At 47.2% G+C, this 72089-nt stretch overlaps 1 protein-coding gene and 1 long non-coding RNA gene across 2 annotated transcripts; both read left to right on the forward strand.

Moving 5' to 3' along the window:
• Positions 1-12667: 12667 nt before the first annotated feature.
• LOC147616186 (pentatricopeptide repeat-containing protein At3g09040, mitochondrial-like) lies at positions 12668-16096 on the forward strand. The gene is made up of 2 exons (XM_086778837.1): positions 12668-13061; positions 13186-16096. Exons 1-2 carry the CDS (start codon positions 13055-13057, stop codon positions 15891-15893), a joined length of 2715 nt encoding a protein of 904 aa, XP_086634963.1. The 5' UTR covers positions 12668-13054; the 3' UTR covers positions 15894-16096.
• Positions 16097-16212: 116 nt separating this feature from the next.
• LOC147616187 (uncharacterized) lies at positions 16213-59004 on the forward strand. Its single transcript, XR_015262692.1, has 3 exons — positions 16213-16350; positions 16509-16634; positions 58537-59004. It is a non-coding gene; the product is annotated as an uncharacterized LOC147616187 (long non-coding RNA).
• Positions 59005-72089: the final 13085 nt, after the last annotated feature.

Raw genomic sequence — 72089 nt, forward strand, 5'->3', positions numbered from 1 at the left:
GGTGAGCCATAACATTTTTGGCGCCGCTGCCAGGGGGAGCCATCCCTTGGCTTTTTCCATTGCTTTGCCTCTAATTTACACATTGCCCATTGCCCAATATCTTGATTAATGGTTTCCCATGAAAAAGATGTGGATTTGATAGTGATTTGTGTGAGATTTGGTGTAGAATAGTTCTCTTTTTTATTTTTGAAAAGAATGCTTTTTGCTTAATTTTTAGATTAATTTGTTGTTTTTGTGGTTTTTCATGTTCTTAGGGCTTGCACATAGTTTGTATTAGGCTTAGTCTGCATCCATTTTATCAAACAATGCAATAGAATGCAATTTTTAGTGAATGTTAGCTCTCTTTAGTGTTAAACGTAGAACTAAGATCATTAATTTTAGTTTAATTGTGTGTTTTTTGTTGAAATTGTTTGGATTAGAGTGTTAGCAAGCATTAGGAGTAGCTTATTCTTTCAAAAATTTTGTTAAAACCATAAAAAAAAACCCTTGATTTTTACTAATTTCTCTTAATGGACTGGTTTTTATCATTAAGGGTGATTAATCTTGTTCAAAAGGCTAAAAATTTAGAAAATGTGTTAGTTGGGGTCTAAATGGATCATATGAATAGTCGAAATTGGTGTTTTTGAGTGTTTTGAGAGCATCTAGATGCATCAAAACACCTAATCACATCAATGTTTTCATCAATTAAAGAAATTTGACTCTCTTTTCTTAATTTTGTCTTCAAAGAGGAGACCATAATTAAGAGTCTAATTAATTTCCTATTTCAGATTAATTTACACAATTGTTGATGCACAAAGATTAGCATTCCCTTGTTCTATCCAATGATGTGCTCAATTAATTGTGTGAATTAAGTAGGGATTAATGGTTAATTAGAGTCCTTGATTAGTATAAAAGAGGGAAATATTAATAAAAGCCCATACCCCTTTCATTTTAAATTCAAAAATATCCATCCCCAAGAAAAAGCGAAATTCGTATTTCCCACTAGACTAAAAAAAAAAAGTGAACGGAATTTCGGCCGTGAAAGAAATTTCGGTGAAAAAGTGTAGGCCGTGAAAAAGTCCGGCGTGAAAAAGTCCAGCTGTGAAAAAGTCCGGCATGGAAAAGTCCGACGTGAAAAAGTCCAGTTGTGAAAAAGTCCGGCATGAAAAAGTCCAGCCGTGAAAAAGTCCGGCTGCAGGCCGTAAAAGTTCAAGCAGTGAAAAGTCAGACATAAATAAAAAAATCGAATTTAATATTTCGTGGAGTCCGGTTCATAGCATGAAAACCTAACGTTTCACGGAGAAAAAAAATATTTCGAATTTAATATTCCGTGGAGTCCGGTTTCATGGCGTGAAACATTGAACGTTTCAAGGCGTGAAAACCTAAGGTTTCACAGCGTTTTAAAAAAAATAAAATTTATAAAACTGGTGAAGTCCGTCGCGACGTGAAAAGAGGTCCGTCGGTTACTTTAGTTAAAAAAAACTCTGGAAACCACCCCTAACTGGAGGTCGGTATCTCCTAAACCGTATATCCGATGAAGACGCTCTAGGGCTCATTGGAAAGCTAACATCAAGCTCTTTGACTTTGGACTTGGCCGTCCGAAGTTGGAATCGACCATTTTGGCCTCTGACCAGCAAGCTCAAAATTCGACGAGCCATATTCGGGCTACTTTTTGAGGGTCTAAACGATAAAACCACGGACGACTCAAGGAAACAAAGTTGTAGTACTCCAAAAATACTACAACTCCCTCATACAGAGTTTTTCAAAATTCCTTTTGGAACACCCTAAAAAACGTGTTGCGAATCAGGAAAAAAAATCTTGGAAATTTTTTTCGTCTGAGACAGTGATGGAAAATAGGTTTTAGGCCCTCCTCTTCCATTTAGGAAGTTCCTAGCATACGTTTTTTTCGGAAAAATATATCACGTACGTATAGCGCCTAAGCTAATTAGGACAAATGTTCACCCGTTTGACCCAACGAAGAGTACGCCAATCTTCTTGAGGCTGTAAATGGGTTGTGGGAGAATATAAAAAGCAAAAAAAAAAAACTATGATTGCTCATTAAGGAGCATTTAGGCACTTTGACATGGCCACAATAGAGGGAGTGCCAAGATCACGTAAGGACTAAATCCAATGGCTGACATCTTCGAGCCATTGAGATCTATGCCGCAAATTCACCTCCCAATACCATTGGCCATGTCTATAACAAGCATGTCATCGGGTTTTACACCCCCTATTGCTTCGATTCCACCGAGCTTTGGCCCCTTGCCTAACATTCCCGCAAATCCTATAAGTACCAACCCTTTCCTGAATGCCCACACCTTGGACATACTGACTAGTCTAGGAAGGGGGGTGTCCCAAGGACTCAGTGAGTCTCTTCCAACAAGAGCACTCACATACGGCCTCAGTGACTCATACATAAATACGGCCGTACAAATTTTCAAAATTATGGGTAAATATGACGGAACAACAGACCCTATTCAATTCATTCAATTGTTTGAATAGAGATGTGAAGCCTTTGGAAATCCCAACTACCCTACTAAGGTACATGCGTTGCACTTATTCTTAGAGGGAAAAGCTAGTCGATAGTTCATCGCATTGATGCCAGCGATCAAGACCAACTTCAAAACCTTGAAATCAGCCTTTATACATGGCTTGTCCAGACAAGGTGATCGGTGGAGTGTAACATTAGAACTCTATTCAATTGAGCGTCAACCCAAAGAATACATTGAAGATTTTATCCTTCGGATAAAACTCTTAGACTCACGTTGTGAGTCGTGGAAAAAATTAAACGATGTTCAATTGAAGAGATGTTTCCACAACTCACGTTGTGAGTCGTGGAAAAAATTAAACGATGTTCAATTAAAGAGATGTTTCATGATGGGCTTGAAGAATAATCGCTTACACAACTTGATCATTGTATCCAATTTGGAAACATTCGATCAATGTTGTAAAGAAGCATTACGTTTAGATGACAACATGCTAGAAGATGATCATGCCACGAGGTGTTCCTCATCTAAACCAAGTGAGGCAATGGCAAAAGAAAGATCAATCTCGGAATTGACATTCCCAGAATTTTATGCAGCCTTGCTTAAAACCTTACAGCCAACATCTCTAAGAGAGGATGAAAACCTTCCAAACCAGACATCCTTAATGCCTTTAAGAGTGAGGAACGAAATGCCTTGTGTCGAATGCAATCACTACAACAATCCCAATCCGCATTGTGCATACAAGGCACCTGTTCTTCTATACTGCATATATTGTAAAACCTTTGATCGTGATACTAAAAAGTGTCATGCTTCCTCTACAGTGGACTCAAAACCTCCCGTGCACCAAACAGAAACAGTCCACCAAAGGGTAGAAACTGCATAGAAAACAGTTAATCAAACACTTCAGTGTTTCTAATATCGTGGACCTCACAAGATGGCAGTCTGCACAGTTTGGAATACTTCCATGCCCATAGTCACTGATACCTTGCGACCAATGTGTGAACGATGTGGTATTGATCACATGTTTCAAGATTTTCCAAGACGAGTTACTTCAATGCAACTTGTCTCACAAAATACAACTCTTAACATCTTAAGTGTACAAAATGGACAACTGGCCACGGTACCCTTGAATGTGCTTACACGCTTACAAGCCAAGGTGCAAGAAATAATAAAAAAGAACGCAAAAGACAATACCTCAACATGGGTAGAAGAACATGCTTCAAAACAGAACCCAAAAGAAGGAGCAAAACCTTCTAAAACCAAGAAAAATAGAAGACAACAAATTGTCAAAACTAAGGTCGAATTAAAAGACAGGGAAAAGGAGTCTGTAGAGGATATAAACCCAAAAAGGGACATAAACACAAAAGAGCCAAAATCTATACAAGATGTAGAAGCATCCACCTCAAAGACCACCACACAAACCTCAAAGTTTAGAAATTCATGTCTGTATTAGACTTAGAGTGATTCCCTTTCTTTGATTATTGGGAAGACACTCTTTAGGTTGCATACTAGTGGCCTGTAACTTGTTGGTTGTTAAGTTTATTGACTTCATAGGGTAGATTCAACGTTTCCCGAAATGGCTTCGATTCTTCCGCTCTCTGGCCTTAATGCATTGCTCACTTGATTGGACACACATGCATTATGGAAGACTTAGTTTTTAAAATCAGCAAGTTTCTGTTTATCTGTTTCATGAAGCCTGAGAAGGTTATTTACTGTCTTAAAAAGTGAGGTGTGTAGTTTGCTCCTATAGATACTCCAGCTGCAGCAGAGAGGTTTCTTGCACATTGGCATCCTGAGGCTGGCATCTTTATGGAGAGTGAACTGTGGCCAAACCTTCTTCTGATCGCATCTTTGAAAGGGGTATGGTCTTCGAAGCCTAGATTTAATTTGGATGTTAGCACTGCATTAAAAGAGGAAAGCAAAAGAATCACTGCCTTAGAAGAGGAAAGCAGCGGGTTCTTTTGCAGCCCAATAAGCCACTTCATTATATGGGTTTAGAAAAACTGCGTTTTCTGCATAAAAAGGTTATTGAATAATATTGATTATTATTGTTATTCATGCAGATGTTCTTGGCATTGTTGAATGCAACCCATATGTTCGACACAGGATATAAAAACCCAAAAGAAAATTTGATCTCGTCATATGGGTAAACATAATGAAAAACTGACAAACCAAAGGAAGTTAGAGAATGAAACAAGTGCTAGTACATGACTAAGTGATGATAAAACAAGTTCTTACTCTTCACTTAGTACACCACATAGACCAATCAAGAAACTAGAACCCACCCAACCACCCCAAATGGACAATAATGATCACATGACATAGTGGAAACACAAAAAGCAAGCTCAGGAGAGCATGCTTAGCTTGGTTGAAAATCTTACAGGGTCACCGGTTGTGATTGAGCCTCATAATGCCAAACCTAAAACAGCAACCAAGATACAAAGCCTAGAGGAGTACCGCTTTCCCTTTCAAGAAGAGGAAGACATACTCTCTATATATGAGTCATTTGGGACAGATTATATGAATCATATGCTTGAGAAAGCACGTGAGGAATTTGATAATTTCCTTACAAGATTAAAATAGTCTCTCGAAACCTCATTTGCAGGAATGCTTTTCTCTCATGATGATAAAGCCAGTATCACATCGGCACTTGCACTTTTAAGGGCTCAACCTGAGTTATACAAGGACATAACGAACTCCATAAAACAGGACTGTGAGGATTCGCAAGTTTCCAAATAGACCTCATTGAGAATTGTCAAAGGGCCAAGTGGGCCAGTGTACGCATTGGGTACTCTTGAAAAAGTTGAGACCCAAATGAAGGATGAAAGTGAATAAGAGTATGAAACAGAAATGGGATTTGAAGCCGAAACAATAACTGAAACACCCATGGTTCCTTTGGAAGATTCTATCATGGTATGGTTGGATTTTCCTACAGGCAATGATGTTAAGCACGAACGCGCATTGATTAGCCCTCGAGCTAGTCATAACATCATGACAATAGTCACTTGGGTGTCATTGGGACAACCTAAACTCATCTCTACAAGCAATAGTCTTGCAAGAGGAGCCAATGGACAAAACATTGAAGTTCCGGGTTACTTTAGCTACACTACTCAAACAATCGATGAGTATGATGTCATCCTTGGCGGAACTTGGATAGGTGAATCGTTGTATTCAATAGATGAATCCATGCATACAGTCACCTTGAACACTCCTGTAACAAGCAATGAAAAATTGCTATTACGGGAGGAAGAGACCTTGTAAGAGCTGGAACTTCCAAAATATTTTATTGAAAAGATCCCTAGGATTTTGGTGGGATTGGAAATTTCAAATAAAATCACCACACCTCAAGCACAGCTTTATCCAACACGAGAACACAATCTCATGACCCTCGAGCTATGGGATTTGTTAGGTCAACCAACACTCATTTCACATCCTGAAAAAGATTACCTTTACACAAGACTTGAACATGCCATGTTTGGGGTGCTTTAAACATACAATGTATATTGAAACTAACCCCCTTACTTGCAAGTTTTTTGTGGTTGAGTATGTGTTGGAAGAAGATTTGATCTTGGGACATAAATTGACTATTGCTGCCCAAGCACCACTGTGCTTTACTAGCGATAGAGTCATCATGATGATCAACGACAAAAAGTTGGCAATACCATACTGCAAGGAAGAGGATCCAATTTTAATGGATATCTATGATGCTGAACGTAAAAGGATACATGCCTCTTCCACAAAAGCCCCTCTACATAATGACCTACCATCTGCATCAACGACCGACTCTGATAAAGCATCTACTCCTTCAACCCCATCCTCACCTACGAAATTCGATGCCACAACCTCGCAATGAGTAACTATTCCAGAAGAAGTTCCCACAGCCAAACCATCTATCTCTAACAAAGAACTCAAAGGAAAGACCTCAGAACTCAAAGGAAAGACCTCAGAACCTATGCATCTTCATCGACAAACCTCACCAAAGGAGACAACCACATGCTCAAAGGAGACAACCACATGCTCAAAGGCCTCGTCTCATCGATAGCCACTCCACAAGAAACTCTAACCTCATCATCATTAACAATGCCCATGAGTCTCAAACTTGCAGCCTCAACGCCAACCAAAGTCAAGGAGGGCCCCAATCTTTCCACACCAACCCAAAAGAAAACTCCACCAAGGCTACCACAATCACGATATCTTAATAGTATCAAAATATGGGTGGAGAAACAGCTACTTATAACTCAAGGCTACTATAAAGGTGCCAAACAAATTTGGGTGCCTCGGCAAAACCTCTTCCTCTCAACGCAGCACTTGGAGGCCAAGGAAGAAGAAGAGTACTCCACAACAATGGTGTTAAACAAAAGCCTATGCGAGTTCCTCAAATAACTCCACCAATGCAACAAGTGTGGGTACCAAAAACACTACTCCAAGCACAAGGATACTACCAAAGAAATACCAAAGCTTGGGTCCCCAAGCACATCACAAAGTCCCCTAAGCTTGCACAAAGAAGAAAGCCTCAACACCAAGCACATCGGCTACCAAATTACAGTGTTCATCAAAGATGGGGTGCCTATGCATGTACTTCAACAAACAAGGATACTATGATGGTAATTCCATCATATGGTTTCCAAAATCAAACAATGTGAAGAAAACCTCACCACCGACTTCAACTCCAACAACTTCACCTAAAGTTCGACAAGAATGGAGGCCCAAGCAACAGCAAGCAAATCACTCAACCACTCTCGTGCATTCAGCACCAACACAAGAGCTTGTCTGTTCAAGCAAACAATCATCAGTCTTTCCTAGTTTCTTGACATCATTTCAGCAACAAATTCAAGAATCAATATGGAGACTTAGGAGCACATCAAGAACAAAATAACAATGCTTTTGTCACCCCTTTGGAAGTGAGAAATGAGCGCACAAGAAGCTGTTGCTTGCAAATAATGACCTAGATGACCCATAAAATAAAATATAAAAAAACAAGGTCAAAACCTGTAACTTCACCGAATTAGGCCATCTCACGAAATAACCCCTCATGGCCAAAAATCCTGCAATCTCACAAGATAGGTTTCTCAAGAAATAGAACCAACATTGTCATGATTTAAGCCTCATTACAAATTAAGCCATATCACGCAATAGCCACTATATAATTGTTAAGCTTATTGCTTACTATTCTTTTGGCTCGATTAATGTAGCAGCTGCTCCATGAGTACGTATCCATACTCATGCACTAGAGAACATTTGCACCAAAGCCTCACCATCAACAACTTCCAGGTACATCCCTGGATGGGGAGGCCATGGTGGGCGAAAGCCTGGTCAATGGTACAACCCATCGCCTGGAATTTTCCTTCAAATTACAAAGCTCTCCAAATGATGCCACCATCATCACAAATCAATTATCTTCAATCCTCAGTGAAGATTTCTATATTAGCCTCGCAAGTCGATGTAATTCTTTTGATCCTCACCAAAACAAGTGGCTACTTCAACACACAGAGCAGTTCAATAAGAGTTTATACGACTCAATTCTCGTACTTCATGTAAATATGCTTCATAAGAGCACTTAAATATGCAATAAAACATAAAAAGCACATGGACAGAAGAAGACAGGATCAGGTCCTACTCTCAACAACATTTGATAAGAATCTTGCCACACAAAGGGACATCATCACACAAGCCAATTACTTCAAATGATGAATATCTCTTCAATAAATCAAATGAGGAACTGAGAATCACCATCTCGTTCTGATGATCAAGTCAACGTTTCTCCGGATCCTTCTCTCTCTTCTCTCCCATTATTAACATCTCTTAGTGTCCCCACTAATAAAAATCACATGTAACCTTGCTGATGATTGCCAAAAATAAATTGAGCAAAAAAAACAAAACAAAACAAAAGGGGTCACACAAATGAAAAATGCAATCATTCGCAAAAAACCCCACCCACCACTCTGTTAAGAATTTCCAATAAACCACTAACCTCTTCATTCATTAACTAGCTTTTCTTATTTCTTTCTCCGGAGCAACAAAGACCATTGAATGTCATTCAACATCAAAGCCATCGCTAAAGTTTGTTCATTCTCCCCACACAAAGGTCTTCAACCGCGATCACGAGGACGCGATCGCCATCAGGAAGGGGACCTTATCTTACATCAAGGAGTCACGGTAGATACATCAAAGGGTCATACATTCAAGATATGAAGCAATAATGTCCAAAACTACAACTTGGATGGGCGCCTGTAATGGTGTGACGGATTATTTACGGCAATTCCCACTTTAAGAGCATGTGGTAGCAAGATGATAAGATGAAGTCCTAAGTGATGTACTTCATGGATATATTATGAGAGTAGTCATTGTAATAGCATTAGGCCTCTTATGAGTCTAAAGTGCCCTGTCGGCCATAGTTTAAGTGAGTGTGAACACTTATGGCCATGTATATAAGTGAATCTCTCATAATACAACATACTCTCCCATTGTGCAATTGAGTCTTGCTCTTGCTAATCCTCTTGCTAATCCCTAATGCATGCTAGTGAGTGTGTGTGAGTGAAGTGAGGGGAGAGGAGGGATGAGGACCCATAGTGCAATGCAGCGGTGTGACAACGCTCGGGAGACGTGGTGGAATTGCTTCTCAAGGAGTTATAGAGCGAGCTTGGAGACCTTAAGGGTTACGAGCTCGGCCATTGGAAAGATCCTCACACGACAGTTTGGGGTTCACCAGGTAATCTCTTTTTGGATGTGTTTTAAGGAGGGTTAGGGTGAGCCATAAGAGTAGCTCTCTAAACCTATAAGTGAATCTCTCATAATAATACAACATACTCTCCCATTGTGCAATTGAGTCTTGCTCTTGCTAATCCTCTTGCTAATATCTCTCCCTAATGCATGCTAGTGAGTGTGTGTGAGAAGTGAGGGGAGAGGAGGGATAAGGACCCGTAGTGCAACGCGGCGGTGTGACAACGCTCGGGAGACGTGGTGGAATTGCTTCTCAAGGAGTTGTAGAGTGAGCTTGGAGACCTTAAGGGTTACAAGCTCGGCCATTGGAAAGATCCTCACGACAGTTTGGGGTTCACCAGGTAATCTCTTTTTGGATGTGTTTCAAGGAGGGTTAGGGTGAGCCATAAGAGTAGCTCTCTAAACCTTGCATCAAACAACTCTTCACTAGGTGCGTGCATAAGATTGCTCAAGGAGCTATAAATGTGATCCCTTAGCTCTTTTGGTACATGCACATAATTTGTGTACGAGGATTATGCAAAGTAAGCCAGTACACTGTATAATATACTTTTTGCACATGTGTAGCCTAAATGAAATAAATAAGAGACATTCTTGCGGTAGTACATTCTCGACCCATGCCTTCTTGACATGAAACCAGCATAGCAATACATGTCCAGCAACCTTCCCCCATAGAAGCCCCATGCTGATCTAATGTCCAGTAATGTGGAGCCTCATCCATGACCTTTAGAATAGAGTGTAGCTCTTCTGGACACTTGTTAATGTGATGTGATGATAATGGATAAAGGCTGAATCCTATTTAATCTAGACAACACAATCCTTATAGTGATCTCCAAGGAAATGCTTTCATGATTTGTACCAACATCGTTTGCGCATAACATGAACCAAATAGGTATTCCAATGCCATGTTGATTGGGAAAAATAGCAGCGTACAATGGGAGACCAAACACATTTGGTTTTGAAAGTGCTATCCACAGCCGAAGAGTTGTTACATGAAAATCTCATTGCTATTTGTAGCATCCAGTCATCTTGAATAATGACGATAAAAGTCTTATCCTTATTCTCGCATGCATGTGGATTATAAGGCTGGACGTATAAAACCATAACATTTTGCTTCACACAATGAAATAATATTATGCAAAGCGACAGACACCCAAGAATCGAAGGTCATTAATTACCTTCTTTTGATCCTTTAGGGCAAGCGCCTCCCTGAACATCGTCATCCTGAACGTTTGCCTTGGCAAAGCCTCAGATATTGAATCAACTGGACTTCTTTCGGTATCATAAAGAATCTATAGATGACACGCTCTAAAGGTGATGCCTTCTCTATTTGACATTTCTCTTTGGATGCCAACATCTTTGATACATGCTAAGATGAATCCACATCAAAGAGGTCATCCATGCCACATTGGATCACCCTTGGGTGCACAAAAGAGTTCACTACACGAGCTGGGAACATTGCCCTTATGAATGTCATTGATAACTACAGAAACTTCATCCATACCATCTCGACACTCTATGTACACTTTAAATGGGCAACCACACTTCTTTGACTTTTGCAGCTTGCAAGCATTTGACCTCTTTCTCTTTGCTTCTCCACCGTGATGGCAAACATACTCATATGCAACCTTGTCTAGACCATTCTTCTTTGTAGTTATTTTACAAATAAGTCTCACTTTGTGCTTGATTTGGAGATCATCCAAGGTAACATGTACATTAGACTTGCTTATTATAAATGCACGAATATATCATTTAGCTCGATCAATGTTTTAGGAATGCACATTGAATGGACCATAGTCATGCTGCTTGCTTTCATTATTGCAATCACATTGAGAAATGACCTCTTTCACAAATTCCACATGAATGCCATGCTTGCTAATAGTTGTACACCACTTTGTTTTGATCAAATTCAATGTGGCTTTCACACTTTGATGAGGCTCATCTTTCACATGTGCAGCTAATATTATGCTTGCCCAATCCTCAAGTGGTGTAATCTGCAATTGGGGAGCAGTGGATTTTAGGCACAAGCGTTTCACACCATCTTCACACTTGGCAAGACGCAAATTATCTTTCAACCTTCTCCACTTCTTTACATCGAGAACACCTCTATGATCATGGGCTTTTAAGACATCCAATGACAATAGATCCTACCCATTAGATCACATTGCATGAGTTTGTAAGTATCTTCATCAAAGGAAAAGTATACTTGAGAAGTATACAAGAAGGGATATGGCTCATTTTTCATGTTCTCTAGGCATTGACTGAAATCCTCAACTGGCCAAGATGCAACTGGGTCATTCCTATTTCCTTCAAAACTATCCTGGTCATCGCTAGTTTTACCTCAGGAGGACATTGAATCTACATCTGCACTCCAATTGCTCTCATCGCCCCCTACTTTGTGCATGGCATTGCCATCCATTCCCTCAATTATCGTATCTTCTAGAATGCTCACCTGACTTGAAAATCCACCAATGTATGGAAGAGAAGCCTCTATGGATGGTGAATTCACTCAATCTTTCATTCGAGCCCCTTCTAGGTTGTGTGGGGTAGAGAAAAAGACACATACATGGCCTTCCAAAGGTCATAACCCGAGAAAAAGCAACACGGATGGAGTAGAGCATGTGACGAGTATAGAAGTTGGTGAGAAAAGAAAAAGTGCTACCCGCGCACATCCTTCCTGGTTTAGTTTTAGTACTTTTTGGCACCAAAAAGTTGGTTTAGTTTTAGTAAACCAGGCCAAAATTCAAACTCAAACGTCCCATCAACCTACCGTTAACATAGCTGGCGCCTAAAGTCGACATGAATGCAACACGAGCTTCATGCCAATTTCTGGGCGACCAACCATTTTCTCGACAGGCCTGGTTTACTAATAGTAAACCTGGATAAAAAAGAGATCTGACGATCGCAGTTGCCTCAGTCTTGGTGTCTAGGCTTCTGCACTGTCGATCCCACCACCATGGGTTCATTTAAGACCTGTGGCATATAGTGCCGAGGTTCTCTTCCAACACCAGCCACCAATGGCCCTTAGGACTAAGTGCCAAGGGGTCTTAAAGACCCTTGTCAGGTGATATCAATGGATGGTATTGATCGAAATCGCGACGCCTTTTTGGGACCGTCGAATAAAGTAAACTAGGGTCAGTAAACTAGGGGTGAAAAACATAATCTTGAAACCACATGGTTTTGTTGCTTGAAGGTATAGTGAAGTGGTAAGATGTTTCCAACGGTGTCTCGAGTTCAAATCCTCTTTTGCACATAACATTTTGCTCCAAAATTTTCTATGTCCCAAACCCAAATTCACCTTCATTCCATGATGTAAACTAGAGAATAAACTATGCCCACTTAGTAAACTAGAAAGTAAACTAGGATCGCTTAGTAAACTAGGAAGTAAACTATGCCCGTTTAGTAAACTAAGAAGTAAACTATGATCGCTTAGTAACCTAGTTTACTTGTCCTAGTTTACTGACTTTTATCCGGCGACAAAAAAAAAAAGTCGCGGTTTTTGATCAATGCTATCCATTGATATCACTTGACAAGGGTCTTTAAGACCCCGTGCACGTAGTCTTGAGGAGGAGCCAATGGCCTTCAAGTTGCGAATAATTGGCGCCTTTTTTTGCACGCCCTATTTGTCATTCCTCTACCTGGTCATCAACGAACTTTTCCGCCTGGCCAAGGTGGTCCGTTTCGCTGTACTGTCCGGCCGCGATCTTGCGCTCGAGCGCTCGCCTGCTCACACTAGGCCTCTGCCCGTCTAAATGAGATCTCATTTTCAAATTTCAAATTAATCGACTAAGCGAGACAAACACTGGTTTTTGATGGAGAGAGCTCTTGCATGATCGAGCGATGCTTGCAACGAGGTGTCTTCTTCTTCAGCGATGATCGGTAAGCTGCCTTCTTCCTCTCTTGACTTAGTTTCAAAAATATGTTCCGATGGTTGTTTAAAATTCTATGATGCTAGAGAGAAATGCATGAGATTTTTAGCTTAAATTCTCCTTTTTCATACCAGCTCGGAGGAAGTGGCTACCCCTGTGCAACAAGGGTAGCTTCATAAGCTCTCTTGCTTCTGCTGCTAAAGCAGGTCCACAACCCAAAGAGTATGGCTTAGACTATGCCATCTCATTGTGCAGGCAAGGTCAATTGCATGAAACCCTCAACTTCATCCAGTCTGTGTATGTGCGAGGTGTACGGCCAAACACCTCCACCTATGCTTACATTGTGCAGAGATGTGCCGGTATGAAGTCGCTGCTGGCTGGGCAGCGCGTCCATGCTCTCATCGTTTCAGACGGCATAGAGCATGATGGTAACCTCTTTGGAAACCTCCTTGTCAACATGTATGGCAAATGCGGTACCCCTGATGATGCCCGCAGGGTATTTAATCACATGCAGCACAGGGACTTGCAATCGTGGAACATGATGATTGCAGCTTATGCCTATGTTGGGCATGGCAAGAAGGCACGCGAGCTTTTACAAGGAATGCTTGCTCAAAGGGTGATGCCAGATAACGGAACAGTCATCAATGTTCTGAATGCATGTTCCAGCCCATCAGCTCTAGAAGATGGAAAGCTGGTGCATGCTTACATAGTCGCTAATGATTTTCTGGTCGATATTGCTGTAAGAAACGCTCTCATCACCATGTATGGCAAGTGTGGGAGCTTGGACTTAGCATGCAAAGTTTTTTCTGATATGGTGGAAAGAGATGTGGTGACATGGACGGCAACTATCACAGCATTCACAAAGCAGGGTCATGGGAAAGAGGCCCTCCAGTTGTTTGGAAAAATGCTCAAGGGGAGCGTGAAGCCAGATAGAGTTACCTTCATCAGCACACTTGAGGCTTGTGCAAGTATAGAAGCCTTAGGAGTGGGCAAATTGATACATGCACAAACCATCGAGAGTGGGACAGAGTCAGATGTCTTTGTCGGAACTGCTCTTTTGAACATGTACGGCAAGTGTGGATGCTTGTATAGTGCACATTTCTTGTTCCGAAAAATGCAGGAACGAAATGTAGTTGCATGGAATGCGATGATTACAGCATATGCCAAGCACAGACTTTGCAAGGAAGCCCTTGAAATTCTCTGCCAGATGCAGCAGGATGGTGTGAAGGTCAATAATGTGACCTTCGTAAGTGCTCTCAATGCATGTTCAAGGCCAGATCTAGTAGAAGGCAAGCTGATCCATTACCTCATGGTTGAGAGTGGAGTCAGGATCCAGTCTGATGTTATAGTTGGTACTGCAGTGGTCAGCATGTATAGTGAATGTGGGAGCCTGGATGATGCACAACGAATGTTTGACCACTTGATCAACAAAAACGTAGTTTCATGGACTGCTCTGCTTTCGGCACATGCTGAGCATGGGCGTTTAAGTGAAGCTCTTGCACTCTTTTGCCGAATGCAACAAGAGGGTGTGAATCCAAACCACATAACCTTCTTAACTATTCTTGATGCATGTGCTAATCCGAAGGTTCTAGCCATGGGGGAGCTTATTTTTTCAATGATAATTGAAAGTGAACTCAAGTTGGATGCTTTCTTGAGCACTACCCTTGTCATCATGTATGGCAAATGTGGCAAGTTGGAAGATGCTAGAAGAGTATTCACTTCCATACAGCAAAAAAGTGTGGTGCTGTTTACGGCAATGATTTCAGCATATGCACAGTTCAATCATGCAAAAGAAGCTCTTCAAATGTTTGAGCAAATGTGCCATGAAGGTTTGAAGCCGGACGAGTTTACCTTTAGTAGCATCCTTGATGCATTGACTGGCTTATCAGCCCTCATGGATGGAAAATTGGTTCACAATCTCATAATTGAGAGGGGTATGGAGTTAGAGTCCTCTGTCGGGATTGCACTAATGAATATGTATGGCAAATGTGGTGCTCTGGATGATGCATGCATTGTGTTTGACAAAATGCATACTCAGAATATTGTGTCTTTCAATGCAATGATAGCAGCATATGCCCAGCATTGGCATGGTGAAGTGGCTTTAGCATTATATCAAAGAATGCAGCATGAAGGCTTGAATCCAGACCATGTTACATTCATCAGCACTCTGGATGCGTGTGCTGGTTTGGTAGACCTAGTGCAGGTCAAGGTCCTTCATGTATACCTTGTAGAAAGTGGAGTTGTGTCTGATGTGATGGTGGAAACTGCACTTATGAACATGTACAGCAAATGTGGGGATTTCAGGGGAGCCAACAAGATCTTTGAAAGTCTACCCAAAAGAGATGTGGCATCATGGAATGCCATGATTGCAGCATATTCCCAGCATGGACATGGCAAGGAGGCTGTCAAACTTTTCAAAAGAATGCGCGAGGACGATATGAAGCCAGATGAGATCACCTTTGTCAGTGTGCTCTCGGCATGCAGCCATGCGGGTCTGATTAATGAAGGCCAGGAATACTTTGATTCCATGTCTCAAACGTATGGCTTTGAACCCACAGTCGAGCATTATTCTTGCATGGCTGATCTTTATGGTCGGGCAGGGCTACTTGTTGAAGCAGAAAATTTTCTCAAAAAAATGCCAAGTCATCCTAGTCCAGTGGCATGGTTAACCTTGCTTAGTGCTTGTAAAGTCCATGGTGATGTGGAGCGGGCAAAATATGCAGCTGACCGGATTTTTGAATTGGATTCCAAGCATACTGGAGCTCGCATGATGCTATCAAATATCTATGCTGTAGCTGGCATGTGGGATGATGCGGCCACTGTAATCAGAGAAATTGTGTAAAATGCATGTGGCTGGCCGCTGCAATTGTTAGAACCTGGCCAGAAACAAGCATGGTCAATTGCGAGGACTCTGAGACACACGTTGGCATGCTTAGAAATCATAAGCCCTAGAAGTTCCTTCAATCCTAGCCAATCATGTACATACCTTGCTTAGTGTTTGCAAGGTTCATGGTGATTTAATCGATCAGGCTCAAGGTGAATTCTATTAGAACTTGCTGCCAATCTCATGATGCTGTAGTTGGGATGTCAGGCGATGCAGAAAAACGTGCAAGGTTGCCCCTATTCATAGGCAGAAATTTGCTTTGTGAGTGCTAGAATTTGCCTAGAGCCAAATAAGGTGTTAGCTAAACACCAATATATGGATGGAGATAAGGCAGTACATGGGCTGAACCTGTTCTGCTTGGAAAAAGAGCCATTTTTACGTCAGTAATGGTATCTTATGGCATCCTTTGCTAGTAGTAAGTGATGAAAACTTTTGGGAATTTATGTGGTTAATAGTTGCCATAAAATGAGTCAGCAAGAGTGATGCGTAGAAGATTATATACTTCAGCTAATCGATTTTTCCTAAAGTATGGGCATTGGGTGATTTATTGACTTGTTTCTTTCTCTTGATCAGGCTCAAGGGAAACAAGTGATTGACTTCAAAGAGCTCCAATTACATGATTGATTTGAAAACATGATGCTTTGCATGAGAGCTGTGGACATGCTGGAGTTTGATTATGCATTCCGCAAGCCAGACACTGTAAGTTTTTGGTTTTAAGTCTCAATTTAAATGAGTCGTTAATGCATGCTTGCCTTTCCCGCTTTGGTTTATGTTCAATGCAACTAGGTTCTGTGCTGTTTTGTTGCACAAATGTTTAGTTTTTAGCTTAGATTCACAGGTTAATATCAGTCTTTAGCCAACAGACCAACTCTTAGCACAACTCTTGATGTAATTGGAGACAGCATGGAGATTCTTAGAGGAATCTTCTGTAAGTCCCTGCAATCCAGGAACTTTGTTTGCTGTTCACCTCTCTGGTTCATGGATTACAATTTTTCAAACCTCAACTCGTACAGGAGCACCAGATGCTCCAAGGTGTGAACTCGGTTCCACAGAGGCATCTAAATCCTCGATTCTAGTAATCAAAGAGGGGTTTCACCTATGTTTGATGGGATGCAGACCATAGACTGTGAAGAAGCAAGGATTCAAACTTTTTGGATTGGGTGAAGTGTGCTTCCAGCGGTGGAAGCAATGTGTATTTTCATTCCCTAAATATGTTGTCTATACACATAACAATCTGGGCGTGAAGCTGATCACTTTATGCCACAGGTAGATGATAGCAGATTGATAGCTGGACTAATTAGCCAGCTCACTAGTTTTAGGAAGTTCTTTAAACTTCCACACTCATCTCACAAGATCCTTGATGGAGAGAAGGGTGGACTCAGTTCTAATTTTTTGGTAACAAGCTTTGATTGGGAGAATTCAATTGGTTGGTTGCATCCTTGGAGAAGCAATAGTGAGAATTGGTTGGTATGATTTCCCTGACAAGAGGGCTTAGAGAGCTTGTAGTTTAAAGACCTGTTTTGTCGTACTCTAGTGACCCAGTGACATGGGGGAGCTTATAAGAGAGTAGTAGTTCAGGGACCTATTTTGTCCTTGGAAATCTCCTTGGATCAAGATTCTAGTGACCCACTTACATGAGCGATCTTATAAGAGAAGCTTGCTTCATGAATTCGCCTAATTTGGTGGGTGAAAATAACTTAAACCTAAGGCTTCTACTGACTCTACATGCATGAATGATTCTCTCCAAGTGGGTTAAGGGACTTGACTGATTGACTGACCCACTAAGGCTGAGGAATGACCTACGTAGCTCGTGCCTGACTTATCCTGGACTGAGGATGTACAATGGGGTCACGGCGTACGACAATTATCATCCTACTGGGTTCTAATACCGTACAACTGTTGCACTGCTAATGATGAGCCAGTTTGTCACCATGCACTGAGTGCAGAGTGCATGTGACATTCCCTCCTGCTTAGCTTGGCGGCAGGTTCATGGCTTCCAAGTAGTCCGCCAACAAGTGGGGGTACTCCTGGAAGAACTCCTCGTCTAGCCATACGGCTTCGTGGGTGCCTCGATCTCGGAATTTCGTATAGAACTGACGTATCTGTCGACCTTAACCATGCTTCCATCGATGAAGAAGGATGTGCTTCCATTGATGAAGAAGGATCTGCTCGGGCTCAATAACTTTTGCTTCGTCTACCACGTCTGGCTGCTGTTCATCTGAAACATCAAACACTTCTGGACCAACATATGGTTTTAGCCAAGAAACATGGAAAACATCATGCATTGTCCAACTGGTAGGCAATTTTAACTTCGTGGAGACATCACTTAACTTTTTGACTATTGGAAAAGGGCCGAAACTATGGAATGAAAGCTTGGGACAATGTTTGCCCACTTGTTTCAATCTTTGTTTCATGATGCACTGAGAGACCCAATCCCCTTCCTTGAAGTGGATATCTCGTCTAAACTTACATGGCTGTCTGTGAACTGAATGATGGCCAGGCTCAAAATTGAGGGCCAAACTGGGTTGAGTACCAAACTCTGCGGAATCGACATACTAATCTTCTAAGTCTTTTCCAGAGATGTTGAGAATGGTAGACTCCTGACTGGTCGGGATGCTGGTCTTTCTACTAAGAACATCCGCTACTGGGTTATGCTGACCAGGGATGTACGTAATCATTCCTCCAACTTGTTGGAAGAGCTGACCCTGTCTAGTGTGCTGAGCACTCCACTGGGCACTTGGCATCGTCGGGAGCCACTTAAGTGCTTGGTGGTCTGTGGTCATTGTGAAAATGTGTCCATAAGGAACATGTTTCAAATGTTTGAGAACTGACTGCTGTTCTAGCTTGCCCTTGAAAGTCTTGGAAAGACAAGAGGGAAACTTGCTAGGAGGTTCTGCTAACTGTGGGATACTGGGTAGGAGATCATCCTTAAAAAATGTCTGAATGAGAAAGGAGATCTGCTAATTGAGGGACTGAAGATGATGAGATAGCGGTTATTGATGAGATAAAAGCTGTCTGAGCATAAATTAATGCTCCTTCTGCTCCCTTGCACATAGCTCGTCAGGCCTGGAGATGAGAAATCATAGGAATGCCAAGAATGCTACTATCCCCCCGAATCGTGACAGGCTCAGGAAAACCTTTAGAGATAATAAAGGTGTCCTGCCCCCAATTGGGAATAGGTTCATACTGACGAAACCACTGGATTCCTAAGATCATGTCACATCCCAAAAGAGGAGAGACAATGAAATCTCGCTGGAATGAGGCCTTTTGAACTTGAAAAGAAAACTGTTGTGCCTTCTGAGAGATGTGGGTGCGGAGACTAGGTGTAAACCCGTCTACCTCCAAATGATAGGGCACTAAGGTACAGCTCATGGTGACCAGGGATGTACGTAATCATTCCTCCAACTTGTTGGAAGAGCTGACCCTGTCTAGTGTGCTGAGCACTCCACTGGGCACTTGGCATCGTCGGGAGCCACTTAAGTGCTTGGTGGTCTGTGGTGACTGTGAAACTGTGTCCATAAGGAACATGTTTCAAATGTTTGAGAACTGACTGCTGTTCTAGCTTACCCTTGAAAGTCTTGGAAAGACGAGGGAAACTTGCTAGGAGGTTCTGCTAACTGTGGGATACTGGGTAGGAGATCATCCTTAAAAAATGTCTGAATGAGAAAGGAGATCTGCTAATTGAGGGACTGAAGATGATGAGACAGCGGTTATTGATGAGATAGAAGCTGTCTGAGCATAAATTAATGCTCCTTCTGCTCCCTTGCACATAGCTCGTCGGGCCTAGAGATGAGAAATCATAGGAATGCCAAGAATGCTCCTATCCCCCCGAATCATGACAGGCTCAGGAAAACCTTTAGAGATAATAAAGGTGTCCTGTCCCCAATTGGGAATAGGTTCATACTGACGAAACCACTGGATTCCTAAGATCATGTCACATCCCAAAAGAGGAGAGACAATGAAATCTCGCTGGAATGAGGCCTTTTGAACTTGAAAAGAAAACTGTTGTGCCTTCTGAGAGATGTGGGTGCGGAGACCAGGTGTAAACCCATCTACCTCCAAATGATAGGGCACTAAGGTACAGCTCATGGTGGTAGCCATGGCGTCCTCAGAATTGCCCATGTCAAAAAGGATTATGAACTGTCGGCCCTTGAGTGGCAGAGCCATAAGCTCGGATCAGGCTTTTCTGTGTGGTTGTTGCCTCACCCTCCTGCTTAGCATCAAGTACCACGGATGGCATGGAATGCATAGAAGGTAAGATCTGAACCGCAATGGTGGTAGCAGGCAGGTCTGGAGGTGCGGGGGATACTGCGGCAATTGTGGCAGAAGGCTCTTTGGAGGCTTGCTCTGCTTGTCTTTTTGGACAATCCTTCTTTTTTTTTTCGAGAAAAGATCCTTTCATTAGTTATATAAAAACGCCCGTAGGGCTACAAAAGATCTCTCCTGCTCCTAAGAGAGATAGAGCAGCGAATACAGCATGGCAGCCCGGGAGACTCTCCCTAGGTGCTGCAAAATACAAGCATCAGTACAAAGAACTGAGCGGCTAAATCATACAATAGGGGGGGGGGGAAAGCCAAACAGGTGGCCTGTAGTGCCAACGGGGGGATCCCGTGTGTAAGGTGTAGAAAGGGCCATAGCGCCAAGTGGTGTGAAAGGCCTGGCGTCGTAAGATCGCCTCATCCGAGTCTCCCCGGATGCGGTCGTACTGTCCTCGCAGGGTGTGGATCAACTCCTGCCAAATCCCCCGTACAGTCTCTGCTGGAGGCTCCAATCTCCCCTCAAAGGCCGTAAAGCACCGGGCCCTCCAGGTGAACCAGATGGTGAGGCTGCTGAGGAGCTCCCATCGTAAATCCCTCTCCTGTGTCCAGCTGGCGGACGAGAAATCCGGTGCCGGAACCAGGCGAGGCTGGCCCCTAATAAATCTGATGGCCTGACTGCCCTGCTCCATCTCATAGCCCATAGCAGGCCTTGACGAAGTCGACCAAGCAGCGGCACCCCACGTAAACATACCCTCTGGAGAGAGGGGGGCCAGAATACGCAGCATCCACAGCCAAATCTGCTGTGCCTGAGGGCAATCCCAAAGGCAATGTCTCTGTGTCTCCATAGGGTGGCCGCATCGGACGCAGGCCGCCGGAAGACCGCTGTAAACAAGCCAAGTGCCAACTGCTGAGCCCCTGTGGGCGACCAGCTCACTGAAAAGTCGAGATCCTGCGGGCCTGTCGACTAGCCCAGAGCCGAGCCCAGAAATCCTCCAGGAACTCCTGTGAGAGTCCCTGTAGTGGCCAATGCCCCGCTGTCGCTGGAGAAACCGTCCTCCTCGCCGTCAAAATATGCCGCCCCAGCCGAACAGTATACTGGAAAAAGGTGATCTCTGTGGCCTCAAGGGATGCATAAGGATCGTGCCACTCCCCGGGGTCCCACTGTAGCTGGGCCAAGGGGCGCGCTGCATATGCCTATATGCGCCAATCCGGGCACATCAGCAGGGTTGGGGTCAATATGCCACTTCCGAGAAGCGGCGGCCACTACCCGAATCCTCTGAAAGGTGCACTCTGCAACCAAAGGCGACTCCACCTCCACTCTCTGGAGTCTGCTCTCATCCTGAATCTCATAGTAGAGGCATCTGCCATCCTCAGTGCTAGCTCTGACAGCAATCAGGATCTCCAACTGTGTAAAGGCTCCCATCCACCGTGGGGCCACTGGCTCGAGAGGCGTGAACCACTCCTCTGTGAGTGCCTCCTGAATATCATCCCTCATAATCAACCCCCCTCTGAAGTGACTCAGCCTCTCCACCTGGATCTCCTCTGGTAGACTGCAGAAAGCCTGCCAGTCTCCAAAACTACGAGCTGGGCCTGCCGCTAAAGGTCCCCAGGCTAGACGAGGCCGAGAACCCAGCATATGACCCTGCTCCGTGCGAACCGCTGGGCTCCAGATGAGCGGCTGTCTGGCCCGCTCCTCAACACAAGAAGGAGGTCGCTGAGAGAGCCCCGGTCTCAGCAGCTCCCAAGCTCTCAGGATACTCAAAGCAAATCTGTCCTCCCATCCTCTACTGAGGCCTGTCCTCCTCATCTCTATGAAGATCCAGCGAATCTATGGTGCCCAAGTACCCCCTGCTGGGGGCGCCCGAGCCTGCAGCCGCTGCAAGAGGAGCTCTTTCCAAGGCTCAGTGCCTAGAAGCAACCCCCGAACAATAAGCTTCCCCAATAAGGCTCTACTCTGATCGACTGGATCTATAATGCCCAAACCGCCCTGAGCCAGCGGAAGTGTAATAACTGCCCATGCAACCTTTGCTCGAGCTGGCTGACCGTCCCGCCCAGACCACAGAAAGTTCCTGATCAGCCTCTGTACCTGGCTGATGCAAGAGCTCGAGAAAATCCAGCAAGACGTAATGTACCACATGGTCGCTAACAGCACCTGATTTGCCACCACCACCCTCCCAGCCAAGGATAGTCGAGCTGTACTCCAATACAATAGCTTCTTCCGAATGCTCAGAAGAAGCGGGGCAATCTGCTGCTCAGGTGACAAATCTAGGCCAATCTGGCATCCCAAATACCGCACTGCTGTGCCTGGAGGAATCCATCTAAAACCGGGGTCCGGGCTCCATGCCGGAGTGGGAGCACTACTGATCCAAAAGGCCACTGTCTTGCGCCAATTGATCAATGCTCCCGAAGCTGCACTAAAAACCTGGAGCGACTGCTCAGCCCGAATAAGATTGGCCTCGTGGCCATGCAAAAATAAGCCCGTGTCGTCTGCAAACTCAGCATCAAGCAGGTCCTCCCCCCGGACTGGGAGCTGCAGTCCTCTCAAACCAACCTCTTCTGCCGTCAAATACATACTCATAGCCTCCGCAAAGAAGAGAAAAAGGAAAGGGGCGAGAGGACACCCCTGACGGACTGATCTGGTCAGCTCAAAACTCGGCCCCCGTCCTCCTGCAATCAGCACCTGGCTGCGAGCTGTGGAATACAGAGCTGCCACCCCTCTGATCCATCCTGGTTCAAAGCCCAGGCGAAGCATGGTGCCCTCTAAGAAACCCCAATCAACTCTATCGTATGCCTTCGCAAAATCGAGAAGCATCACGACCAAGTCCTCGCCAAGAAATCTAGCTCGGGCCGTCGCCTCCCAGAAAGTAAAGATGTTGTCAAGGATACTGCGCTCCTTGACAAATCCTGTCTGAGTAGCATGAATCAACTCCCCCAGGAAGGGCTGGATCCTCAAACTCAAGGCCTTTGCTAAGACCTTGTAGACAGTATTGAGGATCGTAATAGGCCTCCAATGCCGAATGTCATCTGATACTCCCTCCCCCTTGGGGATAAGATAGATCAAGCCCTCTGAAAAGCTCTGCGGCATCACCCCAGTGTCCAAAACATGCTGAAAGCCCCTGCGGAGGCCTGGCCCCAAAAGGTCCCAATAGGGCATAAAAAAGGCCGGCGTCAGTCCGTCCTCCCCTGGGCAACTATGTCGCGGCAGGACCCTCAAGGCCTCGGCAAGCTCAATCTCTGACAGAGGCGCACCTGGAACTGTACGCATATGGTCTGTGACCCTCCTCTGCACATGGGCCCACACAGTCTGTCTGCAAACATCTCGATCCTCAGTGGCTGGCTCCGCTGAAAGCAGGTCACTATAAAATGCAGTGGCAATGGCTCTGATCTCCCCGAGCTCAGTAGCTACCGATCCATCCGGTCTACCAAGCTGGCGGACTCCTGCTCGCGCATGACGGGGTCCAGTGATCTCAAAAAACTCTCCAGTCACTCTATCACCAAGCTGCGTCCACTGAGAGGTCTGACGACGATAGTAAAACTCATGTCTCTGCTCCTCTACCTCTCTAACCTCCTGGCGTGCCTGGCTCAGCTGGGACGCCACCCACTCACATGCAGGCTGCTGCTCCTGAAGGCGCTGTAGCGAAGCAAGGCTGCGTCTCAGCCGTTGCTCCCGCTCGCGAATCTCTCCCAGTCGTGTCAAAGCTGCAGCGTGTAGAAAAGAGCTAAGATCAATGAGTCCCTGGGCACACTGGCCCGCTGCATCCTGGTCAGAGCACTGACTATCATGCCAGATCCTCTCAATGTCCTCAGCGAGACTGGGATCTGTAAGTACCCTCTCTGGGATCCTCAACTGCAAGCTGGGCTCCCGTGTCCCCTCCTCCAATGTCAATATAACTGGCGCATGATCTGAAAATGAGGTGCCAGCGAGAATGCCGACGGAGCCCCCTCGCTCCCCTAACCAGTCGCCCACATAAAAGCGATCAATCTGTGATAGATTAGTCCCTCCCTGCCGGCGATCCGACCGAGAGAAACTAAGACTGTCCTGAGACCGGGAGAAAGCCCCATGCTGCCATGCATCGGTGATCCTCAGTGACATGCAAAACCGGTCCCAAGCTGCAAGCTCCGTGCCGTGCACTGTAACATGACTGCCTCCCACCCTATCTGCCGGGTCCTCAAGCATGTTGAAGTCTCCCCCAACACACCAATGTGCGGCCTCTGGCAATGCATCTGTAACCTGAGTCCAGAACTCTGCTCTGGCACTAGCATGATTGGGCGCATAGATGTTGAGCACACCCAATAGCTCATCATGCATCCTCAGAATGACATACTATGCTCTACCAAGCACAATGATCCCTCGATCCACAATGGCCTGCCGCCATACATCTGCAATGACCATGCATACTCCTCCCTGTCCACCCAAAGGACCAAACCCTGCAGACCAAAAAGTGTCCCATCTACTAGGCATCACCGAACCATATCTCCGGATCTTGCTCTCACCCAAGTGGTGCTCCTGCATCATCAAAATATCAATGCTGCCACCAACCAGGCATCTCTGAAGCTCCTGCCTCAAGCAACCACGATAGCGTATAAAGTGTGCTCCGCCAAGGCCCTGTACATTCCATGAGATGATCCTCATGGATGCCCTGCTGAGGTGGATGCTGTCTCAGCCGTACGGCGGGCCTTCGCAAGCGGCTTGGATGGAGAGTAGTCCCCATCCGAACGGCTGCGAATCTGCCCACCCGGTGTACTGCAAGAATCCCGGATCTGGCGCCAGTGGCTGTGGCCCATGGCGACTGCCTCCCGCTCTGACAGAGCAACCTCGTGTATACACACATATCCAGGGTCGCGTGCTAAGTCTGCCACTACGCGCACGACCAAATGCCGAATCCCTGAGGTATCCACACTCCCGGGATCCAAGAAAAAATGAGCCAACTCCCAAAACATCTGTCACCTCCAGATCGCTCATGTGATGAGAAAACTCAACTGCCTGAGTCTTCAAAGTGCTGAGAGCGAGCTCTAGAGTCCACTCCCGGTCGCAAGGGCCACATAGAGGGAACGAGAAGGCCACCGCTGAGTCTAGTGCCTCCTCCCCGCGGGCCGGAGGTATCACTACATGAACTCGGATGGGTGCTGGCTCATGGGGGCCCTCTGCTCCAAAAAGCCGTGTGAAGGTATAATCAAAAGCCTCCGAGCGCTGTCTAATGCCAAGGCGACTCAGCCGACTGCGGATAGATGAAATCCGTGAAGCCCTAATCGGCATAGGTCTCCTTTGTGATGCTCGAGCGAGGTCAGTGCTCAGCGCTCTCCGGACTGCAGGTGAGCGCCAGGGAACTGCCAGGGCCTCCCGGGAAGGTGAGGCGGGCGGAGGGGGAGGAGGGGGAGGCGAGGGAGGTGGAGAGGGAGCCGCTGCCGAAACCGGAGCGGAGACGGGAGGAGGCGATGGTGGAAGCGAGGCGGTGGGAGGGGACGGGGGTGGGGGGGTGAAGGTGGGGGTGCTGGCATCTCCTGGTCCTCAGACGTCGCCACGAGGGTCTCCTCCTGGAGGGGAGAAAAGCTGTTCCTCACGGGGACCCAGTGAGGCTGAGACTGTGGCTGCTGCTGCAGCGGTCTCTGGGCGTGCTGCTGTGGCTGTCTCCCTCGGCGGCGCCCCTGTCCAGGCTGCCACTCCGAGGTCTCTGTGGCCTGAGCAGGTGTCTCGGAGGCAGCCTGCCGAGCCGAATCTGTGGGCGGGCCATCAGTAGCCTGCTGCAGTGGTGAGGGTCGGGGTCTCCTGCGAGGACAGGCCCTGGCCAGATGACCGACCTGCCTGCAAATGAAGCACTGGTTTGGGAGCCCCGAGAACTCCACTCTCTGATCTATCCACCCCCCCCCTATCCTAGGTAGCTGAATGACCTTAGGAAGGGAGGAGATGTCAGACACCAACACTCTGACCGAAGGTAGCCCAGCTGCTCTGGCCACCACTGAAGCTGCTGAGGGGCCCGTCTCTAGTACCGAGCCCACCAATGCTCCGAGCTTGGAGAGGAGCGGAAGATACTCCCGGCGGAGACCAGGGAAACAAACTGTAACATGGAAGAGGCGCTCTCCCTGCTCCGCCGCTGCTGGGTCAAATCCATGCTGCCAAGGTCTGAAGAAAGCCCGAGCACCCCTGATGTCAAGGGGACTCATGGCAAGGACCTTGGCAACGCTCTGGGCGGCCTCGAACTCGATCTGATAATGTCCCCGGCCCAGAAGCTGTACATCCAGGATCTTGCCCACATCTGCAAGAAGGCGGGCCTGAAGAAGATCCCTGATCTCCCCTCTGCTGGGGCGAGTGCCGACTATACGGCAGATGGTGGAATGAGCCTGGAGGCGTTCCACCTCTGCGGTGAGGCTCGCTTCCTCTTCCGGCGAAAGAGAAAGCCTGATGGGGGTGACCTCAGGGGCGAGCGAGGGGGCTGCGGATGAGTCCCTCTGAGGCGGGGCGGGAGGAGCCTCCATCAGAGTCTGAAGCTGCGGCGAAGGCGAGGCGAAGGCGGGATCCTGCTGGAACCGAACTGCACACAGAGAGGCGGGATACGGAGCGAAAAAGGAAAACAAAACCAAGGGGGCGGAAGCAAGAAAAAGGAAGGGGGGGGGTGGGAGAAGGCGAAGGAGAAAAAAAGAAATAAAACCCTAAAAAAGGGGAAGACGGGGGCTGCGCGCAAGAGGGAAGGGAGGAAGCGAGCAGGCGGAGGGGGGGGGGGATGAGGCGCAGCAGAGGGGAGGGGGGCGCGAAGACAAGGGGGGAGGTGCGAGGAGAGGACGCGAGCAGAGCAAGGCGGCAGCAGCAAGCGGAACAAAAAAAGGGGGGGGGCGCAGCAGCGGAAGCAGGCGGGGGGGGGGGGGGGGGGGGGGGGGGGGGCTCTAAAAGGACAGGCGGCGGGCAATGCAGGGAAGGCGGAGGGGGGAAGGAGCGAGGGGAAGACGGGGGGGCGAGCAGGCAGAGGGGGGGGGGGGGGGGGGCGACAGGCGCAGTGCAGTATCGCGAGCAGGGAGAGGGGAGGCGGGAGCTTCAGCGAGCGCAACGTCAGATACTCAGAATTTTGGACAATCCTTCTTACCATATGGTATGACAGAAAAAACATCTGTTTTCTGACTAATACTGTCTTTGCTCCTCTGGAGGAAGATAGCCTCCAGTGATGCCTGCTTGAGCCTTTTCCTCAGGGGTCTTCTTAGGCCTGGATTCCTTACCCCCTGAACTAGAGCTAGGACTGTTGTCTGTCTTAGTGTCTTTAGAAGACGAATTACCCTTCCCCTGTTGGGGTTTGGTACTAGACTGAGATGACTGCTTGGGCTTGCCTCCGTTCATCTTCATTTCTTCATTCTGAGCGAGAGTCAAAGCCCGGTCATATGTACTTGGTTCAAAGTTACGAAATGTGAACCGAATGTTAGAGTCCAATCCACGAATGAATTGCTCCATCTTAGCCTGCTCAGATAACCCTAACTGATGTGCTAAAGTAATAACCTTACCGGAAAACTGAAGCACTGGGGATCCGTTCTGTCTGAGTCCATAGAACTCGTCTTTCAGACTGGTCATGTGTTGGGGCGGGAGAAATCTGGTCTTCAGGTCGTGGACAAAGATGTCCCAATCAAAGGCTGTGACACCTGTGGCCTGGTCTGTATGAATACTAGACCAATGCTCCAAGTGATTGTCTCACCAGTGAGATGGGGAGCCGCTAAGTGGACTTTGTCTTGTGGGTCTGTGATCCTAGCTAATGGAAAATGAGCATTAAACTGATAAATAAATTGATTAATTGATGAATGATCACACTTACCATCATACTTACTGAAGTTTGGTTGATTGCGAATGATGGTGGTTGATGCTGCTGCGGACTGTTGGCTGGTGACACCTATGATTGGGGAGACTGAGGAGAGCTGCTGATACCTCAAGTGTATGGCCTCGTTTTCCCGTTGGTGCGCGAGTAACATACGTTCTCGATCAAGCTCACGTTGGTGTTCCCGAGCGGCGAGTTCAGCCTGACGCCGGTCTTCGTCGATCCTGCGTTGGGCTTCCTCATAGTCCTGTCTTTCTGCTTTTTCTCTTTTCCTTGGGGCCTCATCCTCTCTCCTTTGTTGTTCCATCTAAAAGAAGAGGGAGATGTAGTCGGGTGCTGCTGGAGGTGAAACCGGCATCTGGTAGAAACCGAAGTGCGGTAGACTAGCAGTCACCCTTCCACTTGTAGTCTAGATATAAAAGCAAATTTAATTGGAGTTAGAGTGCCCCAAAAACTGTAATGAAATTGACACCTGTTGGCCCCAAAGCTTGGTGCCCCTTTCGGTATTTCTTTATTCAAATTCAAAATGATGTAAAGCTGAGTACAACAAAACCGGCCAGGAAATTACACCTGTATGTCCAATCTGGCAGCCCACAATACCTCTTAGCATAGAGGGTTCACACACAGATCTGTGTCCCACAAAAGCAACACTCTGTGTTTCCCTCTGATCAGCCAAGACCATTCAGTAGGATAGCCTTGAGCACACATCTGGCATATCTCATGTACATGGTTCCACAATTCAGCACAAACATACATCCACTGTCCAATCGTTGTTTCCACTCTTTCAATCTGCCATACCCCTCCTCTCACAAGGGGCCAGATAGCACAACTCTGCAGCAGACATAAGCCAATGGAAAGAAAGATAGATGGACGAGTTCAGAGCTTACCAAATCAGCACGTGGTTCAGCACTCGAGAAGCCAATCGTACCAGTCTGTACTTGCCTTCTTGCAACCACTTGTCTGATGTACCAAATAAACTCTGGGAAAGCTTTTCTTGCATAGCTGGAGATGCAGTGCTCCCTACTGTTCAGGTCTGAACAGATCTGCAACCAGCTGTATCTGCTCGTACAGGTCAGTAGAACCCTACTGTACCTGTCCGTACAGCTTCTATAGACGCATGTACTGTACTGGTCAGTACCAAACAGTAGCCGCCTGCAGCCTGTATCTGTCAACGCAGCCTCCACCTGTCCTGTCCAGTGCCGCCTGCTCCTGTCCTGTCCGTACACTATACCAGCAGTCGTACAGGACTGTACCTGCAGCTGTACCTGCCTGCGCTGCCTGAAACTGCAACTGCAGCTGCTTGCAACAGCCAGCAAACAGGGTGACAGCCGCCTGACCTGCTGCAACCGTACACAATATCTGCTGTTCGTACAGAGCTGTACGGCCTATTCTTCAACAACTCCAACAAAAACAGCAGCCAAAACAGTCGACTTCCTCTCTTCCACGCATGAAGGTTGCACGACTCCCCAAAAAGCTAGAGAGAGAGATGAGAGAGGCGTGTAACTCCAAAAGTGGAGTGGCCTCTCTCCAAAATTGTCCTAGGGCCCCAACTTTAATAAACATTAAAGTTCCCTAGGGGCCACTAAGGCCTAGGGACAACCTATGAATAAAACATTAAAACATTAATGTTCTTGTTCCCCCCTTCACACCTGGAGATGTCCACACATCATTATCTCTGTCCGGGCACCCCAAATGTGAATCATTTAATATTTTTGCTCAGCAACCACCATGCCCACACTTGTTCTGTTCCATTTTCACAGGGTCATGACAGGAGGTGTAGAAGGACGTGTTGCTGCTGCCTTCAAGAGTTGGAGACGCTCCATGAGCAGCTGGTTCTGAGCTCTAAGAAGAGCGATGGTGTCTGCTGTAGGCAGAAGAACAAGGTCTCCTTCGGGGGAGACGTCTTCCGGCTGATGAGTACTCTCTTCTGTAGACATGATGCTGAAGTCGGTGGTCGTGCCGGAACGCAATCTAACCATACAAGGATGCCGCCACGCTAGGATACGGTGTGTGTGGACATGTCACGATTGTGACGTATTTATGTATCAGATTCTCTTTTCATTGCTGATTCCTGTTGCGGATACAAAGAGTAACCAGCCAAAGGGAACCCCTACCCTTGATTGGTTGCGACTCTTCGCCAAAGGATGTACCTCTTCATCGAATAGCCACATCCCTTCGACGAATGGTTGTATCCCTTGATGAATGGTTGTGCCTCTACATCGAATAGACACATCCCTTAGCCTAAAGTTGTATCCTTTCGTCTAAGGTCATGTCCTTTCGTCAAAGGACATGCCTCTTCAAATGTGTCTCTTCATCTCTTATATAAGAGACCTATTGTACTCAGTTTAATACAAGTAGTCAATTCAATCTTATCTCAAGTGTTCTCCTGAAGGTTCTTATTCTAAGTTAATTACTTAAGTAGTAATTAGTACACAATATGAAGGATTAACAACATAATCCTCACAGTGGTATCAGAGCAAATTTTTTTCCTACCCGTGGGTTGTGAAGCCCTCACACTCTCCGCGGCACTCCCTCATCCACCTCTCCTCTAGGTGTTGTATGGAAGAAGCAGAGCGATGGTGGACTTGGCGTAAATCCTTGCTCAAAGTGATGTAAACAAGAACAAAAGGTCTCACACCCATACACACGCATTGTGTGTATAGCAGAGAGGGACCCCCTGCTGTATTTCCGGACTACCCTCCCTCCCTGCTGACCGTTGGGCGCCGTTTGCAACATGGCGGGAACTGCCCCTTTCGCTGCTGAATATGGAGCCCCCCCCTCTCTTCGCCTTGTTCGCTGCCAGCATGCGCCCTTGCTTGCTGGGAGGAGCTGCCTGTCGTGAGCCTCGTTGATACATCCAGCGACTGCCCGCCTCTTCACTTTGTTGGTGGCACACCGTTCGAAGCGACACCCCCTCCAGTCGGCGACGTGATCCAGCCCTTCGAAGCGGCGCACCTCCCGGTCGGCGACGGCCTTCGAAGCGTCACTTTTACACCACCAAGAAAACAAAAAAAAAAGAAAAACAAAAATTCATACGCACTATTGCCACGTGGGTCTCTTAACAAAAAAAAAAACCAAAAACCCAACGGGCGTGCGTAACCCAACTGGCGAGCGTTGGGCATGCGCTGGTGTGAACCGCCACCCTGGGCGATTCGCCCCCCCCCCGCCCCCCCGGCTGTCAGGATGCCGCCTTCTTGTTCGCCTCCCTCTTCCCAGCCACCCTCATGGTTGTTCGTGGGTTCTCCTGGCTTTGTTTCATTGAATGGTTCTTACTAGCGCAATCAAAATGAAGGCATTTCAACTACTCTTGAAGCCTTCTTTGGCTACCTTTTCGTCACACTTAATCCATGGTGAGCCAAAGCCTCCTCAAGTTCCCGGCAAGCAACTTCTCGGCGTACAACACCCACAACAAGTTTCTTGTCCTCAGCACGGTTCTGTAGAGACCACTAGACATGAACTACCTTCGTTCGAGCCTCTGCATGCTCGTCGCAAACATTCTCAGCATTACAACAGTTCTGAGAAAGATCCATCTTTGAATCACTATCAGCAGAAGCCAAAGCAGCAATATGAAGCTTTCAGAAGATCTCCCCTTGAAGAGTCATCAATCTCTTCGAAGTGGGCTCACATAGTGGCACATATTTCCGATCCTAGTTGAGTACTCGGTCGTGAATGCCGCAACGCTGGACAAGTTCCCCCTTACGAGCCATGCCATGCTCCTCCTACTCTGGAAGCCTTAATACCCGTTGATAAAGCTGAAGATTCAGGAGGTTCTGGTTCATGTGTGGCACCCCAAATGCACACAACTTCTTTGGCTGTGGTCCAGGCAAAAACAAAAGCCTTGTCACCGCCCCTATAGAATGAAGTCTTTGTCTTTTACACAATAATCGATGCAGTTGCAATGGTGAATGAAGATTCTTCAAAAATGAAGACTCCAGTTCTTACCTTGAATGGTACAAAGAATAATTCTCATACAGACTCTTGCAGTATGACTTCCGTCATTGCACATGACTCTTTGGACAATACTTGTCCTAGTCTCGATGCACTATCTTTGCAGATGAACGAGCCTTTAAACAATACCTCTTCTTCATCTACGACAACCCTTGAAGACATCCGTGTTTCAAACAAGCCAATGGACTCCCTTTCAGATTTTCAAATGATGGTCACTAATCAAATGCAAAGTTTGGTGACACAATCCTTGATATTGGAGATTCAAGACAGTTTGCTTATGGTTTCTCTAAAGGCAAATAAAGATTCAGTCTTTTCTTGGACAAAGCTCGAAGTTACCAATGATGTTAACAAAAGTTCTACTCAAGTTACAGATATGATTCTCATGCTTTTGGTAAAGATGAGACAAGTTGCAGATGCAGTTAATATTCAGTTTGGTATATGCAAGATTGTTATGGTCAACAATAATGCCATGACATGGGATCTAGCAGCTAGAGCTTTGGATGCAGAAGCACTTCAATCATTTCCCTTTTTTCCAGAGTCTCAACAACTACCCCTGGGTTTTATTTTAAATGGGAGGGAATGTCACGATTGTGACGTATTTATGTATCAGATTCTCTCTTCATTGCTGATTCCTGTTGCAGATACAAAGAGTAACCAGCCAAAGGGAACCCCTACCCTCGACTGGTTGCGACTCTTCGCCAAAGGATGTACCTCTTCATCGAATAGCCACATCCCTTCGACGAATGGTTGTATCTCTTGATGAATGGTTGTGCCTCATCGAATAGACACATCCCTTAGCCTAAAGTTGTATCCTTTCGTCTAAGGTCATGTCCTTTCGTCAAAGGACATGCCTCTTCAAATGTGTCTCTTCATCTCTTATATAAGAGACCTATTGTACTCAGTTTAATACGACAAGTCAATTCAATCTTATCTCAAGTGTTCTCTTGAAGGTTCTTATTCTAAGTTAATTACTAAAGTAGTAATTAGTACACAATATGAAGGATTAACAACATAATCCTCACAGGACAATCTGAATCTGATACCAATGTGATATGCAGCGGAAGTCTTTGTATTGGAAGATCCTGTCACACAAATGCTCACACCGTCTTCTGTATCCTGAGTTTCGTGAGTTTAGCAATCCACTTTAATACTTCAAACTTTAAAGAGATATGAGAGAGAGATAGGAGAGCTGTACACCAGATTGGGTCCCGAATTACCCACTGAAGGGCCCCCTATCCCAATAACGAGATAGTATTTGCTTTATTTCTTTAGAGAGAATGATTGTGGACTGTAGATAAGCCAAACGCAAGATCTCAGAGGATCGGAGATTGGCTGAATTGTACACGGCTGTAGAAACACCTCGATGACCTGATCTCGAGCCTATGCACTCCTCCCAAGGGCATGAGGAAGGGCTGCACACCTGAGGCTGAGAAAAGGAGATGGTGGACTGTTCTAAGCTATGTTAGAATGCTGTAAATGCTTATGAATGCTGTGTTACCTTCACCAGATGACTGTTGCATGTATGGATGATGCACAGAAGGCGGGGTACTGCTGTAGAACTGATGCAAAACTGAAAACGCAGGCTGTAGGACTGAAACGCAGGCTGTACTGCTGCTGGACAGAAACGCAGGTGTGTACGGCTGCTGCTGGACAGAACGCAGGCTGACTGTAGGCGGCTGGTTCACATGCAGAAAACGGTGGCTGAATTCTGGCGTGGAACTGAGGCTGGACTGTATGCTGAATCAGGGGCTTATTTGATGCTAAATGCAGGCGCCTATGGCTGTAGGGACTACTGAACTGCAGGCGTTGGAGAACCAGGGCTGGCTGAAGCAAACTCAAGCACTCCAAGGGCTGGATGAGACTAGTCTAGTGCTGAAGGCAAGGGAACTCCTAGGGCTGAGGAGGAAAGCTCTTAGCACACTGAAGACTGAATGATAAACTAAGCCCTATGCAAGCCTATTTATACTAATTGGAGGTTGGTCAAGTTGGCTGGTCATTTAATAAAGTTTATATTTATAAATGACAAATAATGCTAAATAAATACTATAAAATATGAAAAAAAAAACCAGATAAATCCTAGTAAATTCCCTAAGGCTTCTGGGATGTTCTAAATGATGCATAGGCATATGAATGCATATTATGCAGGATGCAGAGTGCTTTCTGATGCAAACCCTAAGGCTTCTACTGACTCTACATGCATGAATGATTCTCTCCAAGTGGGTTAAGGGACTTGACTGACTAAGGCTGAGGAATGACCTACGTAGCTCGTGCCTGACTTATCCTGGACTGAGGATGTACAATGGGGTCACGACGTACGACAATTATCATCCTACTGGGTTCTAATACTGTACAACTGTTGCACTGCTGATGATGAGCCAGTTTGTCACCATGCACTGAGTGCAGAGTGCATGTGACACACCTAGATGGCCATGGAGAAAAACCCAGTGGGACAAAAGTGCCCATGGCTTAAGTACATGTCCTCACAGTGTAGTACTACCATATATCTAACAAACTCCCCTCAGTACAAATGCAAGGTTTGTAGAGATTGCATTGCGAAAGGCCTTAAAACTTTTCACGTGATAAGGCTTTAGTGAAAAGATCTGCCACATTGTCATGTATATTGCAATAGATCAAATTTATCTCTTGTGCATGGAACCTGTCTTTGATATAGTGGTAATGCACTTCAATATGCTTTGTCCTGGTATGAAAGACAAGATTCTCTGCAATTGCCATTGCGCTTTGATTGTTAGTGAGAATAGAAGTAGGGGTGTTTGAAGGGACACAAAGGTTCTTCATCAATCTTCTCAACCATACACATTCAACTATCATAGTGAATGTTGCTTTGTATTCAGCTTCACAGGAGGATGTTACGACAATTAGTTGCTTCATGCTGAGCCAAGATTTACACGAATTGCCGAGAAAGAAGCAATTTCTAGATGTGGACGGTAATCAATCATATGCTTTACATGATTGATTACCTGCGGTGTGCGGTTGAGAAAGATAAACGAACGGACCCTGGCGTTGACAGGATCCCACATCTGTGCCTGTGCCTCCCGGTCCTTTCTGATCGACGGTAACTCCCCTTCCTCTACTTCTGGCCGTGGAACCCCAACAACGACGAAATCAACGAGGTCGTAAGACTCCAGAACAGATTCCATCATAACCTTCCATATGCCGTAGTTGTTCCCATCCAACTGACGGTCCACTGGGAACGTGGGGAGTGTCGGGATCTTCACATGCCTCTCGGCCATCTCAAACAGATCTGCCATTGCGGGGATGTACTCTGAAAAGGGTGGGTGGGTGGGAACAAAGACGAACTAACACCTGCAAGTGGTTGTCCAGCAAATCAGCCTGCCGTCCTCTTGCTTCTCCTCTTTCCGAACAGTCCACCAATCAGCAACACAAGAGTCCCCCTCTTGCTCACACAAATCCCAAGAACTATCTAGAGCCTAGGCTCTGATACCATGTAAGAATACGCAGCGGAGATGATGACCAGATCTGGGGACACGAGCAAAACGCAATGCAGAAAATCACAGCACGAGAGAGAGAGAGAGAGAGAGATAGAGGCGTGTAACTCTTCTCTATATACACAAGAAGATCCCGGAAATGATACAAAACTGGCAAGGGGCTGTGGGGCCATTTTATATGGCCCTAATGATGTAGTCGGCCTGCAGAAGGGCAGCCGACAGGACAAAAAGCTCCACGACTTGCTGATGTGTACAGTCGGCTAGCAGCAGCAGGGGTGTTGGCCAGCATCTGTGAAGTCCACGACTCATGCAAATTAGTCGGCCACCTCCAGTATGTACACTGATGCAGTCGGCCAACAACAGGGTCCTCCTGCCACCACAGGGCAACCACCCAAGCCAAGAAAAATAGGAAAAAAAATGGGGGGAAAATATGGAGAGTGAGAAAAAATGAGAAAACACCTAATAAGGGTGGGCACACCCACAACAAAGGCCCTGGTGTATATGTATAGACAGGAGATGACTTCTAACATAGGCTTCCCCTAGCCTGCCCTTAGGGCTGCTCTACAGCCCCTCCATGGCTATTGGGTTTAGCCAGGGCCTTTCTGGCCCTCATGGGGGTGGTTTCACACCATCCCCATGCCCACACTAAGACTTGGGGTAGCCCTATGGACGGGCCCCTTGTTCTAAAAGCAAACCCTAACTAACTACACAGTGATCTGGCATCCGGTACCATACCAGATACACAGAATCATTGACATCATTCCAGAGGGAGACTCACAGCGCGGACTGGCACTGTTTCATGTGCAGGACAGTGCACACCTGACCTTGGACTCCTGTGCAGGACAATGCACACCTAACCTCGGACGACTGAGATGGATCCCTGGCTGACTCGTCCCGGACTGGGCACACATGCTGGGCTCACATGGGACATGTTTACCATCCCAGGTCCTGCACCTTATGTACAGATATGTCTACGTGGCATCCAAGTGCGGGATGCACGTGACATCCCCTTCTGCTTAACTTGACGGAAGCTGCATAGCCTCCAAATAATCCGTCAATAACGCCGGATAGTCTTCGAAAAACTCTTTGTCGAGCCATACCGCTTCGTGGGTCCCTCGGTTGTCCTGAAACTTCGTGAGGAATTGTCTTTGTCTTCGGCTTGAGCCACGCTTGAAACGGTGCAGAAGGATCTGTTTTGGAACCATAACTTCTGCTTCATCAACAATATCTGGTTCTGCTTTGTCTTTGACTTGTGAAGGGATAGGACCTGCATATGGCTTTAACCAATTGACGTGAAACACATCGTGCATAGTCCAAATCGGAGGTAGCTTTAACTGCATAGACACCGCATTAATCTTCTTCTTGATGGGAAAAGGTCCGAGGCTCGTGAAAGACAACTTTGGGCATCGCTTGCCCACCTATTTCAACCTTTGCTTCATAATCCGAAGATAAACCCAATCCCCTTCCGAAAACTTCATATCCCTTCGGTCTCTATTGGCCTGTCGAGTGTAGGCCTCTTGCGCTTTAGCCAATCTGTCTTTTGTTGACTCTATAATCTCCTGGTAAGACTCCGTCACTCTGTTCGCTTCAGGTACTGAAGACGAGGTCCTGGTCAACAACGACTGGAAAGGTCTTCCAAACGCTACCTCATATGGAGTCCTGCCAATAGCTGAAGAAAAAGAATCATTCAAAACAGCTTGAACTAAAGGCAAATAAGATTCTCACTTACCTTGCTGATCGTGGACATAACACTTCAGCACATCAAAGGCCAACTGGTTGTATATCTCTGTCTGGCCGTCCGTCTGTGGGTGGAATGCACTGAAAAAATTCAATTTAGTACCAAAGTTATCAAACAATGCCCTCCAAAAATGACTGGTAAACTTGGCATCTCGGTCTGACACACTGTTCCTAGGAATCCCGCCAATCGGGTACCAATGCCGAATGAACAACTGGGCAACATCCTCGGCGGTCACATTAGCTCGGCAAGGAATAAGCATAACAAATTTGCTAAATCTATCAACAATAGTTAAGCACTGTGTATTATGCTTACTCGGACAGATTCGTGACAAAGTCCATTGAAATATCTTGGAAAGGGCCCTCAAGAATTGGCAAGGGCTGTAATAACTCTATCTTCTTTCCACGAGGAGCTTTCACCTTTTGACAAATATCACAGCGTTGTACATATGTAAACACATCTCGCCTCATCTTTGGCCAATAATATGGCCGTTCCAATTTCTCCAGAGTCGAATTCATGCCCCTATGACCACCAGTAATGGCGTCATGGGTATCATGGAGAAGAGCTGCCTTGAACGACTTCATGACACATAGTCGGCCTTTGTAGAAAAGCCAACCATCGCGTATCAGAAAGTGGCATGGTCCTGTGGCATCTAATGCCTGTTCCCACTGTGTACCGAATTTCTCGGAATTCGCGTACGTGTGCTTCATGTCATCTAGTCCTGTACCAACAAGGTCGAGTCTAGTGGTCTGAATCGAAGTCACTTGTCCCTTCCTGCTCAAAGCATCGGCCACTGGATTGGCCTTTCCTGGAAGGTACTCAATCATACCAACGAATTGTTGGAATATCTGACTCCAGCGGTGTTGTTGATCACTCCACTGTGCACTTGGCATTGTCTAAATCCAGCGTAATGCCTGATGGTCAGTGCGAACCTGAAAGTCACGGCCATACAGAAAATGTTTCCAATGTTTCAAGGCTTGTATAACTGCTAGGAGTTCACGATCATAGACTGAGTAGTTTTTCTTTGCGGGCAGTAACTTTCGAGACATGTAAGCTACTGGATGACCATTCTGTTGCAATACACCTCCAATTGCAATGTGTAATATGCAACGGAAGTCTTTGTATTGGAAGATCTTGTCACACATGCTCACACCGTCTTTTGTATCCCGAGTTTTGTGAGTTTAGCAATCCACTTTAATACTTCAAACTTTAAAGAGATATGAGAGAGAGATATGAGAACTGTACACCAGATTGGGTCCCAAATTACCCACTGAAGGGCCCTCTATCCCATTACCAAGATAGTATTTGCTTTATTACTTTAGAGAGAATGACTGTGGACTGTAGATAAGCCAAACACAAGATCTCGGAGGATCGGAAGCCTGGCTGAACTGTACACGGCTGTAGAAACACCTCAATGAACTGATCTCGAGCCTATGCACTCTTCCGAAGGGCATGAGGAAGGGTTGCACACTTGAGGCTGAGAAAGGATTGCGGTGGACTGTTCTAAGCTATGTAACTATGCTGTAAATGCTTATGAATGATATGTTACCTTCACCAGATGACTGTTGCATGTATGGATGATGCACAGAAGGCAGAATATTGTTGTAGAATTGATGCTGGACTGAAACGCAATGCTGGAAACTATTGTAGATCTGCAAACGTAGGGCTGAACTGACCTGAATACTTGCTGGTGGTGATCTATGCTCAAAACGCAGAGATACCTGTTGTACTGGGGCCTGGCAGGGTGCTATATGCAGGTGCCTATGGGCTGTATGCTGGGTTAGGGTACAGATGGCTGCGCCTGATGGCAGTAGGGACTGTGGAACTGATGAATGATCTACTGAACTGCTGCGTTGAGGTACAAGGACTGCTGTACTGCTGCGTTAGACTGCTAGGGCTGACTGAAGCAAAAACGCAGGTTCTCAAGGCTGGAGAAGCAAGCGCAGAAGCTTCAAGAGGGATGGATTAGTCTAGGCTGAAGGCGAGGAATGCTCCTAATGCTGAGGATGAAGGTTCCTAGCTCACTGAAGACTAAATGGGAGAACTAAGCCCTATGCAAGCTTATTTATACTAACTAGGGGCTGGTCAAGTTGGTTGGTCATTTATTTAATAAAGTTTATATTTAAATGACATTAAATGCTAAATAAATACCATAAAATATGGGAAAAATACCTTATAAATCCTAGTAAATTCCCTAAGGCTTTTGAGATGTTCTAAATGATGCAGAAGCATATGAATGCATGTTATGCAAAATACAGAGTGCTTTTTGATGCAAACCCTAAGGCTTCTACTGACTCTAAATGCATGAATGATTCTCTCCAAGTGGGTTAACGGACTTGACTAACTGACTGACCCGCTAAGGCTGAGGAATGACCTACGTAGCTCGTGCTTGACTTATCTTGGACTGAGGATGTACAATGGGGTCACGGCATACGACAAATATCATCCTACTGGGTTCTAATAATGTACAAATGTTGCATTGCTGATGATGAGCCAATTTGTCACCATGCACTAAGTGCAGAGTGCATGTGACATTCCCTCTTGCTTAGCTTGGCGGCAGGTTCATGGCTTCCAAGTAGTCCGCCAACAACAAGGGGTACTCTTGGAAGAACTCCTCGTCCAGCCATATGGCTTCGTGGGTACCTCGATCTCGGAATTTCGTATAGAATTGTCGTATCCGTCGACCGGATGTCATGTGCATGATCAATGCCATGGACAATTCTCAGGTGCTGATCCAGAAGAGGCAGGCAAATAAAGACTATGAACCAGATAAGAACCAAAAGTTGGAGCAAGGAGTGCTGTTTTGTAGTATTGGACTTGGAGCATGGCATGGAAGAGGCAGTCGGCTGCAGGTGTTTTGTCAGCTGAACTTGATCAGGAGGCGGCAGTTGTACTTCAGGAGACTAGGCGCATGAAGAGGCCCAGTCGGCAGAATATTGGGATTTATCTCCAATCAGCTGGCCGACTGCTGGTTAGCCAATTCCCCAAACAAGCCAAAGGCCTATAAATAGGCCAAGAGGCTCCTCATTGTATTCATTCAATCCACTAGGGATTGGGTCTTTAGGGGTCCTATAGTAGGACCAGATTTTTGGGTGTTTACACCTTTTTATGAAGGCAGCCTAGGGCTGTAGCAAAGTACCCTTTTTGTACTATATACTGAATTTCCAGCATATCTCTCTCTCTCTCTCTCTCTCTCTCTCTCTCTCTCTCTCTCTCCACATCTGCGTTTTGCATCAGATGGTTTCCAGTGGTGTTTACGGCTGAAAGAAGACTCTCAGAGCTTCCGCATGTTACATTGGTATCAGAGCATTAGGCTCAGCAAAGCTAAACACTGAATCAGTCCCATATGATGGTGTACAGGTCCAAGGTACAGAAAAGTACATGGATACGAAGCCCAAGGCAAGGAGCACAGAATCGGGACTGTCTAGTTTTATACACCAGGGCCTTTGTTGTGGGTGTGCCTGCCCTTATGAGGTGTTTTATCATTTTTCCTCACTCCTCGCATTTTTCCCCTATTTTTTCCATTTTTTCTGTGGCTTGGGAGGCAGCCCTGAGTTGGCAGGAGGATCCATTTACTGGCCGACTACATCAGGATGTGTGTACTGGAGCTGGCCGACTGTACTTGACCAATCGTGGACCCTCAGTGCTGGCCGACTGGGTGCATGTTGCTGGCCGACTTGATGCAGTCGTGGAGTGCCTTTTTCAGCAGGCCGACCCCTCATATAGGGGCATATAAATAGGCCCCCAGCCCCCTTGCCACTTGTGTATCATATCGGGATCTTCTTGTGTATATAGAGCAGAGTTACACGCCTACATCTCTCTCTCTCTTGTGCTGTATTTTTTCTGCATGCCTTTTTTGCTCTTGTGTTCCCAGATTTGGTCATCATCTCCGCTGTGTATTCTGACATGGTATCAGAGCCCTAGGCTCTTGATAGTTCTTGGGATTTGTGTGAGCAAGAGGGGGACTGTTGTGTGGCTGATTGGTGGACTGTTCGGGACTGTTCGGGAAGAGGAGAAGCAAGAGGAAGGTGGGCTGATTTGCTGGACAGCCACTTGCAGGTTTTAGTTCTTCTTTGTTCCCACCCACCCACCCTTTTCAGAGTACATCCCCGCAATGGCAGATTTGTTTGAGATGGCCGAGAGGCATGTGAAGATCCCGACACTCCCCACGTTCCTGGTGGACCGTCAGTTGGACGGGAACAACTACGGCATATGGAAGGTTATGATGGAATCTGTTTTGGAGTCTTATGACCTTGCTGATTTTGTCGTTGTTGGTGTTCCACGGCCGGAAGTAGAGGAAGGGGAGTTACCGTCGATCCGAAAGGACCGGGAGGCTCAGACACAGATGTGGGATCGTGTCAATGCCAGGGTCCGTTCGTTTATCTTTCTCAACTGCACACCACAGGTAATCAATCATGTAAAGCATATGACACTGGCCAGAGGTATATGGCAGCATTTGGCCTCACTTTACAACAGGGTATCGCCCATGAAGAGGATTTCCTTGGAAGTACAGATGCGGGTTATGAATCCTGCAAAGTCGTCGACGATGCGGGAGCATATTAACAAGCTGCAGGCTCTTCAGCAGGAAGTTCTTCAGGCTGGGAAGGAGATATCGTCAGAGGACATGGCCATAACGTTGCTGTCACATTTGCCCTCTTCGTACTCAGCATTTTACTCGTCTTTGATTACCAGTGGCAGGCTCAGCACCATCACTTGGGAGGAGCTTGTGCCCATGGTCGTGGACCAGGAGGAACGATTCACGAACCCTTCTCAGGGTGGAGGTTCGGAGGCCTTAACTGGCCAACGGTCGAAAGGCCGTAACACGGGCAAAGGGAAGGCTTCATCGGAGAAGTCTTCTGAGAAGAAGTCCATTTCTGACCGCGAGAAACTAAAGGCAGAGAGGACCTGTAATGATTGTGGCGAGAAAGGCCACTACTGGAGGCAGTGTCCCAAGCGAAAGACCAAGAAGGATGAAGATTCCTCAGCAGCAATCATGAAGACTCCGGCTTTTGTGCACCTGGAGGTGGTGGACACCGATGTTTCATTTTCTTCGGGCAGGGAGGAGATTGGAGGACTCTCCGAAACGGATATTCGGGAGTGGATTCTAGATAGTGGTGCTTCCAGGCACATGACTCCTTCCCGCTCCGGTTTACAGGATCTCTGTAGGCTTTCGGGTCACATTCTTACTGGGGATACATCCACTATCCCAGTTCATAGTGAGGGCAGGATGGAGATAGTTCCCGATGGCAGAGGGGGGAAGCATTCCTCCCAAGTGTTATATGTTCCGTCCCTTGGTTTTCATCTGTTGTCAGTGCATCAGGTTTGCAAGACTGGTGTACGGGTGGAGTTTGATGAGCATTTTGTTGCTCTCCGGGACAAAGCAACAGGCCAAGTGGTTTGGGAAGGTGGAGTGGAGAATGGAGTTTACAAGCTTTCAGCACTCTCTCTCCCAGGTCCTCAGGTTTGTGATGAGTGGTAGTCTGGTAATGGCCACTTAAGTGTGGATACGTTGCAGGTGCGGGCTTTCCGGGACCAGATGGTGGATAGCTTGCCAGTAGATGGCAGCAGTTGGCAGGAACTTTCCAGTACTGATGTTGGTAGTTCTTGTGTTCGTCAGTCAGAGGAAGCTGAACAGGTAACTTATGCTCTGCTGTCTCGTAGTGTTCGGGACACAGAACCTCCAGTAGATGAGGATGTTCTTTCCACGGGGACCTTTCGGAAAGCCTGGCAGGTAGCAGTTGATTACTTGCAGAAGGAGGTGGTTTCTCCAGGCTTTGTGGTTCCGGATTCAGAGGGGGTGGTTGACAGGTTTCAGAAGGCCTTGCGTGGTCTTCAGCAAGTTTCCAGGACTTGTTTGTGCACCGTAACAGGTGTCGATCCTTGTGAGCAGCATGATGCCTCTTTGACTCAGAAGCAGAATGGTTCATTGATCTGGTTGATGGACACCGGATTGGACGGGAGCTTCCTGATGAGGTAGTTGAGCTCATGGTTGCAGATGACTCTTTGGGAGACAGGATTGCGTTTCCTGTGGTTTCTACGGCATGCGAAGGATCATGGACTCTTGTACACAGGAGGGGGATTGTTGGATGGAGTCCGACTCCACGGTTGGAGTGACTTGGTTTGGGGAGGAGATCCGGACACGAGGAGATATACTTCATGTCCACTAGGAGCAGTTTTACGGAGCAGTAGCGGGTTGTTTGTGATGCTGCTTGTGAGGTGGTGAGGATGCAGAAGTTGCATTGCAGGTTTGGGCTTCCACTGGAGGAACCCATGGTCATCCAAAGGCACTTTGTTCGTGAACAGATCGTTGCTGATGACATCTTGCTGGAGTTCTGTTGTTCGACGGAGGACAATACGGTGGACCTCTTCACGAAGTCGCTATCTTAGGATTTGCTCAGGCGGCACCCCAGCTCCCTGTGGTTGGTTTCACAGCCAGGAGCTGAGAGGGGGTGTTAGAAGTCATCTCCTGTCTAGTTTTATACACCAGGGCCTTTGTTGTGGGTGTGCCCGCCCTTATGAGGTGTTTTATCATTTTTCCTCACTCCCCGCATTTTTTCCCTATTTTTCCCATTTTTTCTGTGGCTTGGGAGGCAGCCCTGAGTTGGCAGGAGGATCCATTTGCTGGCCGACTACATCAGGATGTGTGTACTGGAGCTGGCCGACTGTACTTGACCAGTCGTGGACCCTCAGTGCTGGCTGACTGGCTGCATGTTGCTGGCCGACTTGATGCAGTCGTGGAGTGCCTTTTTCAGCAGGCCGACTGCTCATATAGGGGCATATAAATAGGCCCCCAATGCCCTTGCCACTTGTGTATCATATCGGGATCTTCTTGTGTATATAGAGCAGAGTTACACGCCTACATCTCTCTCTCTCTTGTGCTGTATTTTTTTTGCATGCGTTTTTTGCTCTCGTGTTCCCAGATCTGGTCATCATCTCCGCTGCGTATTCTGACAGGTTTACCCTCCAAGGGTGATGTGAGAGTGCCAGACTCATTTCTCAGGAATGAAGACCAAGACAGTGTTCAGGGTCAGGGCAGGAATGGATTGTGGACTAGATGGAACAGATGCATAGATCTTCGTCTGAGACAGAGTGGTTTGGAGAACAGGCCGGGCTTTCAGAGAAAAGGGTTGCCAAGGATGGATGGATGATAGAGGGACTTCGGGGATGATGACAGTCATCCAAGAGCAGGTTGGATTCCCGTCATCAAGTTTAGCAGAGGGGGATGTCATGTGCATGATCAATGCCATGGACAATTCTCAGGTGCTGATTCAGAAGAGGCAGCCAGATAAAGACTATGAACCAGATAAGAACCAGAAGTTGGAGCAAGGACTGCTGTTTGGTAGTATTGGACTTGGAGCATGGCATGGAAGAGGCAGTTGGCTGAACTTGACCAGGAGGCGGCGGCTGTACTTCAGGAGACTAGGCGCATGAAGAGGCCCAGTCGGCAGAATATTGGGATTTATCTCCAGTCGGCTGGCCGATTGCTGGTCGGCCAGTTCCCCAAGCAAGCCAAAGGCCTATAAATAGGCCAAGAGGCTCCTCATTGTATTTATTCAATCCACTAGGGATTGGGTCTTTAGGGGTCCTATAGTTGGACCAGATTTTTGGGTGTTTACACCTTTTTATGAAGGCAGCCTAGGGCTGTAGCAAAGTACCCTTTTTGTACTATATGAAATATATTGAATTTCCAGCACATCTCTCTCTCTCTCTCTCTCTCTCTCTCTACTCTCTCTCCATATCTGCGTTTTGCATCAGATAGTTTCCAGGAGTGTTTAGGGCTGAAAGAAAGACTCCCAGAGCTTCCGCGTGTAACATTTGACGCGGAAGCTCTGGGAGTCTTTCTTTCAGCCCTAAACACTCTTGGAAACCATCTGATGCAAAACGCAGATATGGAGAGAGAGTAGAGAGAGAGAGATGTGCTGGAATTTCAGTATATTTCATATAGTACAAAAAGGGTACTTTGCTACAGCCTTAGGATGCCTTTATAAAAAGGTGATAACACCCAAAATTCTGTCCCCCTATGGGACTCCTACTGACCCAAACCCCTAGAGGGTTGAATGCTAGAACTATGAGCATCTTGGCCTATTTATAGGCCTTTGGCATGCTTGGGGGAACTGGCCGACTGCTGGTCGGCCAGCAGTCTTGCCCCCCTTTATCCATAAATTTCAACGCTGCCCTCTGTTTGGCCAGCCGCCCACCTTCTGTAAGCAGCCGACTGTCCCTTTTCCCTGGTTCAGCTTCAGCCGACAGCGCATCTTTCCTTGCCATGCTCCAATACCACCAAACAGCACTCCTTGCTCCACTTCTGGTTCTTCAAAGTCTTTATCTGGCTGCCTCTTCTAGATCAGCACCAGAGGATTGTCCATGGCATTGATCATGCACATGACATCCCCCTCTGCTAAACTTGATGACGGGATTCCAACCTGTTCTTGGATGATTGTCATCATCCCATTCTATTCCCGGAGTCCCTTTGTCATCCATCCATCCCTTTGGCAACCCTTTTCTCTGAAAGCCCGGCCCGGTCTCCAAACTACTCTGTCATAGACTAAGATCTATGTATCTGTTTCCATCTAGTCCACGGACCACAATCCATTCCTGCCCTGACTTTGAACACTGTCTTGGTCTTCATTCCTGAGAAATGAGTCTGGCATTCTCACATCACCCTTGGAGGCTAAACCTCCCTTGGGACTGTTGCCCAGGAACCTATCTGGCTCACAGGACTGCCATCCCCTTTGGCTTTGTGGAACACCACCAACAAACCTTCTGGGAGTTCTTCCCGCTTATGTGTTCCTTGCCTTGGGCTTCGTATCCGTGTACTTTCCTGTACCTTGGACCTGTACACCATCATATGGGATTGAATCAGTGTTTAGCTTTGCTGAGCCTGATGCTCTGATACCAATGTAACATGCGAAAGCTCTGGGAGTCTTTCTTTCAGCCCTAAATACTCCTGCAAACCATTTGATGCAAAACGCAGATATAGAGAGAGTAGAGAGAGAGAGAGGTGCTGGAATTTCACTATATTTCATATAGTACAAAAAGGGTACTTTGCTACAGTCTTAGGCTGCCTTCATAAAAAGGTGATAACACCCAAAATTCTGTCCCCCTATGGGACTCCTACTGACCCAAACCCCTAGAGGGTTGAATGCTAGAACTATGAGCATCTTGGCCTATTTATAGGCCTTTGGCATGCTTGGGGGAACCGGCTGACTGCTGGTTGGCCAGCAGTCTTGCCCCCTTTTATCCATAAATTTCAACGCTGCCCTCTGTTTGGCCAGCCGCCCACCTTTTGTAAGCAGCCGACTGTCCCTTTTCCCTGGTTCAGCTTCAGCCGACAGCGCATCTTTCCTTGCCATGCTCCAATACCACCAAACAGCACTTCTTGCTCCACTTCTGGTTCTTCAAAGTCTTTATCTGGCTGCCTCTTCTAGATCAGCACCAGAGGATTGTCCATGGCATTGATCATGCACATGACATCCCCCTCTGCTAAACTTGATGACGGGATTCCAACCTGTTCTTGGATGATTGTCATCATCCCATTCTATTCCCGGAGTCCCTCTGTCATCCATCCATCCCTGGCAACCCTTTTCTCTGAAAGCCCGGCCCAGTCTCCAAACTACTCTGTCACACAGACTAAGATCTATGCATCTGTTTCCATCTAGTCCACAGTCCATTCCTGCCCTGACTCTGAACACTGTCTTGGTCTTCATTCCTGAGAAATGGGTCTGGCATTCTCACATCACCCTTGGAGGCTAAACCTCCCTTGGGACCGTTGCCCGGGAACCTATCTGGCTCACAGGACTGCCATCCCCTTTGGCTTTGTGGAACACCACCAACAAACCTCCTGGGAGTTCTTCCCGCTTCTCTGTTCCTTGCCTTGGGCTTCGTATCCGTGTACTTTCCTGTACCTTGGACTTGTACACCATCATATGGGACTGAATCAGTGTTTAGCTTTGCTGAGCCTGATGCTCTGACACCAATGTAACACGCGGAAGCTCTAGGAGTCTTTCTTTCAGCCCTAAATACTCCTGGAAACCATCTGATGCAAAACGCAGATATAGAGAGAGTAGAGAGAGAAATGAAATAAAATGAAATGATATATTAACGTCTTCAGAAGGCCAAAATGACCTATGAGACCAAAAAGGTTACAACAATTGGTGGATCTGATACAATGTCTGTGTAAGAAAAGCTAAAAACAACTAAACAACTAACTGAAACTGAAACAACTATGAGGAAAAGTACGGTACTAGGAGCTCCTAATGGATAACAACTGGGAGGAAAAATTCAGCAACAAAGGTAAGCATCATACACATCACTATCCAAAGATGTCTCTCATCGGTCGATGGCGGATATCCTCAATGTCCTCCATGGTGAGTACTCTGACTATGCCGTGCTAGTATGGTCCTGATCCTCTGTTGTAGTCTCCGTCTGTGTCGAGATGGGCCTCTCATCTTGGTGCGCCTGGACCGCCCCAGCTCTATAGCCCGATCAATCAGTGTACCTCTGGTGCGGCTATACTCTGGGGCTAGTTGCAATGCCTGCTGGCCTGACTGCTCAATCTCTGGTCGAAAGAAGTTTGTAATCTGCCTCTGTAGGTGTCTCTCCCTCTCTGATCCCCTCCCTCTCAAAAGACCCTCTCTATGTCTACGCAGCTCCAGCAAGTATAATCCGAGGCATCTCTGATCCTGGTATCTCATGACTCTAGAAAGTGGTCCGAAACCCTCTCTAAACAGGCAGTGAAAACGGCCTTGTATCTCATAATATACTGGACAGTGACATATGTAATGTAACTCTGTCTCTGGCTCCATCTGGCACAGCTGACAAATCCCGGCCTCAGCTGGTACTCCTCTGAATCTGCCAGTCTCAATCTCTAGCTGGTGTGAGGATGTGCGCATCTGACCAATAGCACACCGTACCCCATGAGAAAGATGAGTATCCATGTAGCTGGGTCTAATCACAAACCCATCCTCCGTGAGCTGGAGAAGATGATCTCTATAGAAAGCCATCTTCGTACCAAGCTCGTGTGTCGGCTGTATCCATGTCCTCCTAGTGTCCAGCTGAGTCAAGTCCTGCCTGATATAAGTCTGGTAATCTCTGCCCGTGTGAGAGAGAGGGAGGGTGCATCCAGGGAGTACTGAAATGGAGGTAGCCTGTACATACTAAAGCCATGCAGTTGGAACCTGTGCATACCAACATGATCCCTCCCTGTGATGCCAACTGTCGTGAAGACTCCAGGGCTAAGCGAGCATATCTATCTCTAGGGAGAGCCCAAGTGCTATGTATAAAGGAGACTGATCGAGTGAGTGCCTCTACTACCAATGGGGGGGCAGCCATCTCTGCACGGATAATATCATGTGGTACGGAGGCCTTGGCCCTAATCATCCGGGAAATTATAGAAACCAAGGGCCTCTCCATACGTCTCCATCCATCAGTGCTACCAGCTTGGCTGTGGTGATCCACTGAGGGTCCCCATATCTCCACTCCATACAGCATGGCTGAAGTGACCAAAGTGTCAAAGAGCCAGAGCTTTGTTTGAGGTTCCTGAAACTGAACTTGCGAACACATCCTCTCTAGTCTCCCCAATGCTGCATAAGCTCTGGTCAATCTGGTCTCCGCTGCTCTCAAGGAAAATAGTGGGCCACTAAAAACCACACCAAGGTAAGTATATGCATCTGTATACTCCATTGTCTCCTGACCATATGTAAAGGTGGGTACTGACCTCCTAACCCACTGTGCTGTGGTGTTAAACACCATCACCTTGGTTTTACCAAGGTTAACAGACAATCCACTATCCTGTGCAAACGTGTGCAATGCATCCAAATGACGCTGCATCCCCCTTGGAGAATCCGAGGTCAGCACAATATCATCAGCATACAATAACATCGGAATCGATGTCCCTGCTAGCTGTGCTTCTCTGTCACCCTCCCGCTCTACATAGTCCGAAACCTCATCCACATACATCCCAAATAAGGTGGGAGAAAGGAGGCAGCCCTGTTTCACCCCAATAGTGGAGTGAACCATCTCAGATATACCCTGAGTAGTACGTACCTGCCCCACAACTGTCCTGTATAAAGCCATGATTCCCCAAATCAGCTCTGTGGGCACTCCCATCTCTTGTAGTCTGCGCATCAGTCTCGCTCTCGGTACCGTGTCAAAAGCTTTGCGGAAATCCACAAAGCAACAATAAATCCTCCTGCCATATAATCTGCCCTCCTCAATAATAGCTCTGAGTGTCAAGATATGGTCAAGAGTGGAGAAACCTCTCCTGAACCCTGCCTACCCTGATGCACGTATGCCCTCTCTCTCTGCCCATCTGCTCAACTCCTGCTCAAGAATAGATGCATATAATCTAGCCAATGTGTGACCAATCATGATGGTACAATAATTCCCAGGAAGCATGGGATCCCCTGACTTGAAGATAGGCACAATCGTGGACATATTCCAAGTCTCATGAAAACCCTCACACATGGCTCGATTAAACATCATAGCAATAAGCTCTGCAAGCATATCTCTGGCATGAATAAAGTGCTCTGCTACCAAACCATCATGATCATATGCTCTCCCAGTCCTCGTCCTGTCAATAGCTTTTTTTTTTCCCAAGAAAAGATCCTTTCATTAGTTATAAAAAAACGCCCGCTGGGCTACAAAACCATCTCCTGCTCATAAGAAGGCAGAGCAGAGATCCAATCAAGGCAGCTAGGGAGACTCTCCCTAGGTGCAAAAAAGTACAAATAACTGAGAGGCTATATCATACAATAGGAGGGGGGAAAATCCAAACAGGGGGCCTGTAGTGCCAGCGGGGGGTACCCGCGTGTAGAGTATAGAAAGGGCCACTGCGCCAGGTGGTGTGGAAGGCCTGGCGCCGCAAGATCACTCGATCCGAGTCGCCCCGGATGCAGTCAGACTGTCCTCGCAGGGTGTGAATCAACTCCTGCCAGATAGCCCGAACAGTCTCTGCTGGTGGCTCCAGTCTCCCCTCAAAGGCCATGAAACAGCGGGCTCTCCAGGTGAACCATATGGTGAGGCTGCTGAGGAGCTCCCATCGTAAATCCCTCTCCTGTGTCCAGCCGGCCGGCGGACGAGAAATTCGGTGAAGGAACAAGGCGAGGCTGGCCCCTAATGAATCTGATGGCCTGGCTGTCCTGCTCCGTCTCGTATCCCAGAGTAGGCCCTGACGAAGTCGACCAAGCAGCGGCTCCCCACATATACATGGCCTCTGGAGAGAGGGGGGCCAAAATGATACAGCATCCTCAGCCAAATCTGCTGCGCCTGTGGACAGTCCCATAGGCAATGTCTCTAGGTCTCCAATGGACCCCAGTGTCCAAAACATACTGAAAGCCCCTGCGGAGGCCTGGCCCCAAAAGGTCCCAATAGCGCATAAAAAAGGCAGGCGTCAATCCATCCTCCCCAGGGCAACTATGACGCAGAAGGGCCCTCAAAGCCTCAACAAGCTCATCCTCTGAAAGGGGCTCACCCAAAACTGTGTGCATACGATCTGTGACCCTCCTCTGCACATGGGCCCACACAGTCTGTCTGCAAGCATCACGTGCCTCCGCCGTGGCTGGCTCCGCTGAAAGCAGGTCTCTATAGAACTCAGTGGCAATAGCTCTAATCTCCCCAGGCTCAGTGGCTAACGATCTGTCCTGCCTCCTAAGCTGGCGTACTCCTGCTCGAGCATGGCTGGGTCCGGTACTCCCCAGTCACTCTATCACCAAGCTGCGTCCACTGAGAGACCTGGCGATGATAGTAGAACTCGTGTCTCTGCTCCTCTGCCTCTCTAACCTCCTGGCGTGCCTGGCTCAGCTGGGACACCACCCACTCACATGTAGGCAGCTGCTCCTGAAGACGCTGGAGCGAAGCAAGGCTACGTCTCAAGCGACGCTCTCGCTCTCGTGTCTCTCCCAGCCGTGTCAAGGCTGTAGCGTGCAAAAAAGAGCTGAGCTCGATGAGTCCCTGGGCACACTGGCCTGCTGCATCCAGGTCAGAGCTCTGGCTATCATGCCATATCCTCTCAATGTCCTCAGAAAGACTGGGATCTGTAAGTATCCTCTCTGGGATCCTCAACTGCAAGCTGGTCTCCCGTGTCCTCTCCTCAAGTGTCAAAATAACTGGCGCATGGTCTGAAAAAGAGGTGCCAGCGAGAATGCCAACAGAGCCACCACGCTCCCCGAACCTGTCGCCCACATAGAAGCGACCAATCCGTGATAGATTAGTCCCTCCCTACCGGCGATCCGACCGAGAAAAACTAAGACTGTCCTGAGAACGGGAGAAAGCCTAATTCTGCCATGCATCAGTGATCAGTAGTGTCATACAAAATCGCTCCCAAGCTGCAAGCTCCGTGCCGTGCACTGTAACACGACTGCCTCCCACCCTATCGGCCGAGTCCTCAAGCATGTTGAAGTCACCCCCGACACACCAATGTGCGGCCTCGGGCAATGCATCTGTAACAAGGGTCCAGAACTCTGTTCTGGCACTAGCATGGTTGGGCGCATAGACATTGAGCACACCAAAGTGCTCATCATGCATCCTCAGAATAACATATTGCGCTCTACCAGGCACAATGACCCCGCGATCCACAATGGCCTGCCGCCATACATCCGCAATGACCATACATACTCCTCCCTGCCCACCCAAGGGGCCAAAACCTGCAGACCAAAATGTGTCCCATCTACCAGGCATCACCGAACCATATATCCGAATCTTGCTCTCACTCAAATGGTGCTCGTGCATCATCAGAATATCAATACTGCCCCCAACCAGGCATCTCTGAAGCTCCTGCCTCAAGCAACCACGATAACGTACATAGTGTGCGCCGCCAAGGCCCTGTACATTCCATGAGATGATCCTCATGGATGACCTGCTGAGGTGGAGGCTGTCTCAGCCATACGGCGGGCCTTCGCAAGCGGCTTGGATGGAGAGTAATCCCCATCCGAGCGGCTATGAATTTGCCCACCCGGTGTGCTACAAGAGTCTCGGACCAAGCGCCTTGGATGGAGAGTAATCCCCATCCGAGCGGCTATGAATTTGCCCACCCGGTGTGCTACAAGAGTCTCGGACCAAGCGCCAGTGGCTGTGTCCCATAGCGACTGCCTCCCGCTTGGAGAGAGAAACCTCATGTATGCATACATAGCCAGGGTCTCGTGCTAGGTTTGCCACTATGCGAACCACCAAATGTCGATTCCCGGAGGCATCCGCACTCCCGGTATCAAAGAAATGTGCCAACTCCTAGAGTCGGCCTATCACGTCTGTCATCTCCAAATCGCTCACATGGTGAGAAAACTCAACTGCCTGAGTCTTCAAAATACTAAGAGCGAGATCCAGAGTCCAGTCCCGGTCGCTAGTGCTGCACAGAGGGAAGGAGAAGGCCACCGCTGAATCAAGTGCCTCCTCCCCTCGGGCCAGAGGTATCACCACATGAACTCTGATGGGTGCTGGCTCATGGGGGGCCTCCGCTGCAAAAAGGCGTGTGAAGGAGTAGTCGAAAGCCTCCGAGCGCTGTCTAGTGTCGAGACTACTCAGCCGACTGCGGCGGATAGAGGATATCCGTGAAGCACGAATCGGCATGGTAGGTCTCCTCTGCGGTGCTCGAGCAAGGTCGGTGCTCAGTGCCCGCCGGATTGCAGGTGAGCGCTAGGGTACTGCGAGTGCCTTCCGGGGAGCTGAGGCGAGCGGAGGGGGAGGAGGGGGGGGAGAAGGGGGTGGGGAAGGAGCCGCTGAAAAAGCGGGAGCGGGAACGGGAGGAGGCGAAGGTGGAAGCAAGGCGGGAGGGGGGGACGGGGGAGGGGGGGGGTGGGGGGCGAAGGGGGGGGAGCTGGCATCTCCTGATCCTTAGTCTGCATTGGGGTCTCCTCCTGGAGGGGAGCAAAGCTGTTCCTCAGTGGAACCCAGTGATGCTGAGGCTGTGACTGCTGCTGCGTCGGTCTCTGGGCATGCTGTTGTGGCTGTCTCCCTCTACGGCGCCCTTGTCCAGGCTGCCAATCCGAGGTCTCTGTGGGCTGAGCAGGTGTCCCGGAGGTTGCCTGCCGAGCCGCATCTGTGGGCGGGCCATCGGTGGTCTGCTGCTGCGGTGAAGGTCGGGGTCTCCTGCGAGGGCAGGCCTTGGCCAGGTGGCCGACCTGCCTGCATATAAAACACTGGTTCGGGAGCCCCGAAAACTCCACTCTCTGATCGATCCATCCCCCCTCTATCCTAGGTAACTGAATGACCTTCGGAAGGGAGGAGATGTCAGGAGCCAAAACTCTGACTGAAGGCAGGCCAGTTGCTCTAGCGACCACTGAAGCTGCTGTGGGGCCAGTCTCAAGCACCAAGCCCACCAATGATCCTATCCTAGAAAGGAGCGGAAGGTACTCGCGGCGAAGTCCAGGAAAGCAAACTGTGGCATGAAATAGGCGCTCTGTTGGAAATAAGTGCACACTAGGTGTACTCTTTTCCTAGTCTAGTATAAACTTTTGTCTTGAGTCTTGTGTGTCTGCCATGTGGCATCTTATTTGTCCCACATATCAGCTTGGCTACTATCTCTTGTACTACACACCTATATATTGTGGGTGTCACATCATAAGAAGTATTCAGCTTGTGTCTTGTCTACACTCATCTCAAGGTAACTCTTTGTCTTTCAGTCTTGTTCTTATTTCATTTCTAGTTTTCAGTTTCTAGCTCTTGCTTCTATATTTCTATAATTGGTATCAGAGCAAGGTTTCCTCCTCCTTTGCCCTTCTCCTAGCTCAGCCTAGAGGATAAGGGCGGCCAGAAAAGGAAGTTGCCCTCTTCCTCTATGATGGAGCTCCCCTTCCCTTAACCCCTTCATGCGGAGCTAGAGCTTCCCTTTGATCTTCTCCAACAGAGGCAGATTCGCCAACAGTTACTGCCCATCATCTTCCTGAAGTTGCCCGCCATCATTTCACCATGTACTTCTCCTGGTGCTGAACCATTCTCCTCGCCAAAATCTGCCTCGATCTCTCCTATTTGTGATCGCCATCTCTTGCTACAAATCTGCCCCACATTTTGGTCGTCATATCCTGCTGAATATGCCCATCATTGTTCCTAAATCTGGCTGCTCCTGTTTGCCCCATCCTTCAGCAACAGCCCGTCATAATCTCTCCGGCCTGTTCTCCTGCTGTCCGACCAGCAACTAATCAAAGCCTGCCATTATCAAATTTCTGGATGCTCAGTTCTGCCCGTCATCTTCCTGCCCAAAGAACTCCTCTACAATTGGTCGACTCCTTGAAGACAGGCTGCATCTGTTTCTGATTTAAGCTATTCGTGACATTTGTTGCATGCTGCACTCCATTTATCTACATCGACATTATTTTGGGCTAAATCTGAACAAAGGTTTAGTGCTATTTGCATCGACTACTGGACCTCTGCCAGGAAGATGAATCTCTTCTTTCATTCATTTCTGCAATCTTGTAAGGGAATAGACACTGCCATTGCATCTTAGCAAGAGGTAAGACCTTCCCACATGGCCTCTTCTACTCATTCTCTCATGTCTATCGACAAATTCAATGGGTCCAACTTTCATACTTGCAAATCAAAATCAAGTGCCATCTTATGAAAGAAGGTCTTTGGGACGTTGTTCACCATGCTACTCCCGAAGATTCCGACATTGAGCAAGTTATCACTTATGTTCCCACTGCCAAGAATGACAAAGCCTATGCTATCATCTTGCTCGGTCTTGGAGATGATTACATTCATCACATCTCCGACATACATTCTGCTTCTCAAGCATGGATCACTTTGGATACCCTTTTTGGACCCCGCTCTAAAAACTGTAAGATTGCACTTATGATCTCATTCTTTGATCTACATATGCAGGAGGGAGCTACTATAGCCTCTCATGTCAATTATCTTCGCAGTCTTATGGTTCAGCTTGCATCAGTGAAGTCCCCCATCTCCGAAGATATTGCTATTGCTGTGCTTCTCAAGAGCTTACCTGACACCTATGCTACTCTTGTCACTACCTTCAAGTATCACAATAATCCTACTCTTGAAGGTATCATCAATGCTCTCCAAGAAGAGGAAAGAACTCAACAACAAAAGGTAACTGACACTGCATTTTTAGCAAAGAAAGGAAGTTCTAAGGTAAGAAAGCCTTGCACCCATTGTGGCAAAACTAATCATACGGAGAAGGACTGCTTCAAGGCTCATCCATGCACCATTTGTGGCCGTGATAATCACCGGGAGAAGGACTGCTACTCTAAACCCTCTACGTCAGCCCCTGCATCTACCTCAGCCCATGTTGCTGCAGCATCTCCATCAGCAGATCTTGCTGTTCATTCCTCATATGATGAGGAGTGGGCTTTCTGATTACTTCATCTTTCTTGTCTACCACTTTGACCACCGATGATGTAGGTCAAGGGGTTCTAGTGTCTTATTCATTCTGCTTTTGGACCTCTCTCTTGTCCCTACCCAAGAGGCAGAGATTGCCCTTGAGGAGGGGATGTCTTCAAGGTCCATATGTTTGTCTATAGTCAGTCTTCTGTCTATCTAGTCTTGTCTGTCTGTCTATTTGTCTATCAATCTGACTGTGTCTTGTTTTATTTCCATCTTGTCCCTACCCTTGTGGACCCATATGAGGATATCACTTGAGGAGGGGTGTCTTAGGATCTTGTCTTATGTTTCTGTCTTTCAGTCTTTAGTCATTTTATCTTGGTCTTGTCTTGTCTGTCTTTCAGTCTTGTCTTCTGTCTTCCTCCTAGTGTCCACTTAAGGAGGGTGTTGGAAATAAGTGCACACTAGGTGTACTCTTTTCCTAGTCTAGTATAAACTTTTGTCTCGAGTCTTGTGTGTCTGCCATGTGGCATCTTATTTGTCCCACATATCAGCTTGGCTACTATCTCTTGTACTACACACCTATATATTGTGGGTGTCACATCATAAGAAGTATTCAGCTTGTGTCTTGTCTACACTCATCTCAAGGTAACTCTTTGTCTTTCAGTCTTGTTCTTATTTCATTTCTAGTTTTCAGTTTCTAGCTCTTGCTTCTATATTTCTATACGCTCTCCCTGCTCGGCCGCTGCTGGGTCGAAACCATGTTGCCAAGGTTTGAAGAAGGCCCGAGCGCCCCTGATGTCAAGGGGACTCATGGCTAGGACCTGGGCCACGCTCTGGGCTGTCTCGAACTCAATCTGGTAGTGTCCGCGGCCCAGTACTGAACGTCCAGGATCTTGCCCACATCTGCAAGAAGGCGGGCCTGGAGAAGATCCCGAATCTCCCCTCTGCTGGGGCGAGTGCCAACTATACGGCAGATGGTGGAATGTGCCTGGAGGCATTCCACCTCTGCGGCGAGGCTCGCTTCCTCTTCTGGCGAAAGAGAAAGCTTGATGGGGGTATCCTCATGGGTGGGCAAGGGGGCTGCAGAAGAGTCCCTCTGAGGTGGGGCGGGAGGAACCTCCATCAGAGTCTATAGGTAGCTGAGTCAAGGGCGAAGCGAAAAACGGAGGGTCCTGCAAGAACCAAGCTGCACGAAAAAGCGGAGCGGGGAGGGGAAGAGGGGGAAGGGTGGAAGACAGAGGGGGAGGGGCGGAAGACAGAGGGGGGCGGACAAAACAAAGGGGGAGGGCGGAAGGCAGAGGCGGAGAAAAAGGGGGGGGGGGCAGCGGGGAACGAGGGGGGGGGGTGGGGGCAGGGGCAGGCAGGGGGGCGGGACGCGGAGGAAAGGGGGGAGCAGGGGGCGCGAAGGAGGTGGGGGTAGGCGGGCAGGGGGCGATGGGCGCGAAAGGGAGGGCGGGGGGCGCGAGAAGCACAGGGGCGCGGAGGGGGGGGTGCGAGCAGGCGGGGAGAGGCGAAGTCACGAGGGCGGGGAGGGGGGGTGCGAGCAGGTGGGGAACGGCGAAGGCAGCTCGAGCAGGGGGGGGGTGGGGCTGCAGCGAGCCCAGAAGCGGTTACTCATCCTGTCAATAGCTTTCCTTACCATCTCAGCAGTAAAGAAAGCACATGTCTTTGGGCATGGCTCCGATGGGTCTGGCAGGGGCGGCTGCTCGGTGCTGTGTACAGGGATGCTGCATACTCACCCCAAATCTCTGTGGAGGTAATGGCTGGTGATGGTGAATGCTCATGGAATAGTCTCCATGCCTCGCTTGAGTCCTTACTCATAAATAACTGATACAAATCCCTCTCTAACTGAGCAAGATAAGCCCTCTTCTTCCGTCGCACTAGGTGCCGGAAGGTAATCCGTGACTGTCTGTGAGTGGTAACACCCATGAGCACCTCTCTTTGTAATCTGATCCTCATCTCTCTGCACTCCTCATCATACCAACTGTTCTGGGGCATGTTCCCAGATCGTCTCCGTGTAGGCTGACTATGGGGATATGCCTTTGATGCTGCAGCATGAAGCGTCTCTATCAATATCTGAGTGAGCTCATCTAATGGCCGTCCCGGCTCCTCGGCACATAAGCATCTGTATATCTCATCTGTGTACACGGTGTCAGTCTCCCTCGTAAAGGTATAACGAGTGTGTGTGGAGACCTGTCCCAATGGAGCGGTGCTGAACTGAAATGTGAGAGTGAAGGACAAGATAGCATGATCCACTGCTATTCCAACCGGCCTAGTGCCTACCATAAAATCCTGAAAAGAGTGGCGATATTCTGCAGGGCTCAGGGGATTGGACTCCATTTGGTGGCGTACTCTCCCTTTCCCAGCCTGGGATACTACAGGAGCAGGTTAGACAAGCCCAAAAGTTGGCAAGAAAAGGTATCCACATCTGGAGCAATCTCTGGCTTAAAAGGGAACACAGATGGATGTCTTGAGAAGAAGCCAGAGACACCTTTAGGATCAACATACAAGACTGGAATCTCATCTTGACTAGAACATCACTGTGGAGGGAAGAGGAACTTCAGCTTCTGGCGTGTGACCACTTTCTCCCCCCGGAAGCTGTCCAATGGGAAGGGGGGCAACAGCTACTTCCTATCCCATCTATAAGGTTGAAGCCTGCTCTGCATACTAATTTAAATAAGAGGTGGAATGTTCTACTTGACAGGCATCAATGGTATTTTAAATTTGACTCGTTGTGGCATCATCAGTGTATAGAACCAAAAAAAGCTTGTCTCCTATGATTGATACTACATCAAGGAATTTGGACCAATGTGAAGGCCTTACTCTTTGGGCACTGGCAACCCTCTGTGCCCTAGATGGCAGAGTGCACCTGAGCACATCATTCACTTTTTTTTTTTAAATGTCCAGATAATAAACCATGCCTTTCTCTTTTACAAGAATGGCTGAAACCAGTATGGAATGAGCCTATGAGCTGGAAGCAACTTTTATTAGGTGACTCTGTTGGTTGTTCCTCTTTCTTTTGGAATCTTCTCAGATCTAAAGTGCTATGGCATATCTGGGCTCACAGAAATAGGTGTCTTTAATCAAAATGAGGCTATGCAAACACTCGATCTGAGAATGGCATTATATGTGCAGAGTCAGGTGCTGAGAAAGAGACGGGAGACAGATGAGGTGCTCTTCAAGCTCAGGCTGAAGTGGAGGCATTCTGAAAACAAGAGCTTTTGCTATGAAGAAGACATCAATATAATGGTTTCATCTTCTTCAAAATTTTAAGGAAGGCTAAAGCCTTAACTCCTTAGCAACAACAAGATCAATTCCTCCTGAATCACCTCATTAGGAGTTGTAGATAGGGTTATGTTAGGTTTGGTGCATATGCGTTTATTGTAATTTGTTTTGTACTCTTCCTTCCCCCCTTTGTTGGGGTTTTTTTTTCTTTAATATAATTCTTATGCCTTAAAAAAAAATTTACTTATCTATTTTTAATATTTAATTAGCTTAATAATAATAATAATAATAATAGTAATCAAATATAAATAAAATAATAATAATAGTAATAAATAATTAAACTAATAAAATAATACTACAAATTTAAAAAACAACGCTGTAGCGAAAGAAAAATAAAAATAAATAAATAATGCGACATACTAGCTTATTTGCTAGAGGGCAGAGGTATGGAGGGTGGTAACCCAGTCGATCGTGGGAGGAGTCAGTTGTAGAACTGCATGGAGGATGGTGGAGCCCAACCATGGAGACGTTGGTAATGACGGGATGCAACAGCACTGGGGTCAGACTTTGGGAGACCCCTACTTTAGTGATTTTGCTAGTTGTGGTCACAAATTAAGCTTGGCTTAATCCATTAACTTATAAAATTAAACAACAATTTACTCCGAATCAGATAATTCTTTGAGATGGAAGATTAATTGGATAACTTAGCAACTAGGTTTCTAATGCAAACTCATCACTCTTTTTTAGTCTTAATTTCCCTAATTTGAAGAGAAAAGTTAGGACTTCAAGACATTGATTTATGCCCAATGTGCATAGATTGGAGTTTGAAATGATGATTTGATGATAAAATTGGACTATGAATAGCTCCTTTCACACTATAATCAATCTCGGAAATTGAGTCCAATTATGTGTTTTTATTTTTTATTTTTTCAAGTTTACTAATTATCTAATAATTAAAAAAAGACCATATAAAGGAATTTGAAAAAATCTCAATTTTCATTTTGTAAGATCCAAAAGTGAGAGCAAGAGAGAACTCTTTTAAGATTTTGTCAAAACCCCCTCCTGGGAAGCTCTTAAAGAGTCGATACACTCTTAACCACTAGAGCATCACCTGGTCATTAACAGGTCCTATAAAAATACGAAGACGATTTACTGTCATTAAAGTGCCTCCAACACAAACCTGGTCTTACACAATAATGAAAAGCCTATGGAGCAAATCTTTGATACAACCACGATTGCGTAAGCGTCCATCATGCAATAAAATTCATGTGTTTGGAATCAAACTTTAAGCCAAGGCATGGTGATCTATATGAATTGCGCATACATTAAATGCCAAGGTATGGTGATCTATATGAATTTTACATACATTAAATGCCAAGGGATGGTGCGATTGAATGTGGAGGGAAATGGTGGTGACAAGGGACACAACTTGAATGGCACTTTTCTTTACAGAAGACCCTACAGGAATCCCTGCATATATATTGCCAAAATGGGCAGGTGGAATGCTTAATTCAGCTCGACTCCCTCCTACAAAACCCTGCATCTACAGCCACAAGATTGAGAAGTCGATGAACCAAAACACACACTGGGCATCTGGTTCCATCACATATCCAACACCAGTGAATCAACAGAAGCCAGCAGCCTTTGAGTTCCCACTTCTTCTCAACCGTGGCCATTGTTCTGAAGCAAGGACCGGTTCGTGTGCCAACCTTTTCTTCAACGTGACCTTGGAATGCATATCTGCAGTTTTCAACATCAATTCCAGCTTTGGATCTGCCTTTGCTTTCTCCACCAATGCTGCATGGTTCTGACAAAAGAAGCATATATAGAGGTGTAGAAGATATCAGCTTCACAAGCCTAGAAAATTGTCAAGGATGATAATAGCCGCTTCACAAGCCTATAAAATTGTCAAGGACGATAATAGCCTCCTAACTCTGAAGTAGATCCGCAAAGTAAGCTAAAATACAACCCAAAACCCTTGAAATTTTAAAATAATAATTTGGTATAAAGAAAACAATAATGCAAGTCTCGTGATATTGTGCAAAATATCCTAGTATAAAGCTAGTATTATATTTAATTTTAAATAAGTTCAATATTACTATGTAATATTATCTTCTTGTAGATTAATCCAAATTATACCGATATTGACAACATTGTTTGTAGACTATCTGTAGACTGGGAAAAAAAAAAAACAAGCTTACCTTGGTTCTTATGATGATGACAGTATTCTTTAAATCATCAAGTGGATTGAGTCGTTCAGCAACCGGTCTCCATTCATCAGACATATAGCTTAGCACTTAGGTACTCCCTTTCAGTTTCTCCAAGTGAAGTTTTTCCTGCAATAAAATCGAAGTACTCAATATAAGCAAAATTGAAAGCCTTTTGTACTGTTCATTGAACATGTAAAAAATCTTAAAGAAATTTAAGAAATTTCTCTATCTTCACAGTAATAACTAGATGTTTGAATAAAATGGCCCAATGATAAAAGCCTGTTTGTAAGGGTGTTTTTCTCTTACCCATTGCTTGTAACAATCTCTGTTCTCCGATAAGCGCCAGACAAACATGTCGCATGCTTCATGTATCAAGGCAGGCACATCTGAACATAATAACAGAACCTCACATTTTATGCACAGCAAAAGTCTCTCTCTATTTTCCATTGTGAAGAATGCATACATAGATAGAGATGTAGTCTTTTATTATATAGAAACTCACCAAAGCCCTGAAAGAGGGCTACCTGATGTCACAAGATAGGTATGGGAATCAGCCTTCAGGAGGAAACGAACACCCCCCCACCGGAGGGGTGCGTGGTTCAAGGGAAGTGGCATGCCTCTTTAAGCACCATATGCTACAGACGCTCAAAGTGGTAATACGGGATGAGGAAGCATAGATGCGGCTCTCCAGGCCTGGCATGAGAGTTATACATATTGCAATATGCTATATCCCACCAAAAAACTCAAGGTTTGCACGCAATGAGACAGAAAGTGAGTATGCACCTCTATTTGTTGACATTGCAGAGTGCTCCCAATAGGTCTTACTAGGGCACTTTAATGCTTGGACAGCAGGTAGGCAAGTGCAAAGGTCACGTGCATCCCGCACGTGGACATATCTGTACAACAGGTGCAGGACCTGGAGTGGGAACTGGTCCCATGTGAGCCCTTGTCAACCAGGGTTCCACTCTCAAGTGTACAAGTCCCATACATGGTCTTGCTCAAGTGTGCAAGTCCTGCACATGACGCAGTGCCAGCCCGTACTGGGAGTCACCCTCTGGAAAAATGACAGGTGTTCTGAGTGTTTGGTTTGCAGCCAGATACCAGGCATCTGTGTAGGAAGCATGTAGTTGCATGTAGGAGAAGGGGCAACCCTTTGGGCTACCCCAAAAAGGGTTGTAACCCTTGCCTATCAAGGGGGATCCCTTGTGGGCCATTCATTCTTAGGGGGCCATGGAGGCCCATGGTCAATGCCCACCAGCCCAAGAAAGGGTCTAGGCCTCGATCGGCCAACCCTTGGGGACTGGGCAGCCTATCGGCCAGCCCTATGGACTGGGCAGCCAGACTGGTAGGCGGCCAGGGCACAATGCCTGCCCAGCCATGCGCTGTCAGAATGCGCAGCGGAGATGATGACCAGATCTGGGAACACGAGCAAAACGCAGTGCAGAAAATCACAGCACAAGAGAGAGCGAGATAGAGGCGTGTAACTCTGCTCTATATACACAAGAAGATCCCGAGTATGATACAAAAAATGACAAGGGGCTGGGGGACTTTTTATATGGCCCCCCATCAGCAATCGGCGTGCTGTAGGGCAGCCGACAGGACACAAAAAACCTCCACGACTGAAAAATCACAGTCGGCCAGCAGGCAGAGTGGGTCGGCCAGAAGTCCCACGACTCATGCAGTGCAGTCGGCCACTTCCAGAATCTCCACAGATGCAGTCGGCCAGGTTCAAGGTCCTCCTTCCACTACTAGACTGCCTCCCATGCCACAGGAAAATAGGGAAAAAATGGGGAAAAATACGGAGAGTGGGGAAAAATGAGAAAACACCTCATAAGGGCAGGCACACCCACAATAAAGGCCCTGGTGTATAAAAATAGACAGGAGATGACTTCTAACACCCCCTCTCAGCTCGTGGCTGTGAAACCAACCACAGGGAGCTGGGGTGCCGCCTAAGTAAATCCTGAGATAGCGACTTCGTGAAGAAGTCCACCGTACTGTCCTCTGTCGAACAAAACTCTAGATGTCATCAGCAACGATCTGTTCACGAACAAAGTGCCTCTGGATGACCATGGGTTCCTCCGGTGGAAGCCCAAACCTGCAATGCAACCTCTGCATCCTCACCACCTCACAAGCAGCATCACAAACAGCCCGGTACTCTGCCTCTGTCCTCGACAAGGCAAAAGATGACTGTCTCTTACTGCTCCGTAAAACTGCTCCTGGGCCTGAAGTAGATCTCCTCGTGTCCGAATCTCCTCCCCAAACTGAGTCACTCCAACCGTGGAGTCGGACTCCATCAATTAATCCCCCTCCTATGTACAAGAGTTCATGATACTTCACATGCCGCAGAAACCACAGGAAACGCAATCCTGCCTCCCAAAGAGTCATCCGCAACCATGAGCTCAACTGCCTCATCAGGAAGCTCCCGTCCAATCTGGTGTCCATCAACCAGATCAATGAACCATTCTGTTTCTGAGTCAAAGAGGCATCACACTGCTCACAAGGATCAACACCTGTTACGGTGCAAAAACAAGTCTTGGAAACCTGTTGAAGACCACGCAAGGCCTTCGGAAACCTGTCAACCACCCCCTCTGAATCCGGAACCACAAAGCCTGGAGTATGCACCTTCTTCTGCAAGTAATCACCTGCCACCTGCCTGGCTTTCCGAAAGGTCCCCATGGAAAGAACATCCTCATCTACAAGAGGTTCTTTGTCCCGAATACTACGAGACATCAGAGCATAAGTTACCTGTTCAGTTTCCTCTGACTGACGAACACAAGAACTACCAACATCAGTACTGGAGAGTTCCTGCCAACTGCTGCCATCTACTGGAGAGTTCCTGCCAACTGCTGCCATCTACTGGCAAGCTATCCACCATCTGGTCCCGGAAAGCCTGCACATGCAGCGTATCCACACTTAAGTGGCCATTACCAGACTGCCACTCATCACAAACCTGAGGACCTGGGAGAGAGAGTGCTAAAAGCTTGTAAACACCATTCTCCACTCCGCCTTCCCAAACCACTTGGCCTATTGCTTTGTCCCAGAGAGCAACAAAATGCTCATCAAACTCCACCCGTACGCCAGTCTTGCAAACCTGATGCACTGACAACAGATGAAAACCAAGTGACGGAACATACAACACCTGGGAGGAATGCTTCCCCCCTCTGCCCCATCGGGAACTATCTCCAACCTGCCCTCACTGTGAACTGGGATAGTGGATGTATCCCCAGTAAAAATGTGACCAGAAAACCTGCAAAGATCCTGTAAACCGGAATGGGAAGGAGTCATGTGCCTAGAAGCACCACTATCTAGAATTCACTCCCGAGTATCCGTTGTTGCGGAGAGTCCTCCAATCTCCTCCCTGCCTGAAGAAAATAAAACATCGGTGTCCATCACCTCCAGGTGCACAAAAGCCAGAGTTTTCATGATTGCTGCTGAGGAATCTTCACCCTTCTCGGTCTTCCGCTTGGGACACTGCCTCCAATAGTGGCCTTTCTCGCCACAATCATTACAGTTCCTCTCTGCCTTTAGTTTCTCGCGGTCAGTAACGGACTTCTTCTTAGAAGACTTCTCCGATGAAGCCTTCCCTTTGCCCGTGTTACGGCCTTTCGACCGTTGGCCAGTTAAGGCCTCCGAACCTCCACCCTGAGGAGGGTTCGTGAATCGTTCCTCCTGGTCCAGGACCATGGACACAAGCTCCTCTCATGTGATGGTGCTGAGCTTGCCACTGGTAATCAAAGACGAGTAAAATGCTGAGTACTGAGAGGGCAAGTGCGACAGCAACGTTATGGCCATGTCCTCTGATGATATCTCCTTCCCAGCCTGAAGAACTTCCTGCTGAAGAGCCTGCAGCTTGTTAATATGCTCCCGCATCGTCGACCACTTTGCAGGGCTCATAACCCGCATCTATACTTCCAAGGAAATCCTCTTCATGGGCACGCTGCCATATACCTCTGGCCATCGTCATATGCTTTACATGATTGATTACCTGTGGTGTGTAATTGAGTAAGATAAACGAACGGACCCTGGCGTTGACACGATTCCACATCTGTGTCTGAGCCTCCCGGTCCTTTCGGATCGACGGTAAATCCCTTTCCTCTACTTTCGGCCGTGGAACCCCAACAACGACGAAATCAGTGAGGTCGTAAGACTCCAGAACATATTCCATCATAACCTTCCATATGCCTAGTTGTTCCCATCCAATTGACGGTCCACCGGGAACGTGGGGAGTGTCGGGATCTTCACATGCCTCTCGGCCATCTCAAACAGATCTGCCATTGTGGGGATGTACTCTGAAAAGGGTGGGTGGGAATAAAGAAGAACTAACACCTGCAACAAGTGGCTGTCCAGCAAATCAGCCCGCCGTCCTCTTGCTTCTCCTCTTCCCGAACAATCCCGTACGGTCCACCAATTTGCAACACAACAGTCCCCCTCTTGCTCACACAAATCCCAAGAACTATCTGGAGCCTAGGGCTCTGATACCATGTCAGAATGCGCAGCGGAGATGATGACCAGATCTGGGAACACGAGCAAAACGCAGTGCAGAAAATCACAGCACAAGAGAGAGAGAGATAGAGGCGTGTAACTCTGCTCTATATACACAAGAAGATCCCGAGTATGATACAAAAAATAACAAGGGGCTAGGGGCCTTTTTATATGGCCCCCCATCAGCAGTCGGCCTGCTGCTGCAGGGCAGCCGACAGGACAAAAAACCTCCACGACTGAAAAATCACAGTCGGTCAGCAGCAGAGTGGGTCGGCTAGCATCAGGGAAGTCCCACGACTCATGCAGTGCAGTCGGCCACTTCCAGAATCTCCACAGATGCAGTCGGCCAAGTTCAAGCTCCTCCTACCACTACTAGACTGCCTCCCATGCCACAGAAAAATAGGGAAAAAATGGAGAAAAATACGGAGAGTGGGGAAAAATGAGAAAACACCTCATAAGGGCGGGCACACCCACAACAAAGGCCATGGTGTATAAAAATAGATAGGAGATGACTTCTAACATGCGCAGGCCTGGACAGGTCATGCAAGGTGACCAGATCATGGGCATAAAAGGAGACCAGTTTGTAGGTGCGAAAAGTGCATCTTTAATGCATGTAATTCAGGTCGTGGACAGATTGACTGGTTATTATTAGCAACCACCAACCAGCAGCTTAGTGCCTATAAAAGCCTACGCAAGAGATTCATTTTGTCATCTTATGATTCACGAGGGGCTGAAGAACTCCAAAAGGGACCTCTCAAGCCAAGGTGAAGGTGAAAGGTCAAGAAACAGATCAGAAGATCTATAGATATTTGCATATTATTGTTCATCATTCTAATAAAGCAAATACACCATTTGTGTGTGTGTGTGTGTGTTGAAGGGGGGGGGTGTATTTGGGACCCAATACTGTGTCCGACTCCCTCTCTCTCTCTCTATCTATTTCTCTATCTTGTGCATTATCTTCGTCTCACGAAGGAATGTTGAATTCTGTCCATTGAAGTAACCGATTCTATTCATCAAGTGCACGAGCTGTTCCAGACTTCGTGCGCTATTGGGATCTCATGGAAGACCATTTAATGGTCGCCTTCAATGAGATCATGACCTCGGGTCACATGCCGGCGGATAGACTTTCTGAGGGGATGATTTTCTTGATTCCAAAGGAGGATCGTGATCGCTTGGACTTTCGGCAATGGCACCCATCACCCTCTTATGAAATGCTTACAAAATCCTCGCCAAAGCCATCAACCACCGCCTGCAACCTCATCTCCCCGACCTGATCCACGGAACCCAAAGTGGCTTCATCCAAGATAGAAGCATCTTGGATAACATCTTCACCTTTTGGAAGAAAACTGCTGCAGCCAAACTTCGCAGGGAGGACATGACAATTAGGCTCTAAGCATGTCTTTCAGCTTGTTGGCCGGTTTTCATTTAACTAATAGAAGGATCTTTTTTCTAAGAAAAAGAAAAGGATGAGTGGAGGAGCATAGAGAGGTTATAGGTGATGTCACAAAATTCCTCACAACTTCTGTTTTCTACTGTTCATGCGTGGCATGTGGAGCTTGACATGACATACATGTATGGTTGGTGGAGCTTGACATGGTGTGTGTGTGTGACATATGGAGCCTAACATGACAGTACATGTATGGCTCATGGAGCCTGACATGATAGTACATGTGTGGCTTGTGGGGCCTGACTTGGTATACATGTATGGCTCATGGAGCCTGACATGACGTGATTCCCTATCCAGTAATAAAATCCATACTGATACATTCCCACTTCATCTGGGGGATGTCTTTTACTCTCTCAGCCTTGTGATATGAAGGGGGTCTTACCTCTTGATCCAATTTCAGTATTCAAGGGCAGTGTCTACCCTTTTACAACTCAATCTGGTGTTTAGGTGATGATTACAATAGATTTATCAGTATAAATTCACCAGAAATTACATAAAACCAAGGGTAACAAATCTGTATACTGAATGGTTGGAGTATCAAACCATCTCCGAATTGTAATCTGAAGTTATAGGGATCTATATCAAATACCCAATGGTTAATTTGAGCCCTCAATTGCACCAAAATATAGTGATTATTATTGCTTAATCACTGATTAGCAAAATAATCCTTTGTTTTGTGTACAGAAAACAGAGTATGCGGGGAGTCCAGATCTGGGGCCTTAGAGTTCAAATGAGCTCAACCCCTTTCAAAGACGTCAATAGCAATTAGTCTAGTAGAGGATTAAGCCAAGAAACACAATATTTGACCAAACATTGAATGCTTAATCTCTGTTTTACCAAAGTCACCTGCAAATTTAATGGAGAGCTTGGATCTCACTGTAGACTTGATGAAATCAAAAACTATCTTCACCAACTTGTAGAGCACCCTTGAAAACCCCTAGGGCCAAGAGGAATTAGACCCATTGTATTTGTGGAAGATAAGATCTCAATTTTGCTTCAGAAAAAAGGTGCCTGAGAAATCGCGATTTGCAGCAGTAGCAGCAGCAGCAGCCGGCGGTTTGACAAATTGATTAGATGGGCTGGTGCGTGGGGAGTATGGCTATGTGGGGCTAGAGGCTTGAAGCCTATTGTTAAGCAGACATTTTACCTGATACAACTCAGCAGATAGGTGTTTCTTCCAGTCTAGCTGCACTCATGTGTGTACATGACTTTGATTTTACCTTTGGATGATGTTACGTGCATCCCGCACTTGGATGCCACATAGACATATCTGTACACAGAAGGAGCAAGACCTGGGATGGTGAATTGGTCCCATGTGAGCCCAGTTTGGGACGAGTCAGCCAGGAGTCGTCCGAGGTCAGGTGTGCATTGTCCTGCGCACAGGAGTCCAAGGTCACGTGTGCACTGTCCTGCACATGAAACAGTGCTAGTCTGTGCTGTGAGTCTCCCTCTGGAATGATGTCAGTGATTCTATGTATCTGGTATGGTACCGGATGCCAGATCACTGTGTAGTTAGTTAGGGTTTGCTTTTAGAACAAAGGGCCAGTCCATAGGGCTACCCCAAGTCTTAGTGTGGGCATGGGGATGGTGTGAAACCACTCCCATGAGGGCCAGGAGGGCCCTGGTTGAACCCACCAGCCATGGAGGGGGACAGGACAGCCCTAGGGGCAAACTAGGGGAAAGCATACACGCTGTACAGCCTGATTATGGCTGTAAGGGCAAGTATGGGGCAGCCCAGTCCCCAAACAGCCTAGAGACTATGCCCCAACCCCTAAGGAGTCATGTGCATAAAGCCCAGCCCAACAAGGGAAGAAAAGCGCAGCTTTTATTGAATTTTTCTAGCAATAAATGCTAATATTCAGTTGTGGGACAGAAAGTATGCTGGCCGCCTGGACTAGAGCTGGCCAACTGCTCATCCTGGAGTAGTATAAATAGAGGAGCCCACAATCCCATTGTTTCATCTCATCATTCACAAAGTGCTCAAGCAAACCAAGGCTAGGACAGCCAAGAAGTTGCTAAAGCAAAGGGGTGGAGGACTGCAGGTCAAGGGCAAAGATTTCTCAGCCAAGAAAGGTCAAGATTTTTCTATTTTCTTTTTAGATTTACATCATTCTAATAACGCTGATACACCATCCGTGGTGGGGGCCCTACAGAGGGTATTTGGGACCCAATACTGTGTCCTCTCCATCTCTCCCTCTCTCTCTATTTTCTACACATCTTCATTCAGTTTTGTGCATTAATTCCATATTGAAGTTACCGATCTTCTCCGAAGCTTCCGTATGTTACATTGGTATCAGAGCCTACTTCAAGTGCAAAGATTCAGCAAAGAAACCAGAATTTTTTCTAGCTCGTGTGTAGTGGTTCATAAAAATAGCAAGAGTGGGTTTGAAAAGGATGAATACTTTTCTTCCCTTGATAGTAGCAATCCAAACGATCCCGGTCTAGGATAAGATCACTCGTATCAATCCACAAAAGCTTGTATCAATCCATGAAAAGTCCATGCTCATAGCCTATAGTAACAACATAGCCATAATTCATTCTCTTATTTTGATATGTGCTCTTTCTCATCATCTTTTTTTTTCTTAATATGGTTAGCCAAATTTTTAGTACATGTATGGGTGCTTTATTGGTTTTCAGATGCCGGTGGACTACCCCTTTCGGAGTGACTCCTGTCCCTCGAAGGATGGTTGGTTTTCAGCCTCCGGAAGCCTCCGGACGTCTCCCACACAAATAGTGGATGGTCAGATTGCGCTCCAGAAAGGAAGTGCGTTTTCCTACTATGGCGAGCTTCGATGACGAGAGAGACCAAGAACCATGGGACTAGAGTGCACCAGGTAGCCTAGCTAGGGCACCAGGCTTGAGTGTTACAGATATGTTCCAGCAGAGCAGATGATGCGAGCAATCGCAGACCAGACAACCAAGTTGGACGAGCAGAAGGCGCAGATCTTGACTTTGGAAGAGCGTACCCATTCTCCAACGTCGGGTTTTCCATCTCCTCCTCCCTCTCCTTCCGTATCCCAGATTCCAGATCCTCGACACAGGGACCCTCTCGCGGGGTCACGACCGCAGCCGAGCTCTTTGCTTGAGTTGCAGATGCGTGCATTGGAGATCCGACAACGTGAAGACGAAGCCACGCGACGCGTGGAACACGAGCGTTACCTAGCAGCTTTGGACGCCAGAAGATTGACACCGGCGGTGCCCTCGAATCATTTTCCCGAGAAAATGAATTTCAGTAAGTATAATGGTAAACTCGATCCCACAACTCTTTATTCATGGTTACATCAGTTTGAAGCTTACTTTGCCGCTGTTAGAAAGACCGATACTGACAGAGTGATCTTAGCTAGTTGGTACTTGGAAGGTGAGGCCATTCGATCTACCACGTGGCCTACATCATCGGTGGCTCAGAGGTGGTTTTACTTTGTTGGGGTAGGTTACATTGGGTTGTGGGGTCTCTCTCTCTCTCTCTCTCTCTCTCCCGCTTTGTTGGGGTAGGTTACATTGGGTTGTGGGGTCTCTCTCTCTCTCTCTCTCTCTCTTCGCTGGTTCGCCCACGTTCTTTCTCTCCCGCTTCACTCTGTTCCGCATCCCTCCCGCTGGCCGCCTTTTCTTTCTCTCTCTTCGCTGGTTCGCCCACGTTCTTTCTCTCTCTTCGCTGGTCCGCCTGTTCTTTCTCTCTCTTCGCTGGTTCGCCCACGTTCTTTCTCTCTCCCGCTTCACTCTGTTCCGCATCCCTCCCGCTGGCCGCCTGTTCTCTCTCTCTCTCTCTTCGCTGATTCGCCTCCCTGTTCCCACCCACCCTTCCTCAGGCCCCCAAGGCAGCAACATAACTCTCTCTCTCTCTGCTGAATCTCCTCTCTTTCCCTTCCCCCTGCATGACTTGACCCCCCCCCTCCCCTGTTGCTGCTGTTTCGTACTGCTGTCATGGATTAATTTTCAGTCCATTGGCTGTGGGAAGTTCTGCAAAAAGTCATGGCCAAGACCGGGTTTAAAGAGGAGCTCGTGAAGGTGGAGGACAAGCTCGGCACAATTATCAAAGAAAACAAGAAGATGGTCGACTCTTCCGTTACCGCAATCATAAACCGCCTCTCCAAACTCGAGAAGGGATTTGACAAAATCCAAGAGCTCGAAGAGAGATCTTCCAAGCAAGAGGCTGAGATTTCAGCCATAAGGGAGGAACTAGTGGAGGCCAAACGGCATGCTAAAAGTCAAGCGGCTGAAATCTCAGCCCTCAAAAAGGAGTTGGAAGCCACTTCAAAAAGCAAGCTTGAGGATGGAGAATTTCAGCCCTCCTTGATTGAAGAGCTGAATACCATCAAGGAACAAATGAGGATCATTCGAGAGGAGGAGGAGCAACATAAAGAGAAGACATCTTCATGGGTGGAGGTGATCACAAAGACACAAAAGAAGATGGACGAGGCCGAGAAATGGATCGAGGTCACCAAGAAAGGGAAAGGTAAAGAATCGCCACCCATCCCCACTCCCACCATCATCAACATGACCCTTGAAGAGGAGCAAAGGAGGAAGACCCGGGCCTTACATGTACGAGTGTCCGGTCTAAAAGACCGTGATGATGCGGAAGGGGAAACCAAGGAGCTCTTCTCTATGATGGGCATTGAAGCCACGCACACAAAGGCATGGAGAGTGGGAAAGAAGAGGGAAGGTAGTGGCGAATCTTCTTCTAAGGAGAGAGCACTTATCATTCGTTTCCCCTCCATGGAAGCGAAGAAGGACTTCTTGAAGAGACGTCCTACACTCAAGCAAACGGGAATATTTCTTGGAGATGACCTCACACTCTCGCAACTTGCCCACATGAAAGAAGTTATGCCCGAGATAAGGGCAGCCCGAGAGAAAGGGAAAGTGGCCTTCTATAGAGATGGTAGAGTGGTGATTATGGAGAGGCGCTCTTCATGACGGCGCGAGACCTATGGGACTACACTCAAAGTTGCTACTTGGAATTGTAATGGATCTCTACGCCTTGATGTAGGGGCTTTTGAGGATAGTTTCACTGGGAGGGACATCATCTTCTACTGTGAGACGCATCAGGCTCCTGGACAGTCCATGCCACATGTTAGTGGATACCGATGGGAGACAGCTTGTAGACAGGAGACTCGTTCAGAGCATAGAGGACGGGGCTCAGGAGGAGTGGCAGTATTGTTTAGAGAGGAGCTACAGCCACTGATACATATAGTCCGCAGAGATGAGCAGGCTAGGTACATGTGGGTTAGACTGAGGGCAGAGACCGGCAGATATCTCTACATTGCTATATGCTATTTTGCTCCTAGTACATCAGTGTATGCATCACCTAGCGGGCAGTCTCCCTTTTC

The sequence above is a fragment of the Cibotium barometz genome, chromosome 39, assembly GCF_041138505.1.
Source record: "Cibotium barometz isolate CiBa-2024 chromosome 39, ASM4113850v1, whole genome shotgun sequence".
NCBI lineage: Eukaryota > Viridiplantae > Streptophyta > Polypodiopsida > Cyatheales > Cibotiaceae > Cibotium > Cibotium barometz.